At 39.8% G+C, this 72089-nt stretch overlaps 1 pseudogene and 2 gene segments (V, D, J or C); all 3 read right to left on the bottom strand.

The window, feature by feature from the left end:
* The window catches only part of LOC136170674 (T cell receptor gamma constant 2-like), a 21465-nt gene extending 11599 nt beyond the window's left edge, over positions 1-9866 (bottom strand). The window contains 2 exon segments of the C gene segment in view: positions 9335-9645; positions 9788-9866. Coding sequence covers positions 9335-9645; positions 9788-9830 — 354 coding nt within the window.
* Positions 9867-20274: 10408 nt separating this feature from the next.
* Positions 20275-38926, bottom strand: LOC136170586 (T-cell receptor gamma chain C region C10.5-like). The segment is given in 7 exon segments: positions 20275-20792; positions 22209-22262; positions 23126-23185; positions 26119-26448; positions 31485-31535; positions 38362-38679; positions 38822-38926. Coding segments are annotated over 7 exon segments (996 nt in total).
* An 8867-nt stretch (positions 38927-47793) lies between these two features.
* On the bottom strand, positions 47794-65953 carry LOC136170329 (uncharacterized; annotated as a pseudogene).
* Positions 65954-72089: the final 6136 nt, after the last annotated feature.

Genomic DNA, 72089 nt, shown 5'->3' with positions numbered 1-72089 from the left:
ATAAAAGGCATTTTTTCTCCCATTAACAGCACATCTACTGGCATTCCAAGCTTTTACCCAAAATTTCAGCCTCAAACTGACTTCTACCTAACTTATGCCCAAAGTTCAATTTGCAACTCTGGGCACTGTACCTTAGGACAGAATGACTAAGAGAAATGGCCTGGTCCAAATGAAGATGCCTGGTCCTCAAATCCTCCTATTGTCCCCTTGGATCACTAAAACATGCCTAATATCACTGCCTAACCTTACCTGCTGAGGGTCACCACCCGTGGATGACATTAAATGTTGCAGGACGTAGCATTGATGTACTGGGAGTATAAATGTATTTGTTTAAAGACCATTTCTTCCATTTTATAAAATGGATACTGAAGGCAATATCCCCTTTTAATTATTTATTTTGCAATGTCCACTTTTTACTTCATTTTCCTCTTAAAAACTCCCGCATTGAAATTCTTTTCTAATTTTGGAGGGAAAAGTATATCATATTTGAAAATTTGGTGTGTTTACCAGTTAACAAAAAGTATGTATTCCACTACAATTTTTTCTTCTTTCTTATTTCTTTTTCTTACTTGCCTCTTTTGTATTGAGATAGAACTGACACATATTCTGAATATTTAATAAATGCATATTCAATATGACTTACATGATCTTTTCGGCATAAAGAGAGGTCATTTCAGTGCCATCATTAAAAGCAAAAGCATTGTTTTCACATATAAGTAGCAATACAAAGTATAAAAGAAAGAAAGTGAAAGTGAAGTCACTCAGTCATGTCCGACTCTTTGCGACCCCATAGACTGTAGCCTGCCACAGACTGTAGCCTACAGGCTTCTCCATCCATGGGATTTTCCAGGCAAGAGTACCGGAGTTGCCATTTCCCTATGCACTATGACAATACTGTAGTTAACTGAAGGATCCAGGTCAGATTACAGAGAGTAAATATTCAGGATATAAAAACATGACTTAATGTTTCTAATATCATGCAGTGGTCCAGTCCACTTACTTCAGAATAAACAAGTTTCTGTGTGAATGTGAAAGTCACTCAGTGATGTCCAGCTCTTTGCGATCCTATGGACTATGCAATCAATGGAATTCTCTAGGCCAGAATACTCAAGTGGGTAGCCTTTCCTTCTCCAGGGGATCTTCCCAACCCTGGGATCGAACCCAGGTCTCTTGCATTGCAAGCAGATTCGTTACCAGCTGAGCCACAAAGGAATCCCTTTTGGATCCCAAACTTTGCCAACAGTAACTAGTCATGTGACTTACAGCATTTAAGTGAACTTCTCTAAACCTCAGTTTCCTTATCTATGAAATGAGAATGAAAGGATTCTTGTTGAGGAAAAGATAAGGCATTGAAATACTTATCATGGTGCCTGGCCCTCAGTAAATATAGCTAATATTGATTAATATTAAAATTCTCTTTAATGGGATGGTATTGAGGCATTTTATCAGTCTTCCACCAAACAAAAGGTGTAGATTTTACAAGCAATAACTATTACATTGGGCTTCCTTGGTGGCTGAGTGTTAAAGAGTCTGCCTGCCAATGTAGGCAACATGAGTTCGATCCCTGAGTCAGGAAGATCCCCTGGAGAAAGAAATGGCAACCCACTCCAATATTATTGCCTGGGAAATCCCATGGATGAAAGAGTCTGGCAGGCTACATTTCATGGGGTCACAAAGGAGCCAGACATGACCTAATGACTCAACAACAACAACAACTATTTAATCAATTAAGAAAGGAAACAAGTTCATCAAGGTGTCCTGCCAGCCACAAATCATAGAACATGGGTCCCTATTAAGCCAGAATTTCAAACACTTTTCCACCACAATAGAAATGGTTTGAGTGTTATCCTTGTTCTGTCATGCTCACACTTTTATCTCAAGCACCCAAAACAGAAACAATTCAATAAATATTTGCTGAGAGAATGAAAGAGCAAATGAGGATATGTAACCATGCACACCATTTTCATGGACTTTGGAGCTGAAATGACTTGAGCTGACAAACTTGTCCATATCCAGGAAATTTATGGTTGATTCATGTTGAGGTTTGAAAGAAAACAGCAAAATTCTGTAAAGCAATTATTCTTCAGTTTTAAAAGATTAATTAATTTAAAAAAGAGATCCAATAGCACAAGTTTTAAAGAATATCAGCCTACCTCTAAGAAGCTAGAGTAACAAGAAGTGAGATTTATCAAAGTTCTATAGTCGTTTACTATAGAATCTTTTTGCACTGCTATTAGGGATGAGGTGAAAACCTATAATATTTGTTTTACAAGTTATTAGGAGAATGGAGAAGTTTTATCTCAAACTCTAGAGAAGAGCTAATTAAGAGAAGAGTAACTCACTTAATAGACCATCTACAAGAAAAGGAACCTGACCAAAAACTTACACTAACACAATAAGGAACATGATAAAGGCATAAAAATATTGGAATATAAATGAAACAATAAAACTGAGTCCTCGGAATATTTTATTATCTAGCCTGAGCCTATTCTCTGTGTGTGTGTTTTCTAGAAGAAAAATTTCAACTGCTTACAAACAGAGAAAATAAACCATTTCCAAAGTAGTTTAGTTTCCATATACAGTGACCAGTAGCTGAAAAATTGTTGTTTGTATTCTGAGCCCAAGAATGTGGCAGTCACATAAGGAGGAATCCTAAATTACTTTTCTCTAAAAAGCATCTATCAGAAATTTCTTGGCTATCCAGGGGTTAGGATTTGGCATTTTCACTACCATGGTCTTGGGTTTGATCTCTGATCAGGAAACTAAGATCCCACAAGCCCCCAAAATAAAATGAAAAGCATCTGTTAGTCTTTCATGACCAAGGTAAAAAACAGAAAAACTTTACTTACCATGGGGAGTTATTATGAGCCTAGTTCTTTTTCCAAATATCTTTGTTCATTCTGAGCCATTTACCCCGGTTGAAGCTCCTACAATAATCTCAGCCTTCACCTACCTTCATGACATGACTAGCAGTTAAAAACTTTGTACTGGCAATTTAATTTTCTGGGTTCTTTTGGAAGTCCTTGAACATAGGTTTTGTGGTATTTGATGTTTTATTAGTTTTCATCAGGTAAATGGACCCAAATATCTGCTTTCCACAGAGGAGAGATCCTTGAAAACACTGATAACAGATGAAAAGCGTAAAAACAGGAAAAGAACACATCATCGGCACAAAACAGTTAGTTACTGGCCTTTCTAAATTTCCAGGAATAGTATTCAAAGAATTAAGACTTTTTTTTTCCAGGTGTTCAGCTCTGTTGAAACTGCTTAGAGTTTACATCAAAGGAAAGGCCCTTCTGTTTCCACAAACACCAGGGCTGCTCCATTAGCAATTTAGGAATATTTCTGAAAAAAGGAAACTCTTCAGTAACTTAAAATGCAAATATGCCAACACAAGTATACTTGAGAAATGTGAACAAAGTTCTCCATTTGTTGAGTAACGTAATTCTTTACCACACCAATGCAAGATGAGAAAATATCTCCTATGATGACTTACTATTTTTCCTAGAATAAAGGAAGAAATTTGTAGAACTCTATCTGCTTTGAGATTAGATTCCTTACTGAAACTAAAACTTTAAAACAATATCCATTTCTCTGATATGTTGAAAGAAGACTCTTAGAGGCTGTTCTGTAATCTCAAGCCACTCACCTTAGATCAGGAGAAAAAGAAATAGCCAGAAGCAACTGACTGCTTCTCTGAGCAGAGATGAACAGTCCATCTGCCAGAATCCAGACAGGCCTGGCCCTGAGATTCCCATGTCCATGCAGATCCACCCAGCCCTGGCCTGAGGCCCGTGAGCACTCAATGCCACTGCCCTGAGGATGAAAGTAAGAGGAGATCATGGTGAGCAGCTGTCCACTCATAGCACCCAACACAATAGAAAAGGATGAGAGACCTGGATGAAAACCATATTTAAAAAGGAGTCCTTTTTTAAAGGGCTTCCCTGGTGGATCACACAGTAAAGAATCTGCCTGTGATGCAGGAGACCTGGGTTTGATCCCTGAGTTGGGAAGATCTGGAGGAGGGAACAGCAACCCACTCCAGTATTCTTGCCTGGAGAATCCCCATGGAAAAAGGAGCCTGGCGGGCTACAGTCCATGGGGTTGCAGAGTTGAACATGTCTGAGTAACTAAGCACATCTCATCTCATCTCATTTTTTAAAATTGAGAATTCTGGGTTATTAGTACTTGGGGCTGACATATACTCTTTGCATCTATTATAGACATGAGTGATGCCCACTCATCTCCTTTATGACATCTTGTCTTCTGTTTTTCCTTATTCTAAGACCATGTGCAGAATTGTCAGAAGCTTTAGGAGTTGTCTGTATTCCAAGACCTATGAAGGATTTAAGTAGTAAAATGTAAAAGAACAGGTAAACAGTTATAAAATCTTTGATTATGTTTACAAAATAATACAAGGCCATATGAAGAAAACACTATAGGATTTTACTAAAGGGCTGAGAAAAAACTGCATGAATTGACTGTAATTCCAATCAGAGTTAAGACAAACTTTATTTGTTGTTGTTGTATGTTGTAAGAATTGGGGTTGAGCTAATTATGTTGTAAGAATTTTGAAACATAAATGAAACAAAAGTCCTACACAAAACACTCCAAGCATATATTAATGTAAAAATATGATAAGGAATTTTTAAATTGTAGGGAAATGAGAGATTATTTTAAAACTGGCTTTGAGCTACTGATCATTTGTTGGGAGAACAAAAATAGCTCTTTATCAAATACCATATAAATTTGTTGCTGTTGTTTGTTGGGGTCCTTTAATGGGCCGGAACCTGGTCGTCCGGAGTCAACTATGAGAAAGTGAAAGAAGCAAAGAGGCTAATATTCCCTGGGTTACGCAGCCGGCTTTCACGCTCCAGGGAATCAGCCAGAAATAGAGAGAGAGAGAGAGAGAGAGAGAAAGAAAGAAAGACACGGGGACAAAAGCTCTGATGGAACAAGGGTGCTTTATTGAATTCTGTAAGAATAATATATATACCACAATACAAGGTAGCTTCTTCAGATGAAAATCAAGAGACCAGACTTTACAAGTTACCAAGGAAGCAAGGAGCAAGAGGCCATAAGGCCAAAACGCGATCCATATCAAAAGAGGGTCATAAATAATCCCTTTTGCCAAATGGAAAAGCCAATGAAGGAAATCCTATGCAAGCATCCCATCTCTTTGATCTCCATCCTGGGAGAGGCTTGCCTGCTCCTCTTGCACCTAAATGGACTGATAAGGAACAGAGGGCTCAAGAGAGATAGGAAACAGCACACAGGAATCCTACTATTAAACATTCCCTGACAGTTGTTCAGTTACTAAGTCATGTTAGACTCTTTGCAACCCCATGGACTACAGCACACCAGGCTCTTCTGACCTCCGCTATGTCCCAGAGTTTGCTCAAACTCATGTACATTGAGTCAGTGTTGCTATCTAAACATCTCATCCTTTGCTGCCCCTACTCCTTTGTCTTCAATCTTTCCCAGCATTGGGTTCTTTTCCAATTAGTCAGCTCTTTGCATCAGGTGGCCAAAGTATTGGAGGTTCAGCTTCAGTATCAGTCCTTCCAATGAAGATTCAGGGTTGATTTCCTTTAGTATTGACTGGGTTGATCTCCTTGCTGTCCAAGTGACTGCTCAAGACACTTCTCAAGTGTCTTCTCTAGCACCACAATTCGAAAGCATCGATTCTTGGGCACTCAACCTTATTTATGATCCAACTGTCACATCCATACATGACTACTAGAAAAATTACAGCTTTGACTATACAGATTTTGTTGGCAAAGTGATGTCTCTGCTTTTTAATATGCTATCTGGGTTAGTCATAGTTTTCTTTCCAAGTAGCAAGTGTTTTTTAATTTCATAGCTAAAGTGACAGTCTGCAGTAATTTTGGGGTCCAAAAAAATAAATTCTGTCACTGCTTCCACTTTTTCTCCTTTTATTTGCCATGAAGTAACGGGACCAGATGCCATGATCTTTATTTTTTTAATGTTGAAAAAGCCAGATTTTTCACTCTCCTCTTTCACCCTCATCAAGAGACTCTCTAGATTCTCTTCACTTTGTGTCATTAGAGTAGAATCATGTGCATACCTGAGGCTGTGTTGGTGATTCTCCCAGCAGTCTTGATTCCAGCTTGTGCTTCATCCAGCCTGGCATTTCCCAGGATGTACTCTGCATATAAGTTAAATAAGCAGGGTGACAATATACAGCCTTGTCATACTCCTTTATTAATTTTGAAATAGTCAGTTGTTCCATGTCCAGTTCTAACTCTTGCTTCTTGACCTGCATACATGTTTCTCAAGAGACAGGTCTGGTATTCCCATCTCTTTGAGAATTTTCCACAGTTTGTTGTGATCCACACAAAGGCTTTAGCATAGTCAATGAAGCAGAAGTAGATGTTTTCCTAGAATTCTCCTGCTTTCTCTATGATCTGAAGAATGTTGGCAACTTGATCTCTCGTTCCTCTACCTTTTCTAAACCTAGCCTATACACCCAAAAGTATTAGGTTTATATTAAAAAGCATCTAGAAAAGTGAGCTAGAAGGAACAAGTAGGAGACTGTTTGGATCTTTGGGTAGAGAAACTTGGAATGAGAAGATGGAAAGAGACATCTTTGGCTTTCCAGGTGACTCAGCGGTAAAGAATCTACCTGCCAATGCAGGAGATGTGGGTTTGATCCCTGGGTTGGGAAGACTCCCTGGAGAAGAAAATAGCAACCCACTCCAGTATTCTTGCCTGGGAAATCCCATGGACAGAGGAACCTGGCAGGCTACAGTCCATGGGGTTGCAAAGAGTTGGATGTGACTTAATGACCAAACATTAGGAGACCTCAATACTTAATATTTAATTTTTGATGATGTGGTGGGAAGTGTTCCTTCCTCTTTGATAGTTTTGGAATATTTTGAGACAGAAGTTATTTTCTAAATATTAGGTAGAATTAATCTTAGAAGCTGTCTGGTCCTAGACTTTTGTTTTTGGAATGCTTTTGATTACTGATGCAGTTTCATTTCTGATAGTGTATTTATATTTTCTGTTTCTTCCTGGTTAAGTGTAGAGATTTTACATTTCTAGGAATTTATCCATTTATTCTAGGTTGTCTGTTTTCTTGCATGGCATATGATTATTTGTAGTAATGTCTTATCCTTTGTATTTTGATGGTGTCAATAGCAATTTCTTCTATTTCATGTCAAATTTTGCATATTTGAGATTTCTCTCTTTTTAACTTGATAAATTTGTTTTTCCAATTTGTCTTTTCAAAAAACCAGTTCTTAATATCACTGATATTTTCTGTTTTTTTTTTTTTTTTTAGGCTCTATTTTGTTTCTATCTGCTCTGATCTTTATTATTCTTTCCTTCTACTTACTTTTAGGTTTGATTGTTCTTCTTTTCTCTAGTTCTTTTAGGTGTTAGTTTAGGCTGTTTATTCAGGTTGTTCTTGTCCCCTGAGGTAGGCTTGTATCACTATAAACCTCTCTCTTAGAACTGCTTTTGCTGTGTGCCACAGATTTTTATGGTGTTCTTCTATTTTTGGACTTCCCTAATAGCTCAGTTGGAAAAGAAGCCATCTGCAAAGCAGGAGACCCTGGTTCGATTCCTAAGTCAGGAAGATCCACTGGAGAAGGGATAGGCTACCCACTCCAGTCTTCCTGGGCTTCTCTTGTGGCTCAGCTGGTAAAGGATCCACCCACACTGTAGGAGACCTGGATTTGATCCCTGGGTTGGGAAGATCCCCCGGAGAAGGGAAAAGCTACCCACCTGGACAATTCCATGGACTGCATAGTCCATGGAGTTGCAAAGAGTTAGACATGACTGAGCGACTTTCGCTTCACTCACTTCCAGTTTTATTGTCTTCAAGTATTTTTTATTTTCTCTGATTTCTTTGGTCACACACGGGTTGTGTATAGCATACCTTTTATCCTACACAAGGCTGTGACTGTGTTTCTTGTGTGTGCACAGTGACTGCCACCTCTAGCTGTGCCTTGGAGAAACTGGCCTGTATAAGCAGATGGAGAGTGGAAGAGGAGAGAGAGAACAAGGACCCCGTGAGCACAGGAAAAAGTAATTATCACTACGTGATGATGAAAAACAGTGGTGTAATGATGTATTTGTCAGTAATTGGGGAAGAAACTGGATCTCCATATTAAGATTGCTACCTTACACAGAAATTGAAATCACAGCAGATCAAAGAAACAAATGTGCGAACAAAATCTTACCACCACTGGAAAAATCTGAATTAAAATATATTTAATGCTTCAGACTGTCCTAAAGCTGCAAGTAGTTAAACCATGTGGTTGCTGATCAGTTCAAGTTCAGTTTAGTTGCTCAGTCATGTCCAACTCTTTGCAACCCCACGGACTGCAGCACGCCAGGCTTCCCTGTCCATCACCAACTCCCAGAGCATGCTGAGCAGTATAGCAAGTTAAAGTTGGTGCATTTACTAGCCAATCCCATCTTCCGTGCAGTCACAGAAGGGGAAGGACCTGAAGCTTTGACTTGTGGTTGTGCAGTTATCAGAGACAAATATGATGACCTGTGAGAGCAGCAGTGCCCAGGGGTGCAATAAGAGAGGAGGGGCTTCCTGGTCAGGAGGAAGCTCACAAGCCCTCTTCTAGGATGCATTCCTGAGTTAGGCTGGGAAGTGGCCCATTTCAAAGGGAGACATAGCACTTTATCTGTTACCAGACAGACCAGTTTCAGCTGTGAGCTGAACTTCAAAAGCGGGTGTAAGTAGAATACCATGGTTGGCTTACTGAACAATCACTTTTTTCCTACACTTTCACTATGTCAGTCTTGCCCTAGTTGGTTATATGAGGAAAATATCTATTTGTCCATAAGAGAGATCAGATACCAGCTTGAGGTTTAGGAAGTCTCAAGTTTTCATTCCATCGTTTCTTATTTTTCATATTCCTGAATAATGAAGATGCACCATCCCCAGCCATTTTCTCTGGACAATGATGGAATTAATGATTCCATATTCCATTTTGCTCTTCTAAATGTGTCTCCTAAGAGATCAATCCTAGATGCCCTGTTTGTCCTAAAGAAAAAATTATATGAACTCTACCAGTTCCTAGGAGAGTGAGGATATGCTGCCTGCTAGATTGCTTGCTTACAGTCTGGGGATGAAGGTCTGTTTTCAGGAAAAACTATGGCTGTTGTGGAGAGGGAGGAGGTGGCTGTGGAATATATAGCTTCGGAAATGGGCATTGAGCTCAGGGTTTCTCTTTGTTCAGAGTAAAGAAAATTTGGGGGAAGAAGTGAGGCAGGGGTTGTTACCAGAGCTGCACTTGGCAGCCACAAGCAGAATTTCCAGTGCAGCGTACAGGAAGTCTGAACCAACGTGCTTATCCCAGACAGCACAGTAGTACATGCCAGAATCACTGTGTTCCAGATTTAGGATTGCAAATCTATAGCTCCTTCCTGAGCTTTTATAAACACTGTATTTTGCTTTGTTGGTTCCTGATTCGAACTCAATCTTTGAGTAGTAGGCATCGTAGTAGAAAAGGCGTCGGGGAGCCATCCCCTCCTGTTGTTTGTACAGGTGGATATATGTGGCATCTTGTGTAAGATCGCAAGTGAAAGAAGCAGTCTCCCAAATCTTACTAGTGACTGACATCTGGGCCCCTTTCGCGTTGGAAGATACCAGAGTGACTGCAATGGGAAAAGCAACAAAAAATAATGATGAAGAGGAAACACCAGTTTCTTAGTATGACCCTTCCCTGCCCCCACCAATGCCCCCACCAATGCCACAAAATTCAGAAAAATCCACGGAGCATCCAGGCAACACACTTACCAAGAGCCAGGAAAACCAAAGGCAGCACTAGGGCCCGCAACATGCCTGGGGCAGTGAGCTAGACTGGGGTTCTCAGCAGATGTGACAGGCAGAGGAGTCAAGGAGGATCTTTCTTAAAAACCACCAGGCTAAGCCCAGAGGGGGTGGTGTCGGAAGAGGCCTGGGGTGGAGCTGCGCCTCTCTGTATCAACCTTTTTCTTGAGGACCCCCCTGTGGCAGGCTGGGAACACCTCCCCCATCCAGGAGAAGAGACGCCTGAGCACTGAGAGCTCAGAACTGCAAAGAGAGGGATCAGATTGGGATCTGGGGAGGAGAAACACGGAAAAAGTTTGCCTGTTGCCTGGTGGAGTGAGAAGACCTGACTCGGGCTAAATTCCCTGCAGTTCAGCCTTTCAGTGTTAATGTTGATGCCATGGTCTTGTCCGGTGATTAAACATCTTTATATCATTTCCCTGAACTACCTTTGCTTTTATACCTGTAAGCTGACTTTGAGCAGCAAATCCCATAAGAATTGAATGAGCCTTATTAAAAGAAATTAATATCAGTTACATTGGTCTACATTTGAGTCTCCTTTAAAGTAAACAGATGTGTGTTTGTGTGTGTGCATGCCTCGTAAAACAATTTGATGGAGGATTTATGTTCATCCTCAAGTAAAAAACTGTCTCATACAGGGTTTCCAGATTTTGTGGGGGGAAAAAATGCAAGGAACTTTGCAATATTTGAAACATCCACAAAGGAAAAAAAAATTTTTTTTACTTATCTGAAATTCAGGGAAATGCAAATCAAAACAACAACAAGATATCATCTCACATCTGTCAGAATGGCTATTATCAAAAAGAACACAGACAATACATGTTGGTGAGGATGTGGGGAAAAGAGAACCCTTGTACACTTTTGCTGTGCCTAGTCGCTCAGTTGTGTAGGATTATGTGCGACACCACAGACTGTAACCCTCAGGCTCCTCTGTCCATGGGGATTCTCCAGGCAAGAGTACTGGAGTGGGTTGCCATGCCCTCCTCCAGGGGATCTTCCCAACCCCGGGACAGAACTCAGGTCTCCAGCAGTGCAGGCAAATTCTTTATCATCTGAGCCACCAGGAATTCTTTACTGTCTAAGTACACTTTTGGTGGAATGCAAATTGGTTCAGTCACTACTGAAAACAATGTGGATGTTCCTCAAAAAGTTAAAAATGGAACTACCACATGATCCAGCAATTCTACTTCTGAGTGTTTATCAAAAGAAAACAAAAACACTAAAAGATACCTGCACTCCTAAGTTCATTGTTTATAACAGCTAAGTGCCCATCAACAGATGAATAGGTAAAGTAGCTGTGGTTATATGAATATATGAAATTACCATTATGTGGCCCCTAATTATGTGGTGGGTTTAGATGACTCTCCTGACTGCTTTACAGCTGTTTCTTGACTGACTCACTTTCTCCTTTCACGATTATGTTTCTCTATCTCCCCAAAGCACCATTCTTTATATCCCTCTGTCTGTCCATCTCTATGTTCACAGATCTTCTCTATTTCCTATCGCTATACCCCCTTCTCTCTCTTTCTTTTCAGCTCTGACTTCTTCCCCTTCTCTCTTTCTCTTTGTCTCTCCTGTTTTACTATTTCTTTCCGCATGTCTATTTCTGACTCTATCTCTCTACTTGCCTACCTCCACCACCTGTCTTTCCTGTTCTATTTCTCTGTTTATATCTCTTACCTATTTTACTTTCTATCTCTCCCTCTTTCCATTTCCTCCCACGGTCCTCATAACTATTTTAAATTATCTGTCATTCCAACCTGTGTGATATTCAGGAACCGGGGTCTCCTGCATTGCAGGTGGATTCTTTACCAGCTGAGCTATCGGGGAAGCCCTATTTAAGGACTGGCATCTGTTAACTGACTTTTCTACATTATGTTGAGATTTTCCTGGCTTTTTTTAAATTGAGTGATTTTGGATTATATCCTACGCTTTTTTTTTTTTTTTTTTTTTTTGGCTGGGAATTAATCCAGTTATGGAATATAAATCCCTACCTGTCTTTGATGGGCAGGTTCAGATAGTGCAGTTTTCAAAGCTTTTGCAGTATTATTCACACTGCACTGTATGCGCCACCCAGTGGCCCTGGGTGTTTGCTTAACTTAGATCAGTTTGCGAAATCTGTTTTGGATCACATTTATGCAGGTGCTGGGGAAGGCAATGGCAACCCACTCCAGTACTCTTGCCTGGAAAATCCCATGGACGGATGGAGGAGCCTGGTAGGTTACAGTCCATGGAGTCACAAAGAGTTGGACACAACTGAGCGACTTCACTTTCACTTTTTTCCACTTTATGCATGTGCAGCTATGGGGCGGTGATCCTAGCTGTCAAACACCCTTATATGAGATTTCTTTCTTAATCTCTCTCCTCTCCGCAAGCTCTGCACCACTTTCCAGCTCACAGGAATCGTCCTTCTGGCTCTTGGACCAGATAAGTGGACTTTCATATATTTGCTCTGCTGTGCATTCCTGCAACTGTGTCTCCCTTCCACACCAAGCAGGAAGAGGACAGAGAGAACAAAAGCCACTGGGATTCTCCATGTGCTCTTGGGACCAGTTTCCTGTGTGAGAGAGAAGTTCCCTTCCCTCAGGGCTTACCCTCCATATAGTCACTGCTGCTGTCACAGACACTGGGATGGCCTGGGTTGGGGGTGTGAGTGTGGAATGGTGAGAGTGGGAGAGAATGGAAAAGGACAAAAGAAGCACAAGCAAAAACAGAAAAGCAGTGCTCCTGGCCACTGAGCTCGCCATCCCTCTCTCTGCACCTGATGCACATTCAGGAATCAGGCTTCTTTGAGTGCCAGCTAGGGGAGAACAAAAGAAAAAGAGAAACTCACCATCAGTTCAGTAGTGCTAACTTTATCATTTCCTTTTTCAAAATACTTGCTGTCATTTACTTTTTGCAGCTCCCAAAATCATGGGTGTTATTTGCATTTAGTAAGAGACATTCAAAGGCCAAATGTACTTCTTGGCGAATTTTCCAGACTGGAACTCACTCCTTGCAGTGTGAATTCACAGTCCCTCAATCAAAGGCTGCAGTTTCTTCCCCCATTAGAATGGGGGAGGTCTGAGTCTAGACCTTAAAAGGCCTGATGAAATTCTGGCAGATCTCTTGGATCTCCACCATTTTCATGACAAGTCCTGGAGGATGAAGACCCACCTCGTATAGAGCTGATTCATCCTCGCCCAGGCTACCTTGAGCTGGTCACCTGGTGATCCACTGATGGGTTGGCTGGAGCATTGGTGGTCATCAGCTGAGTCTGACTCAGATCAGAAGAACAGCCTAGCTGACCAGAGGGTTAATGAGGATAAATAAATGATTGCTGTTTTAAACCACTATGCTTTGGGATGTTTGTTATACAGTGTTGCTGTGCAATAGTACAGAGAGAGGGAGGGAGAGATAGATAGGGAAAATATGCAAAGAGAGAAAGAAAGACATTTTATTTATCATATCAAGCATATTCATATATTAAATAGATGTATAACAGTGTAGTTTGGAGATAACTCCTGAGTGGATATCTGGGTAGAACTCAACAACAACATAATGTTCAGGAGACACTGACCAAGGAAGATTGTAACACAATGGTTGCTGGCAATAACATGAGAGCATGACTGTCGGTTTTATCTCTGCACTAGGAACTCTCTCGTTAACTGAATGTAGCCATTTGTCAAAATATGAAGGGTAAATTATTTGTACCAAAGTCCAAACTAACTGCACTTGAAAAACCTGCATAAGCTTGTAAGTAAAGAGATGCAGGAGGAGGAACGGTAGATAAGAGTCCTTGGTCTAGATGAATATTTTTCGATGAACATATGTGAAATCTCTTTTGACAAATTAGTGCAGCAGGTAGCTCCTGTTATAAAGGTTTTCCTCTGACAAGAAATAAAATAAAACTTTAGTTTACACATGACATTGTGTTAATCTAAATCTCTCAAGGATTAAACCTACATACCTCTCATTTTATATTCTAACCGTGTGTACTGTAATGTAAAAGAAATCATTTGTTACTGCAATCAAGTGCAGTTCTTTTTCTCCTTCCCCTTTCCTACCGTCTAGACTCTTTAGGAGAAGCAGAAGAAAAGCAGGATAGTGAAAAACCACTTTTAGGACAATGAGAACTCTTTTGTTAAAGTAAGTCTTTGAAAATGAAACTACGTGACAAAGTAGTTAAATATGGAGCCTTTCTCTGAGTAGATTCAAAGTAAAATTTCAGGAATATGATTGTGATTTTATAAAGTGAGGTTTTTTTTTTAAACCTTTTCCTTTTAGGTATAAATTTGTGAAGCATGAAGTCACCCCAGAGTCCCAAATTTCCAAATAAGGATGACTTAGTTCACTCTCATTTATGTAACCAGAATGTCTCTGTGTCAGATATGGTTTAACTACAAACCCTAACTTCTGCAGGCAGTGAGGGCAGCAGTCCTGGGAGGATGGTACTGTCCTTGTCTCCACTTACACAGAGACAGGTGAGACCGAGGGTGAGTGCCTGGTCCAGGGTCCCACTGCTGATAGAGGCAGAGCCAGGACTCAGGCGCCCTCTCTGGTACCAGGATCCGCGCTGATCCTGCACCAGTAGATGTCTCTGGAGCGTACGGGAGCTTCTGAGATGACAGACACGGTCCACTGCCAGCAATGCAGCTCCATATGCCTCCAAGTCGAGGCACATTCATTATCCAGTCCCTCAAGTCACCAAGGAAACATTTCAATCTCAGAAATACAAGCAAATAAACACATGATCAGTTGTAATAGCAATGACTCTGCATAATTATTTAACCATAGACGGGAAAAGAGAGTAGATCTTAAAACTTCATGTCGCTGAGCCACCGGGGAAGCCCAGTGACCATTTATAAATGTATACAAATATGGAATCATTATGCTGGTAACTGAGACTAATGTAAAGTTTCATGTCAATTATAGCCCCACTGAAAGCTAATAAAATCTCTTCTAAAAGAAGGGGAAAGCAGAGGACTGGATGGAGTAGCTGGGCGGCTGATACAGGGACAGGCAGGCCAGCAGAGGCAGTCACAGTCACAGCGAACAGACACCCTGCCCTGCCTCTGTGGTTCTCAACGAACCCGGGCCTCTTGTTTCCACAACAGTGTTCGCACATAAAGCAAAAATGTGGGCATGTGAAGAGTAGATCCTTTTCTAAAATGCTTTAAAATAAAATTCTTGGGTGGCCTAAATCATATAGACACTTCAATGTCTATTTCACAGCCCATGAAATATATAGACTTTGTTATTAAAAAAAACACAAAATAACATGCAGTATTTAGCCTTTTCATGCTACATCTCAAATAATTTTTGTGTTCTTTCTTTTTCTGCATGAAAAACCTTCATTGAAAGTCACTAGAGGGGAAAAAGAAAGACTGGAAATTGATTATTCTTTTTGAAAACTGAAATGGTGACATCCACTGCTGATGTCATTCAGAGGTTAATAAAGGTTTTATTGATTGTAGTAGCTCACAGACATGGCACCATAGATTTAGTTGCCTGCCTGTGGCTGATAAGATTATGTCATGATCCACCCTCTATTCCATGAGACTGAGTCTGATCTCTTAATGAAAAGTTGGGGAAAAGACCTGTGCTGCGTTCCTAATCAAAAGACCTCTTAATATATTGGAGTAGCATTTCTTTGTAAGCAAAATCTCCTTTTATTTTTAATTTTATTTTGATTTGCAGAACGGAGGGGTTTTTTTCCTTTTGTATCTTGGACTTCTTTTTAATATCTTTTTTAACACCCTACCTTTCTATTGTATTTTTAAACTCATGAACTATTTGTACAATTGTAAAGAGTAAGAAAACAGAATATGTCAGGGGTTCCCTAATAGTCCTGTGGCTAGGACTCAGCACTTTCACTGCAGCCAAAAAATAAAACAAAATAAAAAATCCTGAACCTATCAAAATGATTTGTTTCATTCCTGATTTGAATTATGTATTTGGCCTACGGTGTTTAATTATAACAGGAAGGCAAGATGGATTGTGAATACATATAAAAGTACCAACCATTTTGTATTACGCAGCATGAAATATTTCTCTCTTAGACGTATCTTCTAAACCACTCTGAGTACTCCTATGTTGAATCCATTCTATGAAACCATTGCCATCATTTTTCCTTATGTTTAGCTAGTTTGAACTAAAATTAACTCATACTGTGAGCTGATTTTGTTAAGCAGGAATTTTCAATGCAATACTTCATGGGAAGGCAGCATGTCTGTCCGTTTCTTTTCATTATTCACTTGTGTCGTTCAAGAAAAATTCAACTCTGTGTAGTGAAAATGGTGTTGGTTTGGGTGCAAACTGGCCATTTGTGTGGATCTAATCAACTCCACCCTTGCTTGGTTTAAAGAATGAGCAACAAGACAGAAGCGCCGCTGGAAGCTCCCTGGGAGTCTGAATTCTAAGCAGGGGGAGTTCTTTACATGGAGAACTTGGGGGAGGGGAGCACTAGAGTCTGGCCTTGGACTCAAACCTCAGGAATTCATTGGTGTCATCACAATGAGTACGTCCTATGTCAACAGTGGACTTGCATCTACAGCACGACCACGGATGGGGCCTGAGCCGGTCGTCAGAGTGTGACTTTAACCTGAGAAGGAGCTCTCTCCTGACGCCCTGGCCCCACCAGTTAGATGTGGCCAATCTTCCTAGGAGGTCAAGGCCCCCCACATGTTGGCTCTCAGAGCAGAGATGGAGAGGAATGAAGGATGTGACTTGAATGTGCCCTGAGGTCAGACTGTCAGAGCTGAAACTGTGACCTCAGCAGTGGAGCCCTGCTTCCCTCTGGGACTGGACGGATGGAGTCCAGGGCATGGACCCCCATCCTGGACCTGCTGGGTGGGGTGGAGGTGGGACACCTGCTCTTCATGCTCATGTGTCTGAGCAGCCCTCTGCTGTTCACCTGTCACATTGTCATCTGATGTCAGTGCCCTAGTAAGCCTTGCTCAGGTTAACTCTGAGGTCATTTTGTCCTTTTAGGAGAACTTAATATGACTCAGTATATGATATTCAACTGCACGGGTGAACCCAGGGCCTCCATATCTCGGTTCTCATGAGGGAAAAGGCACACTATTGTTGTTGTTATTGAAGAAGGACACAGTTGTCACTGTTGCATACATCTGCGATCTGTCCACGTCACTGGGTTCAGGGAATCGGGTTTTGTGCCACCTGTCTATACTGAGAAAAATGGAAGCAAGAAGCAGCAGCCTCAATAAGTCAAGATCATGGAAGAGCCCAGATGGCTGGTGGAAAGTCAGGGATGATCTTAGTGCTGCAAGGAATCCTGTCTGCTCTTTCCTCCAGAACAGGGTCCTGAGCATGGAGAGAAATGCAGCCACTGAACATCCTGGACATAAAGTTCCCAGCTCAGCCAGGAGCTGCTTGCAGGAAGTCAGCTGTGGTTTAACTGCTCTCATTTCCTTGTGACACCCCAGTCACCCCTTGCACAGCCTCAACCAGTAGGGGCCAGTTTGGCTTTGAGCATTTTCCACGAATCAACCACATTTGACAGAGCACATAAACAGAAAACCCCTGAGAAAATGAAACCCCATCAGCCACACCAGCGATGTGTGTGGCTGCTGCCACTCAGGCCGTCACCCCATCCCCCGGCCCTCCCATCTCTGCACCTCCCCAGGCCAGGGCAGCCCAGGGCGAGCTGGGGCAGGAGGTTGAGGAGAAGTTGGAAACCACAGGAAACACTGCCCAGCAGGGCCCCAGCTGTGGAATCAGCTGCACAAAACTTTCAGTGATTTGCAAGTTTCCCTTCTTCCCTCCTACATAAATTTAATACACTGATTTTTCACAATGAAGACATAGTTTCAAATCTCTAAGACCAGTTCAGTTCAGTTCAGTTCTGTTGCTCAGTCATGTCTGACCCTTTGTGACCCTATGGACTGCAGCACGCCAGGCCTCCCTGTCCATCACCAACTCCCGGAGTTTACTCAAACTCATGTCCGTTGAGTCGGTGACGCCATCCAACCATCTCATTCTCTGTTGTCCCCTTCTCCTCCCACCTTCAGTCTTTCCCAGCATCAGGGTGTTTTCAAATAAGTCAGTTTTTTGCATCAGGTGGCCAAAGTATTGGAGTTTCAGCTTCAACATCAGTCCTTCCAATAAATATTCAGGACTGATTTCCTTTAGGCTAGACTGGTTGGATCTCCTTGCAGTCCAAGGGGCTCTGAAGAGTCTTCTCCAACACCACAGTTCAAGAGCATCAATTCTGTGGCGCTCAGCTTTCCTTATAGTCCAACACTCACATCCATACATGACCACTGGATAAACCATAGCTTTGACTAGATGGACCTTTGTTGGCAAAGTAATGTCTCTGCTTTGTACTATGCTGTCTAGGTTGGTCACAGCTTTTCTTCCAAGAAACAAGTGCCTTTTAATTTCATGGCTGCATTTCTTCCAAGAAACAAGTGCCTTTTAATTTCATGGCTGCAGTCACCATCTTCAGTGATTTGGAGCCCAAGAGAATAAAGTCTGTCACTGTTTTCATTGTTTCTTCATCTACCTGCCGTGAAGTGACGGGACCAGATGCCGTGATCTTAGCTTTCTGAATGCTGAGTTTTAAGCCAACTTTTTCACTCTTCTCTTTCACTTTTATCAAGAGACTCTTTAATTCTTCTTCACTTTCTGCCATAAGGGTGGTGTCATCTGCATATCTGAGGTTATTGATATTTCTTCCGGCCATCTTGACTCCTGCTTGAGTTTCATTCAGCCCAGCATTTCTCATGATGTACTCTGCATATAAGTTAAATAAGCAACGTGACAATATAAAGCCTTGACATACTCCTTTCCTGATTTGGAATCAGTCTGTTGTTCCATGTTCGGTTCTAACTGTTGCTTCCTGACCTGCCTACAGGAGGCAGGAAAGATGGTCTGGTATTCCCATCTCTTGAAGAATTTTCCACAGTTTGTTGTGATCCACACAGTTAAAGGCTTTGGAGTAGTCAATAAATATGCATGATGTATATTTTTTGGAAGACACATAGTGGTCTTTTAGTTTATTTTTTAGCTTCTTACTGGGGACTAGGGTTCATTGGGGGCTGCAGTTAATGAACATAAATCTTAGTACATTTTGTTTCCTTAGGAAATTAATGAATGGATGTTAAGATCACTTTCCGAGTAAAGCACGTTCTACACTTGTGAGCTCTGTGATGGCCCCTTGCTGCGTGAGATCTGAGCTGGCAACGCTAGAACCATTTCAGTTACTTGATGCCTCAACCCGGCTGCACATTAGGATTAATGAAGGAGAATTTTTAAAGTGTGATGCCTGGTCTGTGATGTAGTTTGGACATCAGTGACTTTTTTCTTATACATTTATCAATCTATGTCTCTAATCATTTATTTATCGCTATAATAAGAGAGCCACTGGTGTACTGAAAAAGGGAGCAGATTTTTAAGTCAGGCAGACCTGGCCCAAGTGGACTCTGGGCACTGCTCTGGGTTTAATTTTGGGCATATTTCGTAACCTCTCTGGCACCTCATCTTCTTATCGGTGAATTAGGGATGTTAAGTAACAAAATACAGGCTCGGAGAAACTCGGTTCTAAATAACTATTACTTTAAAAGTAGATGTGATGAGCAGATAATCTCTTCCATCTGAAAACTGTGGCCTTTAACTGTACTTTCCTCCAAGAGTGCTTAGAGGATTAATGGAATTATCTGGGTGAACTGCAACAACTGAATCCCTGTTCCATCTACATCTAAATTGTCCTTGGGGAATGAGATTAGAGAAAATTCTCGGTGCATTTGTGTAACTGTGACATCTACGGATTCTACAGTAGAGCTACCAACAGTAGATGCTAATGTGGCTTAGGGTTTGCATGGACCACGCATCATGAACTTATCTACTTCACCTGCTCCAGGAGACAGGGCACTGTAACTTCATCACACAGAGAGTTCAAGTCACTGCCTGGGGTCACACAGATGCTAACACAGACCCAGGGTTCAAATGCAGGCCCTCAGGGATTAGAGTCTGCATGCTTCACCTCCACCCAATGCCCCTCTGGTATTGGTGCAGTTCTCATGGGGTTGATATGAGGATCAGCAGGCAGTGCTTAAGAGACACTAGCACAGATCTGAGCACACACTGAGAAAGTCAGTTGAGTGTCAGTCACCACAGGAATGTCCCGAACCAATAAGTTTGAATCCACTGACTTTAAAAGAGAAAGAACCCAGGCACCTTACTTTGGCTATGGATCCCCTTGGGGCCAATGCCCCAAAGAAAGTGCCTTAACCACCATCCCAGGGAAGGACTTAGAAATGTGTTGTTGATCATTATTACAACCAGGGCTGAATTTGATAGCTCGGTTGTCATGCTGTCTTTTACCTTGGTCAGATTTCATAAAATTAAAGTACACACAGACAAAAACAGACTTTTGAGTTTTTCTTTTATTAATTGCGTCTATTATGAAATAGAAAGTACAGAATTCAAGTAGCAAAGCTGGCAGCCCCAGGGTGTGTGGCAGGGAGGGTCAGGGTCATGATCTGGGGGGAGGCGCTGAGGAAAGAGATGGGGAGCTGCCCGCTGTGTGTGCTGAGATGCGTGAAGACTCAGGAGCCCAGGGAGCTGACGAGGTTGTGGGGACAGCGAGGGGAGAGGCTGTCCCGACCCACCCTGGGTCCTGCCCCTGAGTAATGGCAGAATTTCTTGTTACAGAGTCAAACTGTCTGTTTGCCCAATGGTTTAAAAAACTCTTACAAAATAAAGACATAATATAAAAATAACACATGAAATAACCCAAATCCAGAATAAAAACCAGGCTAGATTCTCAGCAGAGCTTTTAGAGACCATGGATGATAAAGGAACGCTGATCCTCTTATGGGGCCCCTCTGTCACGAACTCTTCTGATTGCCCCAGAGGCCTGTTCTGAACATACATGAGGTGATGATGACAAAGTAGACCGTGCTCTTAACGAGGAGGAGGAGGTATGTGTAATAGGCAGAGGTGTTCATGAGCTGCAGCTGCAGGGTATCTAGGAGAAGTCCTTTGATTAGTTGCCTGTTCTTTTGAAAGGTCAGTACACAGTGATGGGATGAGGTCACAGTTGTTTATTTCTGACAACCTTCTATAAAGTGACACCCCAGCATCACCAATCCCCACAGTCAACAAGGACCACCACTACCATCACACCACCACCAGAACAACTCAGAATCCAACTTAAAGTTCAAGTCAATCAACAACTTCTGCTAAATTCACTTAGAACCTTTCTAAATATTAAAAAGTAAGTTTGTGTTTTTAATGAATTAGTGCAGTGGGAAAAAAGAATTTTTGAGAGATTTTAGCAATTTCTTTGCCCTCACTATGACTCTAAGTAATAAAAACAGCTAATCTTCATTAACCATGATCCAGATACCAGGCATTTATTCTAAGAGCTTTGTAAGCAAAACTCTAATCTTACTTCATTTCACAATAATTTATAAGATTTTTATTTTCATTTCCATTTTACAAGTCAACTGTGAATGGAGAGAATGAATTTGCCAGATGTCACACATTTAGAAAACACCAGAAACCGTATTTCATTCCTAGCAACCTGACTGTAAAGAACACATTCTTAACTGCTCTGGAGCTCTGCATCTCCACATGTGATAAATACCCCAGACATAGCATAAACATCAAGTGGAATTGTTGATTTGGAAGCATCTGAGCCATTATATGTTGTGCATTAGTTAGATTCCTACAAAAGTTACAATCCATGAAGTTTTCTGGTGTTCACAGAGGGTGGATAGTGGGGTTTAGTAAAGAGAACATTGCATGCACAGAAAATGCATGCAAGATACAGCACAACACCTTCCATATAAGAAGATTTCAGTAAGTGTCTTTTCACGTATTAACTACTAGCACAACCAAAATACTAGAAGCAAAGACATATCATGTTTCCCTGGTCATTAGAAAAAAAAAGCCACACTAACAAATGAAATCCACTGTGTAAATGGTTCAGAATCTATCACGACAGTTTCTAATTTAGAGTCATCTCACACCAAAACCAGCATTTATTGTGCTAAGATGACCCGTAGGAAGTTATAACATGTAGTAGGTAAGTCGTGTCCGACTCTTTTGAGAATCCATGGACTGTAGCCCACCAGGCTCCTCTGTCCATGGGATTTCCCAGGCAAGAATACTGGAGTGGGTGGCCACTTCTTTTCCCAGGGGATCTTCCCAACCCAGGGATTGAACCTGTGTCTCCTGCATTGGCAGGCAGATTCTTTATCACTGAGCCACCAAGCCCAAGAAATGATGATAGATTTACTTAAAATACCACTCAGTCTATTTCTGCAAATCCCAACAGTATAGCTTTTTTACCTTAAACCACGTAAGTTCAAAAGTTAATTTTATATGGTGGAAAAAAGTGCTGTAGCTGACATAACAACAAAACTAAACAAAAACTTACTGTTTTCATCTTTCAGACATGCTTTTGTAGAATTTCCAACAGGGACTTGTTTTTCTAGAAGAAAGGAGAGCAAGTATTAGTTGATTGTGTATGTCTATTTTTGACAGTGTGATATGTATATGCATGTGTATGTGCATATAGACATCTATGTGCATGCTCCATTGCTGGGTCCTGTCCAATTCTTTGCTACCCCGTGGACTGTAGCCCGTCAGATTCCTTGTCCATGGGATTCTTCTGGAAAGAATACTAGAGTGGGTTGCTATTTTCTCCTCCAGGGAATTTTCCGGACCTAGGGATTGAACCCACATCTCCCAGACCTCCTGCATTTCCTGCACTGGCAGGTGGATTCCCTACCACCCGGCCACCTGGGAAGCCATGGCTGTGGTTTAGTCACCAAGTCATGTCCAACTCTAGTGACCGCATTAACTATAGCCCACCAGGCTCCTCTGTTCATGGGGTTTTCCAGGCAAGAATACTGGAGTGGATTGCTATTTCCTTCTCCAGCGGATCTTGTTGACCCAGGGATCAAACTCAAGTCTCCCGCATTACAAGCAGATTCTTTATATTGGGAAGTCATATATGCATGTGTGTGTATATATATATATGATCAATTGTCCCTGCCTGTTATTTTAGTCTGTCTATATGTCTGTACATACATGTGTGTGTCTGTGTCTATATGTCTGTACACATATATGTATTCTCCTGATAGAATATATTCTCCTGACAGAAGAGGAGTCATTAAAAGTATAACGATGATGAGCCCCACAATTGCAGATAATTGGTCTTTTTACTTTAAGCCAGGTAGACTTCAAAAGGGAAATTCGTCAGAAAGCAATGCAGGAGATGCAAGAGATGTGGGATAAGAAGGAAAAAAAGACTGAAACATGACATAAAGGCAAACATAGACAAAAACTTACCACTTTTATCCTTCAAACCATCATTTGGAGGTTTAGTAGTAGTGACAACTGACGAGACAACTACAAGAAATAAGAGAACAATTATTCGTCAATTTTTCACACCTGTTATTTGGCAATGTGCATTTGTGTTTATACATGTATTATTAAAACACACATATATAAGTAGATAATCTGCTGAGAAAGAAACACTCATTAAAAAATATGAGCCCTACAATCCAGGAAGAGTTGGTCTGATTCTGCGTAATTCAGTAGATCAGTTCAGCATCAAAACAAATTCATCCAATCCCAGAAAGTAAAACAGGATCTCTTATTTGAAGGAGTCTGGCTCCAGCAAATTTCCCGTCGAGGAAAAATAAAAAACCAGTCACACCTTTCTACATCACTCATATCTCCAGCATCTGATACTCTTGCAGTTGTGGTATGTGTGGGAATTAGAAAACAATACTGATAAGGCTAATAGCCATTGAGTAATTATTACTGTGCCAGGCACTCGCTTACATACTGAACATGTACATACTGAATGTACATACTGAACATGCAGTATGTCATTTAATCTCCCACTGACACTGGAGTGAGGTGTATTTTGGAGGATTCCATGTTACAAAGGAGGAAATAAGAATCAGATGGTAAGTAACTTGCTTAGAGTCATATCAGTGATGGCAGAGTCAGAACTCTAAGTATCGTTGAGGGAGATTAAATGAGACAAAGCTGTGAAAAGTACTTCATAGAAATAATACATAGAAATGCAGAAAAATTAATCTATAGACAGAAAACAGAATTCCACACCAAAAACAGTTTCCTTTCTTAAATATTTTTAGCAATAATGATTTTATTACAGGAGTTCAGCATTTCAGTGCGATTCCTTTGAGGATTGAAAAATAGGCCAAATCCCATTTATAGTCCTCTAGCTATAGAAAACCTAAGGGGAAGACTTCCCTGGTGGAGCAGTGGATAGGAATCTGCCTGCCAATGTGAGGGGCCTGGGTTCGATCCCTGGTCTAGGAAGATTCCACACACTGGAGCAACTGAGCCCAATCACCACACCTACTGAGCCTGCGCTCCCTAGAGCCCATGCTCCACAGCAAGAGAAGACACCCTGATAAGCCTGTGCATTACAAGGAAGAGTAACTCCCACTCACTACAACTGGAGAAAAGCCCGCGCACAGCGACACAGACCCAGCACAGCCATAAAGAAATAAAATTATTAAAAAAGGAAAGACAATTTCTTAAAAAAAAAAAAAAAAAAAAAAACCTGAGGTGAGAGCTGGGTTTATTTACAATTTTTAGAAAGACATCAAAGTGTTAGCACTCAGCAGTGTCTGACTCTTTGCGACCCCATGGACTGTAGCCCACCAGGCTCCTCTGTCCATGGGACTCTCCAGGCAAAAATACTAGAGTGGGCTGCCATTCCCTTCTCCAGTTAAAAAGGCATACATGTAAGTGAAATATTTATTTGTATACATAATAATTTGTTGGACTGGAAGAAAACGGTCACAATAGTCATTTTGGTTCCTCCTTAGAAATTTGCTGTAGAATGGCATTAAAAGAAATGCCCTCTTAGCTTGGCTGTCATGAGTAGTCAATGGGAAACATTGCCTAGTCAATTAAGTGCCAAGTGAAACACATTATAAACTGGAATTTGTTTCCTTTACGATAATCGTCACTATGAAACTTATTTTAATTCTTATTTTTCCCTGATCACCTGAAAAATTAAAAATTAAGGACAATTAAGCCCATCGTTATATTAAACTAGCATTCTGCATATCTGCTTCCCTTCTTTTTCTTATGGTAAAACAAAAATTTAGGACGATTTTGTAATCTTACTTTTAAAGAGTTTTAGGAAAGGATATAAAAATACAATGAATATATGAATAAATACATCTATGTCATGTTATCTAAAGCAAGTGTTTTCACTGACATTATTTCATTTGCTCTTCACAGCTCCAAGAAAAGACCAAAGCAAATGTTTGGACCTAATTTGATCACGGGACAAACTAAGGGTCAGAGAAGATAAAGACTTACTTCAGAAATTCAGACTGAAAAAAAAGAAAGAAATTCAGACAGGCACACAGCAAAACTGGCTGCACATGCTATAATGGGCTTGTTTCTCGCTGTTTAAAGGGACTTCTGATTCCTTCATATGAGCCCTCTGGGACCTTCAGTCAGTGTGTTTATATGATGCAGGACTCTAAGTGACTTAAACTTTTGAGTAATTATAGAAAGGACAGTAATTCACCTGAGTGTGTTCATCCACACTCCCTTCAGGCCTGGCACGTGCTAGACTTCAATGAAAGTTGGTGAGAGGCATTTTCCAATGGCAAGAAATACATTCATTATGTAGAATGTAAGTCTGTGTACTCTAGCCTCACCCCATCTTTAATCACAAAATTTTACTCCAAGTGATATATAAAAAAATCCAAATCTTAGAAACCTAACACCATGGACCATCATAAACGTACAGTAGCCAAGTTACTCTGCTTTCTGCTGATCTGCACTCTGGCTTGCTCATAAGCACATCAATCTGAAGTTAAGACTCGTTTCTGGACTACAGTTTGAGTAAAGCAAGATTGAAATTACATGACTTTGTTTGATGAATAGAACATTCATAAAAGACATACAATTACTCTTACTTCCTAATAAACTAAGATCTTCAACAGTGGAATCTCTTTTTGTGTGTTTATAGTGTGCTAAATTGTTAGGTGCTTCCATATATGTTGTTTGATTTAAACCATATAACAACCCCAAAATACTTTACTATGACTTTAATATTTTGGATGATGAAACTGAGGTTGATAAAGTTTAGGTAAACTTTTCTCTTTCTTTTTTGCATTTCAAACCCTAAACTTTTTTTTTTTTAATTCTGTAAGGAAATAGCTTGAAATTTAAGAAAGATTTGCATTTGCTTTTCATTAATGCTTGACAGAAGAGGTGGCGTATCCCTTTGAAAAATTGTTCTAATATTTCTAATTGTTCTAATATTTCTATTCACATACCTTCATTCACGGGCGGAAAAAGAACCTCTTGATTAGTTCCTCTTTTATTTTTCTCATGTTTGACGATACACATGTGTTCTTTACCCATGGAGTTTCCAGACACAGTCAGCCAGCTGAACTTCATGTATGTGTCAGCAGTCTTCAGGGTATTTCCCTCCTGGGATGGCAAAACTCTGTTGCCTCCTTTTTGTCTCCAATAAACCTTAATAACATGAGGGAAAAAATTCTCCAGAAGACAAAGATATGTTCCAGTATTATCATGCTTGATTTCAGTAATCGAAGGAAGAAACATAGTGGGCTTGGGGGACATGTCTATATCAAGGTCTCTATCTGTAGGAGAAAATGAAATAGTAATTAAAAAGAGTTATCACACAAACACAAATGTTGGTGTGATTTGGAGCAATCTAGCAAGTGGTAAGAGGAAGAAAATTTGTCATTGAATTATAGCCTGGCTGTTCATCCACAGTAGGTCGTGAGGTATGTTTTATTGTTCTTATTTTCAGTGGGAAGAGAGGTTCAAGACATCATAAAACTTAAAAGTCCCCACTAATATGTAACAGAGGCTGGATTAACCTTTGCATTTATTCTTTGTCCACAAGTTACGATGGGGTATGACTTTTAACTGCCCATATCAATGCTTCCAGCCTTCATGAACACATTTATTATATAAAAATCTATTTTATTCTATTATAATGGAAACTGCTTTAGGGTGAATGGGAGTGTGTGGTGGGAATAGGTTGAGGGAGAAGACCAGGTAACTATGAAAATATGTCTCTATAGGACATATTAAAAAACATATTTATAACTCATTTTTCTTGTCAAGTGGGAAAAGTATGCTAAGGAGAGACAAATATCTCCAAATTCAATTTTTTGCGTGAATGGACAGTAAGATAACTTTCCATTTGAGGAGTTAAAAGTACAACTGTATTCTCTGGAGAATTTTTATTCAGTCAGCATTCTTGTCTGCAAACAACTCCCTACTGCATACAATTCTCCCTTAACATTTGAATTGAGTGTAGGTACACATATACATTCCCTATCATATGCCAAGACAATGTACCAAATATGATAGCTACAAACTATCTCATTCAACTTTTATACAACCCCTACTGGGTATACATTATTTTCCCACTTTATGGATTAGGATACTGAGGCCAGAAAATAATTGCCCAGATTCACATAAGCAGTAAGTGGTGCACCTAAAATTCCAAGTCAACCTGATTCCAAAGTTTTCTTTGAAAACACCCTTTCCACATCAGAAAAGGAAATGTGTCAACTCACAAAACTTACTTATAATAACAAATTTAAACCTTGGGCCAAACACTTTCAAGATGACTGCACACTTCAAACATGAATCCTTAGTGGTAATCCACATGTACACAAGACAAATCCTATTAGGTTACTTGCACAATGTTTTTCCATAGTGCCCTTTACAAACAGGGATTTGTTTTAAAATTCTTCCTAAGATTTCCACATCTAATCCCCTTTCACATTCCCATTTTTTCCTAAACATTCTTAACCATATGTTTTTCCTTGAATTGTTTCTTGCCTTCCCCAATTCCCTTGAAAAGAAATTGTTTTCTCCTGCTATCTACCTATGACAAAAATTTTATTCCGTTAACAAATATTTTTCTATAATAGTTTCAAAATTATTCAACCCATATAGAAATTGTTAGACTAATTTAGATTCTCTGACTTCTTCAAATCCTAGGGAAACTATGGTGGCCTTCAGTTCAAGAGACCAGGCTTCTTATCCTGCTTCATTTTCCTTATAAGCTCTGTGACTGAGCCAATTGGGTCAATTAAAGCCTTTGATGCTTTATTTATTTGAAAATGAAGATGTTCATGTAAATCCCTGCCAGTTAACCTTGAACACTGGTTTCCTTGATTGCAATTCCACTGTGCTCTCAACTGTCTGAAATCCTCAACTGCATCATCACAGGAAACATGCCTTTCACAAACCAAATTGATGGAAAATTACTAGTCTTGTCTTAGCCACTGTATTTCCAGGGTTAAAAAAATCAAAAGGAACATTGGTTAAAACCTAACATATGCAGTTAGTATATGAAACTGTTTCACTTGTTTTGTACAAAACAAATGGCATTCCCCCCAATCAAGACCACAATTGATTTTGGCTCCAAGCTTTGACTAGAAATTTTAGCCTTGAATTGACTTCTATCCAGCTCCTGAACAGAGTTCAACTTGTGAGTCCTTGCAGTGGGCCTTCAAGACAGGATGACTAGAGAAATGGCAGGATACCTGGTCCTCAGATTCTCCTAGAGTCATATTGCATCATGAAAACCTTCCCTGCCTGACCCTCTCTGCAGGGTCATCTCTGAATGACATTAAACCTTATGATGTTTGTAACATTGATGCCCTGGAAGCAAAAACTGGATTTATTTAAAGACCATTTCTTCCAATTTATATAACAGATGTTGAAGCCAATGTCCCCCTTTCACTTCACTTTTTAAAAACTCTTGCATTGAGATCTCTAATATTATTTTAGCATACCTTGTTGGAAAATTTGATGTGCTTCTTTATCACTTAATTAAAAATATTATTCCACTACATTTTTTCAACTTTTAAAATTTTTAATCACTTGTTTATAGAGATAGAACATACACATATCTCTCCTATGTCTGAGAATGAAATCTTACCCTGTGCTTCCTGCCAGGTCTTCACAGGCCTTTTTCCTTCTACTTTCCTGAGTGCCTTTGATTTTCTATTCCTATTTTTGCCCCGCCTGAACCTGTCTGTGTGTGTGTGTGTGTGTTTAAATCTTTATTTATTTGAATGCACCAGGTCTCTAGTTGTGGCACACAGGCTCTTCTTTGCCACATGTGGGATCTAGCTCCCTGATAAGAGAGTGAACCCAGGCTCCCACACAGGGAATTCAGAGACCCAGCCACTGGTCCAGCAGGGAATTCCCTGTATGTGTGTTTTTATCTTAGGTCTTCTCAAATGGAGTTTGGAAACAAGCAACATATAAAATGACAAATATCGTGTGTCTTTTTCTGCCCTGGGTTTTGATAATTTAGTAAGTTCTAACTCCAACAGAGCATGAGGAATCAGATAACGTGTTTACAATCCTAGTTCTGTGAGATAGATGCAAGACATACAGAATTGCATCTGTTTTGAATTTGTGTCCAGCTTTTTTTCAATATTTACATAAATATATGGAGAAATTGACTCTGCTACCATGACACAGAAGTGACTTTCAGCATACCACGTAAGGTATGAATGTGTCAAGAACTGAAGAACTGTCCCTTCTCTCTCTGGGCTGCTTGGATTAACTCTGTTTCCATCTCACATCCATTGGGAGTAGGGTTCCATCTTTTCTCACTATTTTGCCTGAATCTTTTTAAATCTCCTTTCAAAAAAGGTTTTCAGTATAAAGTCAGTTCTTGGTCAAGAATGTCACTTAGAATAAATATATCTTTAACTACCAAAGAGGAACAGAAGCATTGTTTTCACACATAAGAGTAAAGTAAATTATAAACTACTAAGTAGTCAATTAAAGCACTCATTTTAAAGGTCAGGCTGAGTGCTCATTCACTCAGTTGTGTCTGACTCTTGGGGACCTTTTGAACTGCAGCCTGCCAGACTCCTCTGACCATGGGTTTTTCAGGTGAGAATACTGGAAAAGGTCAGTCTATGGAACGGTAAATACTCAGGATATAAAAACATGACTTAAATGTTTCTAACATCAATAACAGTTCAGATCATGCACTTTGGAATAGACAAATCCCTATTGAATCCTAAACTTTGCAATGTATCTTGTCAGGTGAATTTACACTAGTAACTGAGGTTCTTGAAACCTCAGTGTCCTTATGTATGAACTGGGAATAAGATGATTGCTGTTGAGGAATCAGATACGGCACTGAAACTTCTTATGCTGTCTGATTCTCAGTAAATAGCAGTTGATACTAAAATTCTCTTTAGTGGGATGACTTAAGGACATTTCATTAAATTCTTCCACCAGATAAAATATAAGAGTTTTATAAGCTATAACTATTACGTCAATTGAGAAAGAAACAAGTCCATCAACCCAAAATCAGCCGTCTGTCTAGCAGCCACGGATCATAGAACATGGGTCCCAATCAAGTCAGAATCTATAAAGCTCAACTGGTAGAATAGAAGCTGTTTGAGTGTTGGAACTTGCTCTATCTTTGTCTAGCTTACTCTTTTATCTCCAACATCCAACACAGAAACTGTCCTCAATAAATAAATGCTGAGAGAATGGCCAGAAGAGGATGTTCAACCATGTAAACTATTTTCATGGACTTTGGAGCTGACATGGCTCATAAGTGAGGGAGTAAAAGTCTCTCGGTCATGTCTGATTCTTTGCAACCCCATGGACTATAGCCCACCAGGTTCCTCTGTCCATGAAATTCTCCAGACAAGAATGCTGGAGTGGGTAGCCATTCCCTTCTCCAGGGGATCTGCTTCACCAGGGATCAAACCCGGGTCTCCAGCATCACGGGCAGATTCTTTGCCATCTGAGCCACCAGGGAAGACAGGGCTCATTGAGCTCACAAATTCCATGAAACTGATCCATATCCAGGCAATGTAACAAGAGATGTGCCTGCATAAATTTCAACTGATCTCAGCCTCCCTCTAAGAAGCTACAGTAATAAGAAATGGGATTTACCTATGTTCTATAGTCATTTACTATAAGAACTTTTATGTACAGATTTTAGAGGTGAGATGAAAACCAATAATGTAATTTTGTAAAGTATTGGGAGAGAAGGACACTGTGTTTTATCTCAAACTGTAGAGAAGAAATAATTAAGAAAAGTGATTCGCACTTAATAGATTGTCTAGAAGGAAAGGAAATCGAATCAATAGCTTATACCGATGTAATGACATAATATGTTAATGGTGTAAGAATACTGACACATAAACGAAACAATAAAAAAGACAAGGCCCTCAAATATTTTACTATCTATTCTGAGTCTGTTTTAATAGTTTATGTTTGTGTGTGTGTATTTTCAAAGAAAAATCCCATTCTGTTTTTGAGGAGAGAATAAGTCATTTACAAAGTAGTTGAGTTTCCATATACAGTGACCAGTACCTGCGGAATTGTTCATATGCTAAGACCAACCATGTGGCAGTTAGATAAAGTGAATACTTTAGATCCTTGGGTCAAGAAGATACCCTGGAGAAGGAAATGGCAACCCACTTCAGAAATTTGCCTGCAGAATTCCATGGACAGAGGAGCCTGGCAGGCTATAGTCCACAGGGTCATAAAGAGGTGGACATGACTAAAGCGACTTAACACACAACACAGATTGTTTTCTCTAAAAAAAAAAAAACACCTGTCACTTTCCCATAACTAAGGAAAGGAAGAGAAAACCATTACTTACCAGGGGGAGCTACTATGAGCTCAGTTGCTTTTCCAAATATCTTCTTCCAACCTGCGCTGTCACACTGGTTGAAGCTCCTACAATAATCTTAGCCTTCTCCTAACTCCATATCATGACTGGAAGTTAAAAATTTTGTACTGGAAATATGATCTTCTGGATTCTTTTGAAAGTCCTTAAACATAGGTTTTATGGTATCTGATGTTTTATTAACTTTCCTCAGACAAAAGGACCCAAATATCTGCTTTCCATGGAGGAGAAGTCATTGAAGACACTGATGAAAGATGAAAGGAATAAAAACAGGAAAAGAAGAGTTCACCACCAACGGGTTAACCACCTGCCTTCCTAAATTTCCAGTAATAGTATTCAAAGAATTAAGCCTTTTTTTTTTTTTTTAATTTCCAGGTGTTCAAATCTGTTGAAACTGCTCAGAGTTTGCATCAAAGAAAAACCCTTCTCTTCTCACAAATACCAAAACAACCTTAGGGACAACCTTAGGGATTTGGGGCTATATTGTTGAAAGGAGGAAACTCTTCAGTCACTGAAAATGCAAATACTCCATCACAAGTGTACTTCTAAAATGTGAACAAAGTTCTCCATTCACTGGGTAACATTCTTTACCATGGCAACACAAGATAAGAAAATAAGTTCTGTGGTGAGTTATTGTTTTTTTCCCTAGGATAAAAGAAGAAATTTGTAGAATTTTCTCTCCTTTGAAATAATAGATTCTTTATTGAAACTAAAACTTGAAAACAATATCCATTTCTCTGATATGTTGTAAGAAGACTCTTGGAGACTATTTTGTAATCTGGAGATACTCATCTTGGATCAGGGTTAAAAAAGGTTGTCAGAGGCATCTGGGTGCTCCTCTGAATACAGATGAGCTGTCCATCTCCAGGACCCACACAAGACAGGTTGAGTATCCCTCTGTCCATGCCAGATCCACCTGGTTGGTCCTGGCCTAAGTCCTATCAACAAGCAGTGCCTTTGCCCTGAGAATGAAAATAAAAGGTCACAGTGACAACTGTCCATTTATAGTAGCTGAGCCCCTAATACACAGGAGAAGATGAGAGATTTGAATGAATATTTTGTTTAGAAACCTTTTTTTAATTGAAAATTGAGTTATCAGTATTAATACTTTGAGTTGTCAAATACCATTTGGACCTATTGAGATCTCAGTGGTATCTGAGGTACCACTCAATAACTCTCTGGTACCTTGTATTCTGTTTTTCCTTTTTCTAGACCATGAATCAAATTATCAGGAGCTTTAGGAGTTGCCTATTTTTCAAAATCCATGAAAGCTTTACCAATAAAATGCAAAAGAGTAAGTAAAGAGTTATAAAATCATTTGTCAAATTTATAAGAAAATTCCAGAGCTATAAGAAGAAAGAGTATAAGGTTTTATAAGGGCATAAAATTAAATCTGAATAAATAGACATCAAATTTGTGTGAGAAAAACAAAATATCATAAAGATATTGATCTTTCCTAAATTCACATTTGTGAAGTTACTATAATTCTTATGAGAATTAAGAAAACATTTCATTTTTTGTTCTATGGTATAAGTGCTTAGGGTTAGCTAGTTAAATAATATTAAATATGAAATTATTAAAAATTATTTTTAAGAATAAAATTGAATAGACATTTGGCCTAGCAGGTCTAAACCCTTATTGCAAAGTTACTGACATAATATGATAATGGTGTATGAATACTGAGACATAAATGAAACAGAAATCCTCTAGCAAATACTCCAAGTATCAGTTCAGTTCAGTTCAGTTGCTCAATCGTGTCCAATTCTTTGCAACCCCATGAACCGCAGCACGCCAGGCCTCCCTGTCCATCACAAACTCCCAGAGTCCACCCAAACCCATGTCCATCGAGTCGGTGATACCATCCAACCATTTCATCCTCTGTCATCCCCTTCTCCTCCTGCCCTCAATCTTTCCCAGCATCAGAGTCTTTTCAGATGAGTCAGCTCTTCGCACCAGGTGGCCAAAGTATTGGAGTTTCAGCTTCAACATCAGTCCTTCCAATGAACACCCAGGACTGCTCTCCTTTAGGATGGACTGATTGGATCTCTTTGCAGTCCAAGGGACTCTCAAGAGTCTTCTCCAACACCACAGTTCAAAAGCATATGTTGATATAAAAATATGGTAAGTCATTTTTAAATTGTAGGGAAATGTAAAGATTATTTTAAAACTAAATTAGGATGATTATCTGTTGGGAAAACAGAAATAGTTTTCTACCAAGCACAATATAAGTGAAGTTCATATTAAACAATGTCTAGAGAGATGAAGCTCCAATATGTTGGCCACCAGATGTGAAGAACTAACTCACTGGAAAAAACCCTGACACTGGGAAAGATTGAAGACAGGAGGAGAAGGGGACAACAGAAGATGAGATGGTTGGATGGCATCACCAACTCAATGGACATGAGTTTGAGCAAACTCCAGAAGTTGGTGATAGACAGGGAAGGCTGGTGTGCTGCAATCCATGGGGTCACAAAGAGTCGGGACATGTCTGAGCGACTGAACTGAGCTGAGAGATGTGAGTTAAAAGGAACAAGTAGAAGACTAATTGGCTCCTTGGGTAGGGAAACTTTGAATAGAAAGAGAACAGGAGACATCCTTACTTAATAGTTATTTTTTAAGAAGTAGGAATGTGAGCAATTTTTACAGCATTTTCAAATATATATTTTTAGAAAAGAATGAATGAGGAGGAGATACTGATGGTGGTAGGGAGGAAAGTGATATGATCAGATCTGTGCTTTAGGAAGAAAAAGAGCAGGAAGGTTGGTTGTCAGGGGAGCAATCCCTGGGAAGCAGACACATTTCAGAGATGATCGCCATGAGCTATTGAGAGGTCTTTTAGGACCCAGGTTACTGTAGTGACAATGGGGATGCATAGAAGGACTGGTGCAATAAATATTAACAGGTTTGTCAGAATTTCTAAGGAATTCACAAGAGATAAGTAAAATGACCATTAGCAAGGTTGAAAGGAAAGAAAAAGATGTTTTAACATCCTGGGACACAGTCTGTGTGATGAAGCTTCATGGTCAAGGTTGTGGGGCAGCTACACACATCCTTGTCTTTCAGGGAAATTCCTACCCATCTCACAGAAATCAGGGGCAAGGAAGGAGCTGGGTGTAAATATTCTGTTTTTTCCTGTGCCAACCAGATATAGGGTGATCGAAAATTCAGGTTGTTATTTTCCAAATATTTGTCCCTCCAGGATAGAAAACCTAATTACAGAAACTATTTATGATCCTTCTTATTGGTTCGACCATGCCAAATGTGACACATGTCGACCCTCTCATTTTTCAGGTACATATTGACTTGGATCTTCTGGTTCCACAAAGCATTCTCAATGGTCCGTTAATTTCTAACTATAGGAAATGAACAAATCATTAGTTTAATTTGATATTTCCTTTGAGGTACATAGTAAATAGCACAGTGCAACTCCTATCATTATTTTCTAAATATGTGAGCTGTCATATTGCTTAATCATGTTTTATCTGAAAGATAGGAATTCTTTCTGTTCCAACCATTTTCATCAAAGGATCAATTTTCCTACCTGGATACATTTACAAGAACACATGCTGCATCTCTGTGAATATACAGATCACCCTGACTCCCCCACATCTCTTCTTTATCCTTCCATTACTTCTTGTTGGTTCTGGGTATAGTGTAAGGAAAAGCATAAGTTTAAATGACATTTATGCTTGGCTCCAAACTGCGTCTCTTCTGATATCAATGCCTTTGTGATCTTGGATGCTACAGAGTTTCTCTGAATCCCAAGTTCATCATGCTTTAGGGGTGGGGGAGGATATGATAGTACCTAAGTCAGAAAAATGATGTCAAGTTCAGATCTGGAAATTACTTGTTGCTCAGCCATTGTCAAGTGTTCCCAGCAGCCGCAGAGGAAACACAGGGTAATGGGGCCATCTCAGCCAAGGTTGCAGTTTTGTCTTCAACTGTCTGGACTGCAAGTTGCTCCTGGGAGGAAGACTCCTATCTACTTCATCTGTATATTCTTTACATAGAGGCCAGGCCACAGAAAACAGTTACAAGCACTAACAGTTATTGAACTCATACTATGTGACAAGCATGGGTCTAAGTTCTTTACATGGATTGACCCAATGAATTGTCCAGAAACCCTCCAAGGTGGGAACACTTATTACAACCCTTTAACTGAGGGAGAGATTGAATCTGAAAATGCTGAACAGGGTAATTGTGTGTCCTGTGTGGGGGCACCTATGTATAATAGAAAAAAAAATGGGCATTTGAAGTGGAAAGGGACATGCTTCATCACAATTTTTGAACAGCACACAGTAAGTCCATAAGACTTTGCACAGATGCCTCCAAAAATCCTTGATTCACTTTTGAATTGTTTTCAATATGGCGGCCACCTCCTCCACGAATCTATTCTCTCCCAACTCGGGCACAATGACCTCCTTGCCACCATACACCCTAAATTTCAGGTTCTCATCACTAAAGGTCTTTCATTTCTGAGCAGCTCTCAGGCTGCTAGCAGTGAGGTCTGGTGTGTGTCCGAAAGAAGAACTCCAGTCAAACCAGCCTCTCAGTTCAGTCCCCATGATTGAGCAGGAAATCGTTTACTCTTTTCCATGACCTGTGACGAATATTTCTGTCTTTCCCAGCAGGGTAGATGGGGCAGTGAAACCCCAATGCAGTAATCAAAGGGCATCTTAGTGTTTCATTTTAATGATTTTCTGTTGCTCAAGAGATTGGTCATGTCTTTTTGCCTTGAAAAAAAATTCCTAGAACTTAGAAGTCAGGAAAAATTCATCGATAAAAAGTCCTTCTGCAGAGAATTCTCTACATTTTCCCAATACACAAAATTTCTTTACACAAAAATGTAAATCAGATCAGGGAAATAAATATGCAGAACAAAACCTAAACAATATTAGAAAAATATAAATGACAATAAGTTTATGCTTCAGTCTTTTTTAAAGTTGTAAAATAGTTAAAATACAAGGTCCCTGGTACAGAGAACCAAGTTAAAGTTGGTTTGTTTACTATCCAATTCCTTCTTCCCTGCAATTACAGGAATAAGAAGAACCTGAAACTTGACCTAGTTGTGGGATTCTCAAGCAAAAATATGATGACCTGGGAAAGCAGGGAAATCCAAGGTGCATCAAGACAGGAAGGGTTTTGGGTTAGGAACAAGCCCATGAGTACCACTCTGGAATGCATTTCTGTGTCAGGCTGGGAACCTGTCCATTTCAGAGAGAAGTGTGACACTTTATCTGTTACCACCAGGGCAGCAGTTCTTAAAAATCAACTTGAATAAGAATCAGCTATGGAGTTTCTTGAAAAATATACATTTTCAGCCTTCATTCCAATGTTTGTATTCATGGAGTTGGGTGCCACCTAGAATTAGCACTTTTATTCCAATTCAGGTGCTTCTGATGCAAGTGGTTGGTGGGCCACAGTTTAAGAAACACTGCTCTGATAGAAATTTGGAGGATCCAATACACATGAGATCACATACATGTGAACCTAGCATTTCTGTTCCTGCCAAGTTGCTTCAGTCATGTCCAACTCTTTGCGACCCTATGGACTGAAGCCCGCCAAGCTTCTCTGTCCATGGAATTCTCCAGGCAAGAATACTGGAGTGGGTTGCCATGCCCTCCTCCAGGGGATCTTCCCGACTCAGGGATCGAAGCCGGGTCTCCTGCAGCTCCTGAATTACAGGTGGATTCTTTAGAGCTGAGCCACCAGGAATTTCACATCCTTAAATCTAGCCCAATAAGAAAGCCATACTCCTTTCACGTATGACTTTTCAGCTGAAAGAGATACTATTCATTGTCTAATTGTTCACCCAAAGCATTCTTTAAGATGAATTAGTGGGAAAAAAAAATCTGGTAAACCTCATCCCAGTTTGGGACTTGGCCACATCAATGTAGAGGGTGGAAAGAACTCCTGGCTCGACATTTTAATATAAAACAGTTCTGGTTGTGGGCTGAATTCAAAAGAAAGTGGAAGAAGAATACAATGGTTAACATTGTTACAGAAATCACTGTTTTCCTACACTTTCACTACGTCAGCCACGCCCTGATCGGTTATGCGAGGAAAATATCAGTTTGTTCAAGAGAAATATGATACCAGCTTGAGGTTCAGGAAGTCCAAGTTTTCATTTTCATCTTTTCTTACTCTTCATACTACTGAACATTGAACATGCTTCATTCCCAGCCATTTTTCTGGATAATGGTCAGATAAATGATTCAGTATAGCTAAGCTTTCCATTTCTTTTTTATGTTTGTGATTTTTATTTACTATTTTTTTTAAATTTATTTACTTTCTGCATTGGGTCTTAGTTGTGACATGCAGGATCTCTGTTGCATCATGTGGGGTCTTCTCTTGTGGCACAGGGGTTTCTAGTTATGGAACAGGGTCTTCAAGGCACGGAGGTATGCTTGCTCCAGAACACAATTACTCTGCATTCCAAGACAGACTCTTAAACACTGGACCACAGTGTGGTTCCCAATCTTTCCATTTTCTTTCCTAAGTATTTCCCTTAGCAGATCAATCCTAGGTGCCTGTCTCGTAGAGAAGAGGTTGAACAGACTCCACCAGCTCCTAGGAGAGTTAAAAGAAGATACGGCCTGACAAGCTACTTGCCTGAGGCCTGAAGATAGAGGCCTCCTTTTAGGGGAAAAAACTGTGGCTTTATTAGGAAGGGGTGAGTAACAACTGAATATAAATGTTGGGGGATGGGCGATGAGCTAAGGATTTCGCTGTTCAAAGTAAAGAGAATCGGCAGCAGGAAGTGAGTCAGGGATTGGTCTATCCCGTGTACTAGGGATGTTTTTCGGCAGCAACAAGCAAAATTTCAGTGCAGTGTAAAGGTAGGCTGAACCAATGTGCTTCTCCCAGACAGCACAGTGGTACACGCCAGAATCACTTTCTTGTAGATCTGAGTTTACAAATTTATATGTCTTGTCTGTGGCTTCATAGGCATTATATTTCCCTGGACTGATTCCTGGTTCCAACACAACCTTTGAGTAGTAGACATCATAGTAGAGAAGGCGTCGGGGTACAGTTCCCTCCTGGAATTTGTACCAGTGGATATATTTGACGCTTTGTGTAGGAAGATCACAAGGGATTATAGCAGAGGACCCCGTCGCCCTGGTAATTGACATCCTGGTCTCTTCCATGTTGGAAGATGCCTGAGTGACTGCAATGGGAGAAGCAACAAAAAATCATGAGGATGAGGAAACAGCATTTCTTAGTATGACCCACTCCACGCACACACACACATACACACCATTGCCAAAAAATACAGAAAAATCCCAGGAGCATCCAGGCAACACACTCACCAAGAGCCAGGAACACCAGAAGCAGCGCTGGGGCCCGCAGCATGGCTGGGACATTAGCGAGACTGGGTTCCCAGCAGATGTGACAGGCAGGGAAGTTAGCGAGGATCTCTCTTAAAGGCCACCAGGCTGAGCCCAGAAGGAGTGGGTGCTGGGGGAGGCGGGCAGAGGAGCCCCGCCTCTCTACACCAACCCCTTTCTTGAGGGCCCCCTGTGGCAGGCTGGGAGCAGCCACGTCCCCCACAGGAGAAGAGAAACCTGAGCTCTGAGAGGTCAGAACTGCAAGCAGAGGGATCAGGTGGGGGGTGGATGGAGAAACACGGACAAAGCTTGCCTGTTGCCTAGTGGAGTGAGCAGACCTGAATCAGGCTAAGTTCCCTGCAGCTCAGGCTTTCAGTGTTAATGCTGCTGCCATGGTCTTGTCCCGTGTTGAAATGTCTATAGTCTTTCCCCGATCTACCTTTCCTCTTTACCTGTAAGCAAAGTTTGAGACAACAAACAGCAAACCCAATAAGAACTGAACCTGTTTTGTTAAAATTAAGATTATAATGCTGGTCTGCATTTGACTATAATAACGGGATATGTGTGAGTGTGTCTGCGTTACAAATCATTCTGATAGAGAGTGTATGTTCATCCCCAAGTAAAAAGCCACCTCACATTGGGTTTCCAGATTTCTCAAATGACAAAAATAAAAGCAAGAAGCTTTGCAGTATTTGTGTGTTTAGTGATTGTTTGTAACACAACATAGTGCCTAACTGGGCAAGTCTCCTCTCTTGCAAAATGTAACAAAACATAAAACAAAAATAGAAGCTTTTCTTCTTTTCCCAAATATTCTTGGGCTTATTTTACTCATCTGTCCATCCAAATGAATTTAGAATCACTGTGTTTCAAAATGTCCTGCTTTCCCCCATCACTATAAAACAGCTATTTAGATTATTGGTTAGAATTGTGGCAAAGCTATGAATTCATTTGGCAAAAACTTAATGTTTTTCAATATCCTGTTTTCATTTTGGGCCACATGGTTTGTCTCTCCTTTTATATTACTTCTTTGTTTCTCAGTAAAAGTTGTATAGTTTTCTTTATATCAGTCTTACATATTTCTAGTTAATATTATTTCTAGGAATTTTCACTTTTGGTATTATTATAAGTAAATATATTTTGTATTTAACATCTTTATTCAGATTGGCATGACTGAATTGGGTAACAAATTCAGTTAGAGGTGTATCTATAATTTATATACATATAAGAAGTGTATCTATAATCTATAACCAACAGAGGTATATCTATAATTTGCCTACAGGCATATATAGTTGGTGTCCTAAGATTCTTTATATTATAAAGAAAATGTGTTTTAAGATTTTTAAGTGATCAGGAGAGTGTGATGTGACTACAGATTCATTCCTGTGGGAGTTTATGAATTTAAATTGGAGGAGAGATTTGCCCTTAACAGCTGTATGAGATTGGGCAATGGTATTTAATCAGTTGGTGTCCTTTCTGACTGGTGGGACATTAGTATACCCTACTATTGCCTCCTGGCTAAATGTCAGTCTTTTTAGCTTGGAACATAGTAAGTGCTCAATAAATATTAGATAGAAAATTAATAATAAAACAACTTATGAGAAGATAATTGGAAGAAATGACCATCCTCATTAATTTAGTGGCAGATAATACTTAGCATCTCTTTGAAACTGAGCAAGGTTGAGTGCATCTGCATATCTTATTTTTCTTCTCCATTCAAATCCCATTCATTACCTTATAGTCAGTGTTCATATTTCTGATCTGTTTTTCCAGCCATCAGGATATGTCTTATTATTATACTTGTTAACTATTTTTAGAGAAAAATATGTCTAGCTTGATGTTAATAAAATTCATAAAACTATAAACTAAAAAAAAAAGAAGCTTTGCAGTATTTGGAACAAACTTAAACTAAAAATAATATTTTGTTTATCTGAAATTCAGGGAAATGCAAATCAAAACAACAATGAGATTTCACCTCACTCCTGTCAAAATGGCTAATATCAACAAGGCTGGAAATAGCAAGTGTTAAAGATGTGCAGAAAAGAGAAGCCTTGTGCACTGTTGGTGGGAATGTAAACTGGTATAGTCACTATGGAAAGCAGTATGGAGCTTCCTCCATAAGTTAGAAATGGAACTACCACATGATCTAGCAATTTCACTTCTGAGTGTTTATCCATAGAAAACAAAAACACTAAGAGATACCAGCACCTCTGTGTTCATTGTTTATAACAACCAACACACAAAAACAACCTAAGTGCCAAAAACCAGATGGACAGATAAACTAGGCGTGGTATATATGTACATATATTTGGTATATATGTGTGTTGTATATATATCTATATATATATAGAGAGAGAGATAATTACCATTTTGTGCCCTAATTATCTGGTGGATTTAGAGAGCTCTACTGGAGTGTTTTGGAGCTTCTGAGATGACAGATGTGGTCCAGCTACAGAAGATGGAATCCATGTGCATCCAGGTCTGATAATACTGTTCAGTCCCTTCCAAACATCAAAGGAAATATTTCGGTATCACACATATGAGCATATTAACATACAGTCAATTATAAAAGCAGTAACTCTGCTTAAATATTTAACCAAGAAGAGAAAGAGTAGATCTTATAATTTTATCTTATTAAAAAAAAAGAAATCTGTAACTATATACAGTGAGGGCTATTGACTTAATGTGGTGACCATTTCAATATATATAAAATATCAAATTTCTATCTTGTAAAACTGAGAATAATGTAATATTTTATGTCAAGTTTATTTTTAAAATATGTTTTTTAAAAAGAGAGAAAAGTAGTGGACTGAATGGAGTATCTGGGCAGCAGGCATAGGACAAGAGAGCCAGCAGAGCAGCCAGTTGCAACAAACAGGAGCCCTGCCCTGAATGCATGGTTCCCAAGACACTCCAGCCTCTTTTCCACAACAGTGTACAGACATAAAGCAAAAATGTGGGCATGTGAAGAGTATGATCTTTTTGCAGAATACTTTAAAGTAAATTCTTGGGTGACCTCATCCTTGGTGTCTTCAGTGTCTATCTCATGGCTCATGTTTGCCATGTTTATGTTTGGTACATAAACTGCTATAAAAATACAGAGTAAAATATAGCTTTTTGCTTTTCACATTGCATCTCAAATTTTGGGGGAGTTCTGTCTTTTTCAGCATGAAAAAAACATAATTGAGGGAGTTCCAAAAGAGAGGGGTTGTATGTATACCCATGGCTGATTCATGTTGAGGCTTGACAGAAAACAGTAAAATTCTGTAAATCAATTATCTTTCAATAAAAAATAAGCTAATTAATTTAAAAAAGGTAATTGAAAGTCACCAGAAGGGAAAAAACTGAAGATGGTGTCTCCTTTTTGAAAGTTGAAAGGAGGACACCCACTGCTGATATTAGTGAATGGCTAGTAAAGAATTTATTGATTCACAGACATGGTATCACATCCATACATATATACATACACATGACTGTGGCTGGTAAAATAATGTTAAGGTCCACCCTATATTCAATGAGACTGAGTGATCTTTTAATGAAAAGTTGGAGAAAAGTCTTGTGTTCCTGATCAAAACATCTCTTAATAAATTCGAGTAGAATTTATTTGTAAGCAAAATCTCTTTGTTTTGGTTTGCAGAAGGTAATTCTTGTTTCATGTCTCAGATTTCATTTTATGTTTTTCAACACCTTACATTTCTTTTCTGTTTTTTAGCTCATGCACATTCACTATTTGTACTATTGTAAAAAGTAATACTGAACATATCAAAATTATTAGTTTTGTTTTTCTTATTTTGCATTATGTATTTGGCCCGAAGTACTAGGATCACAAGAAGACATGATGAATTGTGAATATATATAAAAGGTACCAGACATTTTGTATTATGTATCATGAAATAATAGTTTCTCACAGATAAAGCCCCTAAAATATTCTGAGTACTCTTATTTTGAACCCACGCTATGAAATCATTTTCCCTTGTGTTTAGCTTTGAACCCACACTATGAAATCATTTTCCCTTGCGTTTAGCTAGCCTGAATTCAAATGAACTCAATTATATTTTGAGTTGCTTTTGTAAAACAGAAATATTCAATGCAATGCTTCATGGGAAGGAAGCGTGTCTGTCAGTTTCCTTTCATTATGTACCATCATTAAAGTAAAATCCAACGGCATGAAGGAAATGGTCTGGCTTGGGGGGAAACTGGTCATATATGTGGATCTAATCAACTCCATCCATGTTTGGTCTAAAAATGGGCCACAGGACAGAAATGCAGCTGGAGGCTCCCTGGGAGGCTGGGGTCTAACCAGGGAGAGCTCCTTACATGGAGAACATGCTGGGTTTGGCCTTGGACAGAAACCGCAAGAATTCAGTGGTGTCATCACAATGATTTGTCCTGTGTCAGAAGCTGACCCGCGTCTACAGCACGACCACAGATGGGGCCTGAGCTGGACATCAGGGTGTGACTTTAATCTGAGAAGGAACTCCACCCCTGACACTGGCTGCACCAGTTAGATGCAGCCAGTCCTCCTAGGATGGCAAGGGCCCCCAGATGTTGGCTCTCAGAACAGAGACCAAGAGGAATGTAGGATGTGACTTGAATGTGCCCTGAGGTCAGAATGTGAGAGCTGAAGCCATGATCTCAGTAGTGGAGCCCTACTTTGCTCTGAGACTGGACGGATGGCATCCAGGACATGGACCCCCATCCTGGGCCTGCTGGGTGGGGAGGGGGTGGGACACTTGCTCTTCATGCTCATGCGTCTGAGCAGCCCTCTGCTATTCACCCGTCACATTGTCACCTGATGTTAGTGCCCCTAGTAAGCCTTGCTCAGATTGACTGTGAAATCATTTTTTCCCTTTTAGAGAACTTATATGACTTCGTATATGACAGGCTCAATTGCACAGGTGAGATCAGCCCTCCAAATCTCTGTTCTTGTGAGGAATCAAGCATGTCACATCTGTCCATGAAACTTGGGTCAAGGATCGGGTCTTGTGTCACCCCGTTTATACAGAGAAAATGAAACCAGGAAGGAGCAGCCTCAGCAAGTCACAGATCATGGAAGTTCCCAGGTGACTGGTGGAAAGTCAGGGATGATCTTAGTGCTGCAAGTCCTGTCTGCTCCTTCCTTCAGGGTCATGAGCGTAGACAAAGATGCAGATATGAACATCCTGAGCATAAAGTTCCCAACTCGTGTAGGAGCTCATCAGAGGAACTATACAAAGAAATAATGAGGAAGTCGGGTCACACAGTCTAGAGTATATCTGATAACAATCACATGTGCTGGCAGAAGGATCTTTTCATCCATTAGCTGTGACCCTTTGAAAGTGAGGAAAGTTGGCCGTGGTTTAACTGTTCTCATTTCCTTGCTATACCCCACCTACTCCTTGCACAGTCCCAACCAGTAGAGGCCAGTTTGAGCATTTTCCACAAATCAACCACATTCACATTCGACAGTGCAGGTGAACAAAGAAACCTGAGAAAATGAAACCCGGTCAACACATCAGCGCATCAACCCCCTCCTGCTGCCACGCAGACTGTCACCCCCAGCCCCGCTGCCCTTCCCTTTCCGCCCCTCCCAGGCCAGGGCAGTCCAGGGCAAGTTGGGGCAGGAGGTTGCTGAGAAGTTGGAAACCACAGAAGGCATGCCCAGCAGGGCCCTGACTGTGACACCAGCAGCATAAAACTTTCAGTGATTCGCACATTTCCCTTTCTTGCCTTCTACACTTAAATACACGTTTTTTCACAGTGAAGAAATAGTTCCAAATCTCTAAGACCAGGGCCACATATTTTGTCTAAAGAGGTCTGATCAAATTCCTAAGAACCAAGGAGTTGATCTGGACTTCCAAAGTGGCTTACCGGTAAAGAATCCATCTGCCAATGCAGGAGACTCCAAGTTCGATCCTTGGGTTGGGAAGATCCCCTGGAGGAGAAAATAGCAACCCACTCCAATATTCTTGCCAGAAAAATCCCATGGGCAGAGGAGCCTGGAGGGCTATAGTCTGCAGGATCCCAAAAGTGTCAGACACAACTCAGTGACTAAACAACAAGGAGTTGAGTAGATTAGGTTTTATCTATTTTCACTTGTCCAATTAGCAAAATCCTACATTTCACAACAGTCTCCTGACATTCACTTACTTTGTGATTGGAAAAAAAAAAGGTGAAGTGATAGTTGGTCGCTAAGTCATGGCTGACTCTTTGCGACCCCATGGACTGTAGTCCACCAGACTCTTCTGTCCATGGGATTTCCCAGGCAAGAATACTGGAGTGGATTGTCATATCCTTCTCCAGGGGATTTTCCCTACCCAGGGATTGAACCTGAGTCTCCTGCTTTAGTAGGCAGATTCTTTCCACTGAACTTTCACGTTCACTTTTTTTCCATAAAAATGACAAATACATATAGTCTTAATGATATAAACACTATTATGATTTCAGCATTTTAAAAATAATAGCAAAATGTGTAAGATGATAGTGTATTATGAGGGGAAATTATTTTATAAATTATTGTACATTAACCTAGCTATTCAAGCATCTCTGTACATTTGGAGAAAAAGAGTTCTAGGTTGTGTAAGTACAGAGAAGTTCAAAACAAAGTTAGAGTATGTATACATGCATATATAGTTATATGTCCACTCATATTTGTTATAAAAGATTCAGAGAAAGAAAAAGCATAACATTAAAGAGCAAGAAAGGTAAACACAATGGCTCAAGAAAGGTTACTTGGTGTATTTTTAGAGTGTTTTGATTGATTTTAGATCCATGGAAAGATATTATCCAAAATTTTTGATGGATCCTATAATGAAGATTGGCTTCCCTGATAGCTCAGTCAGTAAAGAATCTGCCTGCAATGCAGGAGAGCCTGGTTCAATTCCTTGGTTGGGAAGATCCACTGGAGAAGGGATAGGCTACCACCCACTACAGTATTCTTGGACTTCCCTTGTGGTTAGCTGGTAAAGAATCCACCTGCAATATGGGAGACCTGGGTTCGATCCCTGGGTTAGGAAGATCCCCTGGAGAAGGAAAAGGCTACCCACTCCAGTATTCTGGCCTGGAGAATTCCAGGGACTGTATAATCCATGGGGTCACAAAGAGTCGGACACAACTGAGTGACTTTCACTTTCATAATGCAGATTATTTTTTCAATGACACTTCCTGATTGATGTTCCATTTCTAAAAATAATCTACATTTTTTTAAAGATGCAAAGTGGTCTGTCACATGCCATCATTTATTTTCAGTTTCTTATTGAGGATTACGGTTCACTAGGGGTTGCAGTAACTGGTACTACAATGAATGAACATTCAGGCACATAAACCTAGTATGTACATTCTGTTTCCTTGTGAAATTGGTAAGTGAATGATAAGTCACTTTCAGAGCAAAGCACATCGTACACTTGTATAATGAGTTCTGTGATGGCTCCTTGTGCCTGAGATCTGAGCTGGCAACGCTGGAACTATTTCAGTCACTTGATGCCTCAATCTGGCTGCACATTAGAGTTATTTAATATTGAAGGAGATTTTAAAAGTCTGATATCTGGGCTGTGATGAACTCTGACTCTAGTAACTTTCTTTTTCTTATATGATTAATTACTTTTTATTTATTTATCTATTTACTATTATTATCTATGCATTACTTCAGCTCTCCTAGTGATTCAATGATTAAGAATCCACCTGCCAATGCAGAAGACATGGGTTCGATCCCTGGGTCAGGAAGACCCCCTGGAGAAGGAAATGGCAACCCACTCCAGTATTTTTGCATGGAGAATCCCATGGACAGAGGACCCGGCAGCTTACAGTCCATGTGGTTGCAAAGAGTCAAACATGACCTAGCAACTGAGCATGTAGGCATGTACTATTTATTTATTTAGCAATGCAATCATTTATTTACAGCTATAATAAGAGAGCCACTGATACACTGAAAAAAGCAGCAGGATTTAAGTCAGGCAGAACTGGCCCATGTGAACTCTGCATTGCTCTGTATTTAACCTTGGGTATTTCCTAGCCTCTCTGGGACCTCCTTCTTATGAATGAATTAGACATATGCGGTAACAAAATACAGGCACAGAGATCAGAGAAACTCGGCTCTAAATAATTACTACTTACAAAATGGTTGTAGTGAGCAGATAACTCCATCTCTTCCATCTTTAAACTGTGAACTGTAACTGTACCTTCCTTCAAGGTCTCTTAGAGGATTCACGAGATTACCTGGTGAAAGACAGTAACTGAATCCCTATTTTGTCCACATCTAACCTGTGCATGAAGGAAGTGAAACTAGAGATGATTCTTAGTGGCTCCGTGTTTGTGTAGAACCTACTGATTCTACAGTAGAGATACCAACAGTAGAGACTAGTTGGTGTTGAGGACTTGCACGGATCAAGCATCACTGGCTCGTCTATTCCACATGCCCCAGGAGACAGGGTTCTGTAACTTCATTGCACAGATGAGGGGATGATGGCACAGGACTCAGAGTCCTGCTGAGGTCACACGAATCCTAATACAGGCCCAGGGTTCAAATGCAGGCCTTCGAAGGTCACAGTCTGCATGCTTTACTCTCCACCTGAAGCTGCTCTGGTGCTGGAGCAGTTCTCATGGGGTTAATGTGAGGATTAGCAGGCAGTGTTCGTGAGACTCCAGCACAATCTGAGCACACACAGTGCAAAGTATGCTGGGTGTAACAGTATCTCCAAATGAATGTCCCAAACCAAGGAGTCTGCATCCGGTGACTCTGAAAGAGAAGTCACCAGACGGGCCCCTTCCTTTAGCTGTGGCTCTCCTTGGAACCAGTGCCCCAAAGAAAGACCATAATCACTTAGGCATAGAAACTTGGTACTGACCATTATCATAACCATGCTGAATTTGTCATGTTGTTTGTCATGCTGTTTCTTATCTTGATTGGATTTCATGAAATTAAAGTACACACAGACTTTTTATACATTTTTATATTTTATGTCTATTATGAAAATTAAAGTTCAGAGTTCAAGCAACAAAGCTGGCGGCTCCAGGGTGTGGGGCAGGGAGATCAGGGTCATGGTCTGGGTGCATGGGCTGATGGAGGAGACGGGAGCTGCCTGCTGCGTGTCCTTGGGAGGCCCGTGGATTCGGGGGTGGGAGCAGCTGCTGAGGTTGTGGGGACAGTGGTGGGAGAGGCTCCCGGGACCAGCCCTGGGCCCTGCCCCGAGTAATGGCAGAATTCCTTATTACAGAGTCAAACTCTCTGTTTGCCCAATGGCTTGAAAAATTGTTACCTAAAAGTGAAATAATAGATAAATACACCTATGAACTGAGACAATCCAAACCCAGCAAGAAAGTAGAGAATTTTAGGGATAGATGATGAAGGAAAATTGACCCTTTTGTGATCCCCTCTGTCACGAGCTCTTTCCATCACAGCTGATGCCTCTTCTAAACACACAGAGGAGGTGACGATGACAAAATAGACCGCACTCTTGAAGATGAGGAGGAGGTAGGTGTAATAGGCAGAGGTGTTCATGAGCTGCAGCTGCAGGGTATCTAGGAGAAGTCATTTTGGTTAGTTTCAAGTGTTCTTTTGAGAGAATAGGATATATTAATGGAAACAGTGGTCACGACTATTTATTTCCAGGAACCTAGTGACACCTCTGCACCATCAAACCCCAAAGAAAACAAGTTCAACCACCATGAGCACTGTCACCGCCAGACCAATGCAGAACCCACTTGACAATTCAAGTCAGTCAACAACCTCAGCTAAACTCACCAGATCCTCCCAAAATATTAAAAAGCAAGGTTATGTTTTTAATGAATGAGTCCAATAGAAAAAAGTATTTTTGATAAATAGCATTTAGCCTGTTTTTGCCCCCACCACATCTCTGAGTAAGAATAATAGGTAATATTCATTAACCACTAATCAAATGTCAAACACCTATTCTGTGAGCTTTATATGTAAAATTCTACTTTTATTTAAGTTTTAAAATAACCAAAGAGATTATTACTTTCAATCCCATTTTACCAGTAAACTGAACACAGAAATAATTTTCCAGATGGCTTACATTTAAAAAGTACCAGAAACCACATTTCAATTGCAGCAACATGACTTTGAAGAACACAGTCGTAGCTGCTCTGTAATCCTGTATCACCATGTGCAATAAATACTCCAGACATCAGTTAAGTATAAATATGAAGCTAAATTGCTGATTTGGTATCTGAGCCATTATATACTGTGCATCAGTGAGATTCCTAAGAAGAAAACAAACCATGGAAATCAGGTGGGGTTCACAGTCGTGTGGACAGGGGCTTTTAGTAAGAGGATAGTGTAAACAATGGATCAAAGTCTTGGTTCCAGGTCCCTGAAGCTTTAGGAGCTCAAGCCTCACTCACCTGTTTTTCTTCAATGTCTAACATCACAGCTGTCATCACAATGTTATAGGAAAATTGCACTTACTCTCCTTTGAAGTTTTGCAAGAAATATATGATGTCAAAAACTAATTAACAACAATGATGATGGACATGACTTGTCTAACTATAAGGCTGAGTTTCTTCTTGTGGAAATTTTCCTTTTCCATACTTTATCTCAAAAGAGTCAGAACTCCAGAATCACTAGCATTTGGTATGGAAAGGATCTCAGGAAGTGACAGGCTCATAACTCACTGCCCTTGGTCAGGTCAGGTGTTAGCTGAGTTCCAGGCCCCCTGATACTGGGAATGGAGGAGGGATCAGCAGGACCAGAGCCAGAGCATCTAAATTCACTAAGACCTTCATGGAGGGAGAAAGGGCCACCAACTGGTTCTGATTCTGTGCTGACTAAATGGATACTTTGTGGAAGACTTTCCACATATTTGATCTTATCTCTCCAATAACTGAGTTGGTGTGATTGTTCCCTATTGTTGTTCAGTCGCTAAGTCATGACCGACTCTGCAACCCCGTGGACTGCAGCATGCCAGGCTTCCCTGTCCTTCACTGTTTCTTGGAGTTTGCTCAAACTCATGTCATTGAGTTGGTGGTGCTATCCAACCATCTCTTCCTCTGTCACCCCCTTCTCCTCCTGCCATCAATCTTTCCCAGCATCAGGGACTTTTCCAATGAGTTGACTATCCCAAAATGACAGAGTAGAAAGATGTACGCCTGTCTTCTCCTGAAATAACACTAAAATCACAACTAGCTGCTGAACAACCACAGACAGGAGGATGTTGAATGCACAAAAAACATACCCCAGGTCCAAGGATAAAGGAGATGTTGCAATGAGATGGTAGGAGGGGTGCAATCACGTTAAAATCAAATCCCATACCCACTGGGTAGGTGACCTACAACTGAAGAACAATAATACCAAAGAAGTTCTCACACTGTTGTGAAGGTTCTAGGCCCCACATCCGTCTTCCCAATCTGGGGATCTGGCAAAGGGATTGAGAATCCCCAAGGAATCTGTTCCCTAATAGCAAAAGAGGAACATATTGCTCAGAAAACATAAGGGATTTACCCATTTTTCATATAGCTAATAAAGAAAAGAACTGGAGTTTAAATTTCAGTCTGTGACACTGAGAAGCCCATGCATTTACACCCTTGCTCACAGGCCTTCCTGTCTCAGGGCCTGGGCTTTGGGATTCTTGCTCTATATCTATATCATAAAGGAGGAATAGAGAATCAAGTAAGTGTATAAACCATTTATTCAGATGGCCTGGGTTGAATCCCCAGATGTAGCTGTGTGGCTTTGTTCACAGGCTTAATTTTAATAGCTTGCTCCCATCAATAAAGTGGGTTAAGGGGAAATATTATACCACCTCCTGGGAGTTTAATGAGGATTAAGCAGAAAATACACGCATTTAAGAGACAGCACAACACCTTGTGTATAAGAAGCTTTCAGTTAGTGTCAGATTTCATGTATTAGCTACTAGCATTGAATACAGATGAAAAATATCTAAAAGCAAAGAGAAATCAGGTTTCATCAGTCATTAGAAGCAAAGTCACACTCTTAGCTACACTCATAATTTAAAAGTAGACATTTAATCTCCAAACCCATGGGGCTTTAAAAGTATCTTGGATATTAATCTCTCATTTTTATATTAATTTCTCATTTAAATGCTTTCTGTTCTGGTGGCTCGGACGGTGAAAGCATCTGCCTGCAATGCGGGAGACCCCGGTTTGATCCCTGTGTCAGGAAGATCCCCTGGAGAAGGAAATGGCAACCCAGTCCAGTACTCTTGCCTAGAAAATTCCATGGACGGAGGAGCCTGGTGGGCTACAGTCCATGGGTTCACAAAGAGTCGGACACTACTGAGTGACTTCACTTTCTTTCTTTCTTTCACTTTCTCTACAATCACCTTCTATGTTTTCTCAGTCTTTCAATTTTATTGAGACTTTCAATGATTTAATCAAAGATCTCTCTTGGTAAACGTCATGTTGCCCTTGAAAATGAGGCTTCCCAAGTGGTGCTAGTGGTAAAGAATCCACCTGCCAATGCAGGAGACAAGAGACACGATTCAATCACTGCTGCTGCTGCTGCTAAGTCGCTTCAGTCGTGTCCGACTCTATGCAACCCCATAGACGGCAGCCCGCCAGGCTGCCCTGTCCCTGGGATTCTCCAGGCAAGAACACTGGAGTGGGTTGCCATCTTCTTCTCCAATACGTGAAAGTGAAAAGTGAAAGTAAAGTCTCTCAGTCGTGTCCGACTCTTAGCGACCCCATGGACTCTTAGCGACCCCACCAGGCTCCTCCGTCCATGGGATTTTCCAGGTTAGAGTACTGGAGTGGGGTGTCACTGCATTGGTGGGTCAAGAAAATACTCTGCCAAAGGGCATAGAAACCCACTCCAGTGTTCTTGCCTGGGGAAGCCCATGGACAAAGGAACCTGGTGAGTCCTTAGGGTCACAAAGAGTTGAACACAACTTAGCATGCACTAGAAAATATGTGGGCTGTTTTCAAATACATTTTGATATTGATTTATAACATAATTCCACAGTGATAAGAGAACAGACTCTGTATGATTTCAGTACAAAACTATGAAATTTTTACACCTTGCTTCATGTCCCCAAATATGTTGTAGTGTCTCCTGGTTTATAGTCTATGGGAACTTAAATAGAATTTGTATCCTGCTGCTGTTTGAAAATTATATAAATCTTAATTATGTTGAGTTGGTTCATAATGATTTTCATATCTACTTATCCTCCTACTTTTCTGTATATTCATTCTATTAATTTTTTAGACTTTGATATTGAAATTCCAACTAAAATCTTAATTTATCTACTTAAAAAATAACTGTAATATATAGTGGAACTATATGTAAGTTTGTTCTGTATTTTCCAAGTCTCCTGTTAATGTGTTATTGTACTTTCATAATTTAAAAAATAAAAAAGAAAGAAAAAAATTAAAAATAATTTTAAAAAAGAAACAAAGCCACACTAATGAATGAAACCCATTGTTTAGATAATTCAGGGCCTATCACTATACCCTCTAATTTACAGTCCACTCACACCAACACCAGCATTTATTGTATTAATATGGGTCCTAGGAAATGATAGTATATTGAATTAAAATATCACTCAGCCTATTTCAACAAATCCAAATAGTCTGATTTTTCTGCCTTAAACCAAGAAAGTTCAAAACTTAAGTTTATCAAGAGGGGAAAAAAATGTGCTATAGCCTGACATGAAGGCAAACATAGACAAAACTTACTGTTTTCATCATTTAGACGTGTTTTTGTAAGATGAACATCAGTGACTTTTGGAAGAAAAGAGACCAAGTATTAGTTTATTGTTCATATCTAGTTTTTGACACTGTGATATGAATGTATGTGTGTGTGTCTATATACACACTCATAATCTACATATTTTATCATGTATAATCTATGTGTGTGTGTATATATATATTTATATATATAACGTATATACTTTGCCAATAAAGAGTCAGGAGAGATACTGATTAAAAATATCAGTGCCACAAATCCACAAATAATTGGTCTTTCCCACTATAGACCAGGGAAGTTAAAAAGATAATTTGATTAGAAAGGGGGAAGTCTAGAGGATGAAATGAATGCAGATATATTCAAAAATTTACCATTTTCCTGTGTTAGACAGCTTTTGTAGAATAAATATCCATGCCTTCTAGAAGCAATGAGATCAGATATTATCAGTCAACCTTGCCTATTAGAGTCTGTCCATATGTCTGTACATATACATGTGTGTCTGTGTGCATATGTCTGTTTATATATATATATATTCTCCTGACAAAGAAACAAAAGAGGAGTCATTAAAAGTTTAACAATGATGAACCCCACAATTGCAGATAATTGGCCTTTTTTAATTTGTTCAGTTGCTCAGTCCGGTCCGACTCTTTGAGACCCCATGGACTTTAGCCCACCAGACTCTTCTGTCTATGGAATTTTTCAGGCAAGAATACTGGGGTGGGTTGCCTTTTAAGCCAGGAAAACTTCAAAAGGGAAAATAATCAGAAGGGAAAAATGACTGAAGCCTGACTTACAGGCAAATATATACAAAAACTTACCACTTTCATCATCAAACCATCATTTGGAAGTTCAGTAGTAATGACAATTGAAGTGACAACTACAAGAAATGAGAACAGTTATTAATAAACTTCTCATGCCTGTTATTTGACAGTGTGCACATGGGTTTATACATGTGTTATTGTAACACACACGTGTAAGTATTTACTCTGCTGACAAAGAAACATTCATTAAAAATAAGAGCCCTATAATCTAGGAATAGTTGGTCTGATTCTGTGCAATTCCGTAGATCAATTCAGCATCAAAATGAACTCATCTGATCCCAGAAACTAAAATAGAATCTCATGTTTGAAGGAGTTTGGCTCAAGCAAATTTCCAATCTGGGAAAGATAAGCAACCAGCCACAACTTTCTATATCACTCATATCCCACTATCAGCTACTCTTGCACAAGGTTCTACAGATGTGGTGTGGGTGAGAATAAAGAAAACAATATTGAGAGTCTAATAGTCATTGAGTGATTATTACTGTGCCAGGCACTAATTTAAATACTTCACATGCAATATCTTGTCCCAGTGACACTGGAGTGAACTCTATTTGGAAGATTTCATAATACAAAGCAGGAATAAGAATTACAGGGTAACTTGCTGAGAGTCATACCAGTGACGGCAGAGTCAGCATTCCAAGGATCATGGTGGGGGATTAAATGAGACAAAACATATGGAAGATACTTTGTAAAAATAAGATAGAAATGTAAGAAATTGCTCTATAGAAAGAAAACAGAATTCCACCACTGTGGACACTAAAACCTTCTCTTCTATATATCTCAAGTATTCTTAGCAATGACAATTTTATTACGGGGGCTTGGTATTTCAGTGGAATTTTTTAAAGGACAGAAAAACAGGTCAAATCACATTTATAATCCCCTGACTATTGAAAACCTGAGGCAAGAATTGTATTTATTTGCAATTTTAAAAAGGCATACATATAAGTAAAACATTTTCTGTATAGATAATGGTTTGTTGGATAGAGGAAAACAGAGTCACAAAAGTCAACTGGGTTCCTCCTTAGAAATTTGCTGCAGATGAAGTTAACTGAAATGACCTCATTAACTTTGTTGCCATGAGTAGCCTGTGGGCAACATTTGTCTGATCAATTAAGCGCCAAGTGTAACACACTATAACCCAAATCTTCTCTCCTTTATGATAATCATCACTAAAGTTACTTGAATTCTTATTTTTTTCTGATCACTAGAAAACTTAAAATCTAAGGACAATTAAGTCCATAGTTACATTAAACCAGCACTTTGTCTGTTTGCTTCCCCTTTATTTCTTAGCCACAGAAATAAAGATTCGGGGCTACTTTATAATCTTACTTTAAAGAGCCTTATAAAAGATACAAAAACCCCACAATGAATATATGAATAAATACACCTGTGTTATGTTTTTGAAAGTAAGCATTTCTGCTGTCATTACTTCACTTACTCTTTATTGCAGTCCCAGGACAAAATGTTCAAAGCAAGTATTTGGACAAACTAAGGGTAAGAGAAACTTACTTCAGAAGTAAGGACGATTCAGTGCAAAAGTCTCTGTACATTTTATTATATTTTGGGCATGTTTCCCACTGTTTAAAAAGGGTTTTTAATCAGAGGGAAAAGTCCAAACTGATTCCTTCTTATGGGCCCTCTGGGACCTTTGGACAGTTGTGTTCACATAAAGGACTGTAAGTGATTCAGAACACTTTTGAGTGATTACAGAAAGGCCATATACTCATTGCTGTAGGACATCATCCTGGAAGAGTAATTCACCCCAGTGTGTTCATCCACACATCCCTTCAGACCTGGTGTGTGCTAGCACTGCAGTGAGAGTTGTGGGGGGAATTTTCCATTAGCAAGAAATACATTCATTATATAGAATATAAGTCTCTACACTTTAGCCTCAACCCATTTTTGTTTACAAAATTTTACCTTATGGTGGTATATAAAACACAAATCTTGAAAATGTAAGACCATGGATCATAATAAAAGTACAGTAGTCGAATTATTCCACTTCCTATTGAGCTGCAATCTGACTCTCATACAAACACCATTTTGTCAATAATACGAATTTCTGGGTTATAGTTTGAGTAAGCAAGATTGAAATGAGGTGACTTTGCTTGATAAACAGAATATTCATAAAAGACATAATTCTTCTTACTTCCTGATCACGTAAGATCAATAACAGTGGAATTTCTTTTTGTGTGCTTTGCTGGCGAGCTGCAGTCCATAGTGTTGCAAAGAGTCAGACACAACTGAGACTGAACAACTGTGCTGTGAACACTGTCGGTGCTTCCATATGCATTGTTTTATTTAAACCATATAACAATCCTAAAAGGCATCATTATAAACTTGATATTTTGGCTGGTGAAATCAAGATGGGTAATATTTAAGCACATTTATCTCTTTATTAAACTTCAAACTCTACTTTTTCCATTCTGTAAGGACATAGCTCAACACTTTAAAAAAGATTTATATTTGTTTTTCATTAACGGACAGAAGATATGGGGTAATCCCTTTGAAAAAAATGTTCTGGGAGGATGTATTCAGTATATACACATACCTTGACTAACTGAAGGAAGAAAGATCTCCTGATCTTTTCCTGTTTTATTTTTCTCATGTTTGATGATACGTATGTGTTCTTTCTCCATGCATTTTTCAGTCATGGTCAACTAGCTGAACTTCAAGTATGTATCAGTGGTCTTCGTGGTGTTTCCCTATTGGGATGACAGAACTCTGTTGCCATTTTTTCCTCTCCAATAAACCTTAATAACATGAGCAAAAAATTCTCCAGAAGACAAAGGTATGTTCCAGCATTATTGCAATTGATTTCAGTAATTGAAGGAAGAAACATAGTGGGCTTGGGGGGCATGCCTACATCAAGGTCTCTATCTGTAGGGGAAAATAAAGTAGTCATTAAAAAGAGTTGCTAGATAAATACAAACATTGTGTGGCTTGAAACAACCCAGCAAGTGGTAAAAGGAAGAAAAGTTGCCATTGAATTACAGCCTGGCTGTTCATCTGCAGTAGATGGTGAGTGGTCACTGTTGTTCTTATTTTCAATGGGAAGAGAAATTCAAGCCATCATGTAACTTGAAAAACATCCTAGCTACTAAGTAGCAGAAGATAGATTACATGTTAGCCTTCGTTCTTTCTCCACATGTTAAAGTGAGGTGTGACTTTTAACTGCCACATATCAAGACTTCCAACATTCATGAACACATTTTTAAACAATCTCTTTTATTAGTAGAATCGACATATATACACTACCGTGTGCAATATAGATAACTCATGAGAAGTTGCTACTTGACACAGGGAGTCCAGCTTGGCTTTCTGTGATTACCTAGAAGAGGGGGCGAGGGGAGGGGAGGAAGGCTCAAGAGGGGAGGTGTTATATGTATAATTATGGCTGATTTCTGTTGTTCTATGGCGGAGACCAGCATAACATTGTAAAGAAATTTTCCACCAATTATAAAATAAATTTTAAAAGGTAGAAAAATATATTTTAAAAATCTCTTTTATTCTATCATAGGGAAACATATTTTAGGGTGGATAGGTGGTATGGTGGGAATGGGTATACAAAAGGAGACCAGATAACTATGATGATCTCGCTACAGGACATACAAAAAACCTACATTTAAATATCATTTTTCTCTCCAAGTGGGATAAAGCAAGCTAAAGAGAGACAAGTAACTCAAATTCAAAATTTTTGTGGGTGAGTGGACAGTCATGTTTCATCACCAATACCTTACCTGCCTGACCTCTCTGCAGGGTCACCAAATGAATGACATTAAATTTTATGATGATTGTACTATTGATGCACCAAAGGTATGAACTGGGTTTATTTCAAGACAATGCCAAAGAATGCTCAAACTACCACACAATTGCACTCATCTCACACTCTAGTAAAGTAATGCTCTGAATTCTCCAAGCCACATTTCAGCAATACGTGAACTGTGAACTTCCAGATGTTCAAGCTGGTTTTAGAAAAGGCAGAGGAGCCAGATCAAGTTGCCAACATCTGCTGGATCATCAAAAAAGCAAGAGAGTTCCAGAAAAACATTTCTGCTTTATTGACTAATCCAAAACCTTTGACTGTGTGGATCACAATAAACTGTGGAAAATTCTGAAAGAGATGGGAATACAGGACCACCTGATCTGCCTCTTGAGAAACCAGTATGCGGGACAGGAAGCAACAGTTAGAACTGGACGTGGAACAACAGACTGGTTCCAAATAGGAAAAGGAGTACGTCAAGGCTGCATATTGTCACCCTGCTTATTTAACTTATATGCAGAGTACATCATGAGAAACGCTGGGCTGGAAGAAGCACAAGCTGGAATCAAAATTGCCGGGAGAAATATCAATAACCTCAGATATGCAGATGACACCACCCTTATGGCAGAAAGTGAAGAAGAACTAAAAAGCCTCTTGATGAAAGTGAAAGAGGAGAGTAAAAAAGTTGGCTTAAAGCTCAATATTCAGAAAACTAAGATCAGGGCATCCAGTCCCATCACTTCATGGGAAATAGATGGGGAAACAGTGGCAACAGTGGCTGACTTTATTTTTGGGGGCTCAAAAATCATTGCATATGGTGATTGCAGCCATGAAATTAAAAGATGCTTACTCCTTGGAAGGAAAGTTATGACCAACCTAGACATCATATTCAAAAGCAGAGACATTACTTTGCCAACAAAGGTCCATCTAGTCAAGGCTATGATTTTTCCAGCAGTTATGTATGGATGTGAGACTTGGACTATAAAGAAAGTTGAGAGCCGATGCTTTTGAGCTGTTGTGTTGGAGAAGACTCTTGAGAGTCCCTTGGACTGCAAGGAGATCCAACCAGTCCATCCTAAAGGAGATCAGTCCTGGGGGATCATTGGAGGGACTGATGTTGAGGCTGAAACTCCAATACTTTGTCCACCTGATGTGAAGAGCTGACTCATTTGAAAAGACCCTGATGCTGGGAAAGATTGAGGGCAGGAGGAGAAGGGAACGACAGAGGATGAGATGGTTGGATGGCATCACTGACTCAATGGACATGGGTTTGGGTGGACTCCGGGAGTCGGTAATGGACAGGAAGGCCTGGTGTGCTGCAGTTCATGGGATCGCAAAGAGTCAGACACAACTGAGCAACTGAACTGAACTGATTTCTTCCATTTTATAAAATAGATATTGAAGTCAATGTTCCCCTTTTCTTCATTTTCCTACCAAAGACTCCAGCATTGAGGTCCCTGTCTAATTTTATGGTAAGAAAAGCATATCTTATTGTAAAATTTGGTGTGCTTCTTTATCACACCAAAGTTAATTATAACTATTATTCTGCTACATTTTTCAACTTTTACATTTTTTGCTTACTTTTTTTTTATAGAGATAGAACAGACACATATCATTCCTACCTTTGAGAATGAAATCTTATCCTGTGCTTCCTGCTAGGTCATCACAGGCCTCTTTCCTTCTACTTCCCTGAGTGACTTTGATCTAGTTTTTTGCTATGGTCTGACCTATGGGGTTTTTTTTGGTTTTTTGTTGTTGTTGTTGTTGTTGTTTTAATATTATTTTATTAGTTGGAGGCCAATCACTTCACAACATTTCAGTGGGTTTTGTCATACATTGACATGAATCAGCCATATAGTTACACGTATTCCCCATCCCGATCCCCCCTCCCACCTCCCTCTCCACCCGACTCCTCAGGGTCCTCCCAGTGCACCAGGCCCGAGCACTTGACTCATGCATCCCACCTGGGCTGGTGATCTGTTTCACCATAGATAATATACATGCTGTTCTTTCAAAACATCCCACCCTCACGTTCTCCCCCAGAGCTCAAAAGTCTGTTCTGTACTTCTGTGTCTCTTTTTCTGTTTTGCATATAGGGTTATCGCCACCATCTATCTAAATTCCGTATATATGTGTTAGTATACTGTAATGTTCTTTATCTTTCTGGCTTACTTCACTCTGTATAATGGGCTCCAGTTAATGAGATGGATGAAACTGAAACTGACCTATGTTTTTTATCTTAGGTCTTCTCAAGTAGATTTCGGAAACTAGCAGTTTAAATAAAATAATAGTTTGTGCATTATAGCTTGTTTCCTTTTCTGCTCTGGGGGTTGATAATTTAGTAAGTTCTAACTCCAATATGGCAAGAAGAATCAGATAATATATTTGCAAATCCTAATTCTTTGATAAGGATACAAAATATACAGAATTTAAAAAGAACTGTGCCTGTTTTAAAATTGTGTCTATATTGTTTCAATACTTACAGAAATGTAGAGAGTAATTGGTCCTGCTACCTTGACACAGAGGTGACTCCCAGCAAACGACATACAGTATGAATGTGTCGAGAACTGAAGAGCTGTCCCTTCTCTGCCTGGGCTGCTTGGCTTACATCTGTTTCTGTCTCACATCAGTTGGGAGTAGCGTTTCACCTTTTCTTACCATTTTGCCTGTATGTTTTAAAATCTCCTTTCAAAAGCTTTCCTGTATAAAGTCAGTTCTTTGCTGAGAGTGTGATGCGGAGTTAATGTGCCTCTACTTTTCAATGAGGAATATTTATAGGAATAATATACTTGAGTATTTAATAAATGTATGTTCAATATGTTTTCCAGGTATTTTTGTGATTTGTGTGTGTTGAGGTGTAAGCATCTAAAACGATCCTAAAGTAGCTTCATTCCAGAATCCAGTCCTCATTTAGGAGACCACATGAGTTTTACAGACTTTTTTTTGGAGTGTAATTTTTTACAATGTTATTTTAGTTTTTGCTGCCCAGCACAGTGAATCAGCCATGTGCCTGCATGCTAAGTCACTTCAGTCATGTCTGACTCTTTGCGACCCCATGGACAGTAGCCTGCCAGGCTCCTCTATTCATGGGATTCTCCAGGCAAGAATACTGGAGTGGATTGCCATGACCTCCTCCAGGGGATCTTCCTGACCCAGAGATCAGAACCACCTTCCTGCGTTGGCAGCAGGTTCTTTACCACTAGGACCACCTGGAGAGCCCCATGTATAAATATATCCTCTTCCTCTTGAACCTCCTTCCCATCCCTCCATCCCACACATCTATGTACAATGAAGTTTAGTACAAATGCTCCATTTCTTTTAAAGCTTCAATATTTCTGACAAATATGATGCCAAAACAGAAAGAAAATTCAGTGCAATGGTGTCATTCTGTTGAGATACACTAAGAATCCTATTTTGACTACTTAATAAATCTATATTCAATATGACTTCTATAAACTTTTTAGGGGGAAGAGAAGTCATTTTAGTGCCACGATTAGAAGTAGAAACATTGTTTTCACACGTCAGTAGTAAAAACATCTTATGAACTAATTGGAAAACAGTGGTTCCTACTGTTAGGAACAGTTAATACTCAGAATATGAAAATATGACTTAAATATTTCTCACATGACTTAATTGTCCAGACCATGCACTTTAGAATAGACAAGTCTCTATTGGATCCTAAACTTTGCAATGTAACCTGTCATATAATTTTAAGCAAGTACCGGAACTTCTCTAAATCTATTTCCTTACCAACAAAGTGGGAATAAGAAGATTCCTGTTGAGGAAAGAGAGAAAGCACTGAAACTACTTCTCATGCTGTCTGGCCCTCAGAAAATAGTCGCTAATATTAAAATATTTAACAGGATGGTTTAGGAAGATTTCCTCAAATGCTTCCATGAAACATAATAACTATTACACCAATTAGGAAGAGAAACAAGCTAGTCAGTTCAAGAATTCCTGCCTCTGAGCTACACACCATAGAACATGGGTCCCAACCAAGCCAGAATCTAGAATGCTTTCCTAGACTAGAAGCTGTTTGAGCATTAGGACTTGTTCTATCTGTGTCTTGTTTACCCTTTTATCTCAGCATCCAGCACAGAAAATGTCCTCAATAAATATTTGTTGAGAGAATAAGCAAATGAGGATGCCCAACCATGCAGACCCTTTTCGTGGACTTTGGAGCTGAAATGACTCATTGAGCTCACAAATTCCATGAAACTGGTCCATACCCAGGCAGTGTAACCAGATATGTGACTGCAGGAATTTCAACTGATCTCAGGTTCTCTCCAAGAAGTTAAGTGGAATTTATCAATATCTATAGTCATTTACTGTAGGAATTTTTATGCACTGATTTTAGGGATGAGATGAAAACCAATAATATAGGTTTTTAAGATTATTGTGAGATAGGAGCACTGTGCTTTATTTCAAACTCTAGAGGACAAATAATTAAGAAAAATATTTCTCACTTAACATACTGTCTATAAGAAAAGAAACTTGAACCAATAACTTTTTACAACATAATGATATAGTATATTAAAGGTGTAAGAATATTGAAACATAAATGAAACAATAAAGCAAAATGTTTTACTATCTAATTTTAGTCATGTGTGTGTGTGTGTGTGTGTGTATTTTAAAAGGAGAATTTCAGTCTACATCCAAACAGAGAATAAATCAGTTGCAAAGTAATTTAGTTTCCCTACACAATGACCAGTAGCTACAGAATTGCTATTCTTATGCTGAGGTCAAGAATGTGACAGTCAGATAAAAGAAATATTAATTAAAAAAAAAAATCTGTCAGTCTTTTATATCCAAGGTAAAATTACCAAAAAAGTTACTTACAAGGTAAGTCACTTTTCCAAATGAGCTCAGTCACTTTTCTAAGTATTTTTTTCCTTCCTGAACTGTCACACTGATTAAAGCTCCTACAAAAGTCTCAGCCTCCTAAGCTTCAGGCCATGACAGCAATTTATCCTGGCAATTTGGTCTTCTGGATTGTTTTGGAAGTCTTTGAACATAGGTTTTAGAGCATTTGATGTTTTACACGTTTTCCTCACCTAAATGGACCCAAATGTTTGTTTTCCTTGGAGGAGAAATCATTGAAAATACTGATAATAGATGAAAGGAATAAAAAGAGAAAAAGAAGAGTTTGGCACCAACTGGGTAGTCACCTACTTTTCTACATTTCCAGGAAAAGGATTCAAAGAATTAAAACTTTTTTTTTTTTTAATTTCCAGATGTTCAACTCTGTTGAAACTACTCAGAAAATGCATCAGATAAAGTCTTCCGTTCTCACAATGACCAGGGCCAGTCTGTTAGCAATGTGGGAATGTATTTCTAAAAGGAGGAATCTCTTCAGTAACTGAAAATGCAAATATACCATCACAAGTGTATTTGTGAAATGTGAGCAATGTTCTTCATTTATTGGGCAACAAGATTCTTTACCATGCCAACACACGGTGAGAAAATAAGTCCTGTGATAACTTATTTTCCCTAGGATAAAGAAAGAAATTTGCAGAATTCTTTCTCCTTTGAAATAATGCATTCTTTATTGAAACTAAAATTTGAAAGTAATGTCCATTTCTCTGATATGTTGAAAGTAGTCTCTTGGAGGCTGTTGGGGAGTAAGCTAGTTAAGTTATATAAATATGAAATAATTTAAAAATTATTTTTTAAGAATAACAATGAATAGACATTTGGCATGGCAAACCTCATCTTCTATTGCAAATAATGTGATAAGGATATATGAATATTGAGACATAAATGAAACAGAAATCTTCCAGCCAATACTCCAAGGATATACTGAAATAAAACTACTACAAAAGCATGTTTAAATGTTGGAGAAATGATAGATTATTTTAAAACTAGACTTGAACTATTGGTTATTTGTTACGAAAAAAAATAGCTTTCTATCAAACACCATATGTTAGATTTATATTTAAAAGCATCTAGAGGTGTGAGCTAGAAAGAACAAGCAGGAAACTAATTGAGTCCTCGGGTAGAGAAACTTGGAATAGAAAGATGACAAGAGAACAGGAGACATACTTAATTTTTAAGAAAGAAGAATGTAGACAATCTTTCCTTTCTACAGCATTTCCAAATCAGTATTTTTTTTTTAAAAGAATTCATTACGCTCCATGAACTTGTCCTCTCCCAGCTCAGGCAAAATGACCTCTTAGTCACCACCATACACCCTAATGCTCAGGTTCTCATCACAAAGGAGTTTCCATTTCTCAACAGCTCTCAGGCTGTTACCAGTGAGGTCAGGAGTGTGTCCAAAAGAATTTCAGTGAATAATTCCAGCAAAGAAAGTGGTCAAACCAACCTATCAATTCAGTGCCCATGACTGAGCTGGAAGTCCTCTACTCTCTTTTCCTGCCACCTATGGAGACTATTTCTGTCCTTCCCAGCAGGGTGAAATGGAGTGATGCAGCACCAAACGTGACTCAAGGGGCATGTCTTTGAGTTCCATCCTGATACTTTTCTTTGGCTCAATAGAATTGTTATGCCTACTTTTTCTCATAAAAATTCTTATAACTCAGATTTCAGGAAAAATTTGTTGTATAAAATATTCTCTGCAGTGAGTTCTCTACATCACCCCCATACCCAAAATTTGAATTCAAAGCAGATCAAAGAAATAAATGTGCAGAAGAGAACCTAAACAACATTGGAAAAATATAAATGACAGTAAGTTTATGCTTCAGGCTTTCTGAAGTTGTAAAATAGTTAAAATACATGGTCCCTGGTCCAGAAGGGCAAGTTCAAATTGGCTCCATTACTATCCAATCCCTTCTTCTGTGCAGTCACAGAAGTGAGAAGGACCTGAAACTTTGACTTGTGGTTGTGGAATTCTCATGAAGAAGTGTAGTGACCAGGGAGAGCAGAAGCATCCAGGGTGCAACAGAACAGGAGGGATTCTGGGTTGGGGATAAGCCCACGAGCAATATTCTAGAATGCTTTCCTGTGTCAGGCTGGGAATCAGCCCATTTCAGAGGGAGACATGTCACTTTGTCTGTTACTGTTAGCACGGCAGTTCTTATAAATCAACTTGAATAAGAATCAGCTATGGAGCTTAAGAATCTGCCTGCAATACAGAAGACCTGGGTTGGATCCCTGGGTTGAGAAGATCCCCTGGAGAAGGGAAAGGCTACCCACTCCAGTATTCTGACCTGGAGAATTCCATGGACTGTATAGTCCATGGGGTCGGAAAGAGTCAGACATGACTGAGCAACATTCACTTTCATGTGGAGCTTATTGAAGCCTCATTTCCAGCTGTCAGTCCAAGATTTGTGTTCATGGTGTTGAATGCAACCCAGAATGTGCACTTTTACTCAAATCCAGATATTTCTGATGCAGGTGGTCCATGGACCACAGTTTAAGAAACACTGTTCCGATAGAAATTTGAAGGATCCAGTACAAAAGAGACATATACATATGAATCTGGCATTTCTGTACTTCAGTATTAATTTATGTTCTTAAATTTAACCCAATTAGAAGCCCTCACCCCTTTCTTAATTGACCTTTCAGTTGAAATAGATACCAGTCATTGTCTGGTTGTTCACCCAAATTGTTTTTTCAGATGAATTATTGAGAAAAATATAATCTGATAAGCCTCATTCCAGTTTGGGATTTGGTCATATCAAAGTAGAAGGGAGGGTGGAAAGAATCTCTGGGTTTGCTTGTTTAAAACAGAGCAGTTCTGGCTCTGGGTTGAACAGAAGGTGTAAGTAGAATACACTGGTTAGCCTAACTGCAGCAATCACCTTTTTCCTACACTTTCCCTGTGTCGGCCATGCCCTGGTTGGTGATGTAAGGAAAATATCAGTTTGTTCAAAATATAAATCAGATACCAGCTTGAGGTTCAGAAAGTCCAAATTTTCATTCCACATTTTCTCATTCTTCATAATCCTGAATAATGTAGGTGCTTCATTCCCTGCCATCTGCTCTGGATAATGACTGGATAAATGATTCAGTATAGCTAACCATTTCATTCTATTCTCCTAAATATCTCCAGGAACAGATCAATCCTAGGTGCCCTGTCTGTCCTAAAGAGAAGGTGAAATAGACTCCACTAGCTCCTAGGGGAGCTGAAAGAATATATTGCCTGGCAGCTGCTTGCCTGAGGCCTAAAGGTGGGGACCTATTTTTAGGGAAAATGTGGCTTCTGAGAGGAAGGGTGAGTAGTAATTGAATATAAATGTTGGGGAATGGGCATTGAACTCAGGATTTCTCTTCCTTCAGAGTAAAGAGAATTGGGAGCAGTGAGTGAGGCAAGGGCTGGTCTATACTGTATATCACGGTTGGCTTGGCCGTGACAAGCAAAATTTCCAGTGCAGTGTGAAGGCAGTCTAAACCACCGTGCTTCTCCCAGGCAGCACAGTAGTACATTCCAGAATCACTTTCTTGCAGGTTTGAGATTGCAAAAGTATAGCTCTTCTCTTTATAAACTTTGTACTTCCCTTCACTGACTCCTGATTCCAACACAACCCTTGAGTAGGAGATGTCGTAGTAAAGAAGGCGTTGGGGAGCTCTGCCCTCCTGGTACTTGTACCAGTGGATATATTTGAGGGTTTGGGTAATAAGATCACAAATGATTTCAACAGACGACCCAGACCCAGTCGCCTTAGTGATTGACATCTTCTCCCCTTCCGTGTTGGAAGACACCTGCGTGACTGAAATTGGAAAAGCAACAAAAAATAATGAGGAAGAGGAAACACCATTTCTTAGTATGACCACTCCCCACCCCGCAACACACACACACATCGTTGCCACAAAACATAGAAGAATCCCCCCAACATTCAGGCAACACACTTACCAGGAGCCAGGAAAACCAGAAGCAGCGCTGGGACCTGCATCATGCCTGGTACTGTGAGCTGGACTGGGTTCCCAGTATAAGTGGCAGGCAGGTCAGGCAGTGAATACCTCTCTTAAAGACCACCAGGCTGAACCCAGAGGGGGTGGGGCTGGCTGGGACCTGAGGAGGAGCCCCACCTCTCTGTACCAATGCCTTTCTGGAGGGCCCCCCTGTGGTAGGCTGAGAGCAGCCACCTCCCCCACAGGAGAAGAGAAGGCTGAGCTCTGAGAGTTCAGAACTGCAAGCAGAGGGATCAGATGGAGGGGCAGGCAGAGAAACACGGACAAGCTTGCCTGTAGCCTAGTGGAGTGAGCAGAGCTGAATTGGGCTAAGTTCCCATCAGTTTAGTGTTTCAGTGTTAATGTTGATGCAGTGGTCTTGCCTGGTGATTAAACGGCTTTATATTCTTTCCCTGAACTATCATTCCTTTTACACCTGTAAGCAAACTCTGAGGCAATAACTAGCAAACCTAATAAGAATCAAATTTGCCTTATTAAGAAATTGAGATCATGTATGTGGGTCTACATTTGATTCTCCTTAAAAGTAAATGGAAAAAAAATGAAACAAACAAAAAAAAGTAAATGGATGGGTGTTTGTGTGCATGTCTTATAAATCAATTTGATGGAGGATTTATGTTCATTCTCAAGTAAAAGGTTGCCTCATATAGAGTTTCCAGATTTCATTTTTTAAAAAAAAGCTTCGCAGTATTTTGAACAAACTGAAACTAAAAAGACAGTTTTCATTTATTTGGAATTCAGGGAAATGCAAATCAAAGCATCAATGAAGTATCACCTCATCCCTGTCAGAATGGCTATTATTAACAAGGCTGGAAATAACAAGCGTTGAAGATGTGGAGAAAAGAGAACCCTTGTGCACTGTTGGTGGGAAAGTAAACTGGTGTAGTGCTATGGAAAACAGCATGGAGTGTCCTCCGCAAGTTAGAAGTGGAACTACCACATGATCCAGCAATTCCACTTCTGAGTGTTTATCTGTTTATCTGAGTGTTTTCGAAAACAAAAACACTAAAATGTATATAAATGCCTATGTTCATTGTTTATAACAGCCAAGACCTAGAAGCAAGTCAAGTACCCATCAGTGGATGGATAAAGTCGCTGTGGTATATATGTATGTGTAATTACCAATATGTGGCCCCTAATTTCCTACTTTACAGCTCTATCTCTTGACTTGCACTTTTTCTCTCTCTACTGTTCTGCTTCTCTTCTCCCCCGTTGTACCGCTCCTTATATCCCTCTGTCGGTCCACATCTTTGCCCACAGATCTTTTCCCTTCCCTATTGCAACCCTACCAAGGCTCCTTCTCTTTCTTTCTTTCTTTTTTTTTTTTTTCAAATCTGACTTCTTCCCTTTCCCTCTTTCTCTTTATCTCTCCTCTGTTTTAAAATTCCCTTCCTCATCTCTATTTCTGTCACTTTCTCTCTCTCTACTTGTCTGTCTCTAACACCTATCTTTCCTTTTCTATTTCTCCATTTATGACTCTTGGGGATTTTACCTCTCTGTTTCTACCTCTCTTTCCATTTCCTCTCATGGTCACCATAACGATTTTAATTTCTCTGTTAATCCAACATCTGCAATATCTCAGGATTGGCATCTGTTAATTTACCTTTCCATATTAAGATGCTGAGATTTTCTGAGTCCTCTGTAAATTGAGTAATTGGGGATTGTATTCTGCACATTTTGGATATTAGGTTATGGGCTCTAGGCTGTATTTTTAAATACTACGGCAAGTGCTGAGTTTTTTTGTTAGCTAAGAATTGACCTAATTATGGAAAGTAAGTTCCTACCTGCTCTTGAAGGGAAGGTCCAAATACTACAGTTTTTGAGGACTTTGCAGTGCTATTCACACTGCATTGTGTGGACCACCAAGAGTAGTTTCAAAGTAAAATGTGTAGAATATGGTTGTGATTCTATAACCATAACTTTCATAATGTAGATTTTTATAAACATTTTCCTTAGAGGTATAAATCTGTGAATATTGAAAAATTCCTGAGTCCCAATAACCTAAATAACGATGACTTAATTCATTTTGTTGACTGAACCAGAATATCTCTGTGTCAGACATTAACTACAAACCCTAACTTCTGCAGGCAGCGAGGATAGCTGTCCTGGGAAGATGGTACGGTCCTTGTCTCCACTTACACGGAGACAGGTGAGACTGAGGGTGAGTGCCTGGTCCAGGGTCCCACAGCTGACAGCGGCAGAGCCAGCACTCAGGCTCCCCATCTGGTACCAGGATCCGCTCTGGTTCTGAGCAGCATGGTTGTCTCTGGAGTGTACAGGAGCTTCTGAGATGACAGACACGGTTCAGTCACAGCAGTTGGGCTCCAAGTGCCTCCAGGTCGGAGCACACTGTTCAGTCCCTTCGAGTCGTCAAAGGAAACCTCTTATTCTCACAATTTTGAGCAGATAAATATACAGTCAATTGTAAAAGCAGTAAATCTGCTTAAATATTTAACCAAAAAAAGAAAGAGTAGATCTTAAAACTTCCTCTTGGAAGAAAAAAATAACCTGTAACTATATACAGTGAGGGATGTTGACTTAGTGTGGTGACCATTTCAGCATATATACAAATATCAAATCCCTATGTTGCATGACAGAGACTAATGTAATGTTTTATATCAATTACATCTTCACTGAAAAATAATAAAACTTTTTTGAAAGAAGGGGAAAGTACTGGGCTGAATGGAGTAGCTCGGCAGCTGGCGTTGGGGCAAGGGAACCAGCAGAGGCAGCCAGAGTCATAGCAAACATCTCAACCTCTTGTTTCCACAACAGTGTTCAGACATAAAGCAAAAATGCGGGCATATACAGAGCAGATCATCTTCTAAAATGCTTTAAAACAAATTCTTGGGTGGCCTCAACCACGGTCTATGCAGTATCTATATCATGGCTTATGTTTTGTACACGAACTTTGTTATAAAAATACAGGGTAAAAAACAGATTTTTGCCTTTTCATGTTACATTTCAAGTGTATTTTGTGTTCTGTCCTTTTCTGCATGATAAAAAAAACCTTCATTGAAAGTCATCAGAAGACAAAAAAAATTCTTAACGATGGAGTTTCCTTTTTGAAAGTTGAAATGAGGACACCCACTGCTGATGTTAGTGAATGGCCAGTAAAGAGTTAATTAACTGTAATTACCTCACAGACATGGTACCATATTCACATAAGTACCATATCCACATACATTTAATCACCTGCCTCTGGCTAGTAAGATACTATCATGGTCCACCCTATAGTCAGAGAGACTGAGTCTGATCCTTTAATGTAAAGTTGGAGAAAAGGCTTCTGCTGTGTTCCTAATCAAAAAATCTCTTAAAATGTTTGAGTAGCATTTCTTTGTAAGTAAAATCTCTTTTTATTTTGCTTTGCAGAATAGAATTTTTTGTTTCATGTCTCAGATTTCTTTGGTATTTTTTAACACCCTACATTTTTCTTCTGTTATTTAGCTCATGCATATTCACTATTTGTACAACTGTAAAAAATAATAAAACTAAACATGTCAAAATGATTAGTTTTATTTTTCTTGTTTTGCATTACATATTTGGCCTAAAGTCTTGGAATCACAACAAGAAGACATGATGGATGGTGAATACATATAAAAAGTACCGAACATTTTGTATCATGTATCATGAAATAATAGTTTTCTTATAGATGTATTCCCTAAAATAGTCTGAGTACTCTTATTTTGAACCTATTCTATGAAATCATTTTCCCTTGTGTTTAGCTAATTTGAATTCAAATGAACTCAATTATATTGTGAGTTGTTTTTGTAAAACAGAAATATTCAATGCAATGCTTCATGGGAAGGCAGTGTGTCTGTCAATTTCCTTTCATTATTCACCATCATTCAAGTAAAATCTAGCTGTACGATGGAGATGGTCTGGCTTGTGTGGGAACTAGTCATTTATGCAGCTCTAATCAACTCTATCCATGCTTGGTCTAAGAATGGGCCATAGGACAGAAATGCAGCTGGAGGCTCCCTGGGAGGCTGGGGTCTAACCAGGGAGAGCTCCTTACATGGAGAACATGCTGGGTCTGGCCTTGGACAGAAACCTCAAGAATTCAGTGGTGTCATCACAATGATTTGTCCTGTGTCAGGAGTGGACTCGCATCTACAGCACGACCACAGATGGGGCCTGAGCTGGACATCAGGGTGTGACTTTAACCTGAGAAGGGGCTCTACCCCTGACACTGGCTGTACCAGTTAGATGTGGCCAGTCCTCCTAGGAAGGCAAGGCCCCCCAGATGTTGGCTCTCAGAGCAGAGACCAAGAGGAATGTAGGATGTGACTTGAATGTGCCCTGAGGTCAGAATGTGAGAGCTGAAGCCATGTTCTCAGCAGTGGAGCCCTGCTTTGCTCTGAGACTGGACAGATGGAATCCAGGGCGTGGACCCCATCCTGGACCTGCTGGGTTGGGAGGACCCCATCCTGGGCCTGCTGGGTGGCCTGCTCTTCAAGCTCATGTGTCTGTGCAGCCCTCTGCTATTCACCCGTCACGTTGTCATCTGATGTTAGTGCCCCAGTAAGCCTTGTTCAAGTTAACTCTGTAGTCATTTTGCCCCTTTTGGGGCATTTACATGACTTAGTATATGACATTCAATTGCACAGATGAGAGAGCAAGGCCTTGGAAGCTCTACTCCTATGGGGAAAAAAGCCCTTCACATCTATCCATGCAGCTTGGTTCAGGGATCAGGTCTTGTGTCACCCTGTTTACACTGAGAAAATGAAACCAAGAAGTAACAGCCTCAGTAAGTCACAGATCATGGAGGAGCACAGGTGGTTGGTGGAAAGTCAGGGATGATTTTAGGGCTGCAAAGAAGCCCTGTCTACTCCTTCATTCAGGGTCCAGAACATGGCAGAGGAGCAGCATCTGAACAGCCTATGTGTAAGTTTCCCAACTTACATAGGAGCTGATAGGAGGAACTTTATATGTGTAGAATGGGGAACCTGGACCCTTAGCCTAGAGTGTTTGGTTTTTTTTTTCGTTATAAGACAAAACTTTAATGAAAATTGGTATGTAATAATCCAAAGGGCTAAATAGTTACATGGGACTGTATTAGAAATTTAATATACAAGTAAATGTTACATGTTATCATCATCTGATTCATCTTCTTCCTTCAAAGATTCGGGGCTGTGCCATTGGCAAAGCCAGGCAGGCTGCAAAGACAGAAATAGAGTGTTTTAACAACGATCACATGTGAGTGTAGAAGGATATTTTCTTCCATTAGCTGTGACCCTTTGAAAGTGAGCAAAGTTGGCCATGGTTTAACTGTTCTCATTTCCTTGTGACACCCCGGCTACCCCTTGCACAGCCTCAACCAGTAGGGGCCAGTTTGAGCATTTTCCAAGAATCAACCACATTAAGCAGGGAGTGTAAACAAAAGAAGCATGAGAAAATGAAACTCCATCAGATATCCGTTCCCTCCAGCTGCCATTCAGGCTGTCACTCCCACCCCCACTGCACTCCCCATCCAGACCTCCCAGGCCAGGGCAGCCCAGGGCGAGTTGGGGCAGAAGGTTGCTGAGATTTTGGAAACCACTGGAGACACTGCCCAGCAGGACCCTAGCTGTAAAATCAGCTGCACAAAACTTTCAGGGATTTGCAAGTTTCCCTCTTTCCTCCTACACTCAATACACTGTTTTTTTCACAATGAAGAAATAGTTCCAAATCTCGAAGACCAGGGCCACATATTTTGTCTAGCGAGGTCTGATCAAATTCATAACAACCAAGGAATTGATTTAAATTAGATTTCATCCATCTTGTAACTGATTGGTTTTTTTGTGTTTTAGAATGGGAACCTCTATGTGGTTTTCCACGGATTTATTTCACAGTGAAGCTGATTGTATGCTTCCTTGATGCCTGAAATCCAAGCTGGCAGTGCTGGAACTGTTACCTGCTGGTTCAACCCAGCTGCACATTACAATTACTGAAGGAGTGTTTTTAAAGTCTGATGCCCGGCCTATGATGAAGTCTGGACCTCAGTGACTTTTCTTTCTTATGCATTTATTTACTTAGCAATCTGTTTCTCTAATAATTAGTTACAGTTATAATAAGAGGGCCATTGATATATCGAAAAAAAAATGCAGCCTGTTTTAAGTCAGGCCGACCTGGCCCATGTGGAACCCAGCACTGATCTGTGTTTAAATTTGAGCATATTTCTTA

Source organism: Muntiacus reevesi, chromosome 6 (assembly GCF_963930625.1).
Source record: "Muntiacus reevesi chromosome 6, mMunRee1.1, whole genome shotgun sequence".
Lineage (NCBI taxonomy): Eukaryota > Metazoa > Chordata > Mammalia > Artiodactyla > Cervidae > Muntiacus > Muntiacus reevesi.
This window is presented reverse-complemented; position numbering and strand designations above follow the sequence as displayed.